Here is a 72,089-nt window from a genome sequence, read left to right as displayed (position 1 = left end):
TTCCAACCCTGTACAAAGGTATTCCAAATCTGTCGAAACCATTCTAACCCTGTAGGAAGCGTTTCAACCCTGTAGAAAGCACTCCTACTCTGTACATAACATTCTAACTCTGTACAACGGTATTCCAACCCTGCCGAAAAAATTCCAACCCTGTAGAAAGCATTCCAACTCTGTACAAGGGTATTCCAACTCTGTACAAAGGTATTCCAACTCTATCGAAAGAATTCCAACACTGTAGAAAGCATTCCAACTCTGTGCAAAGTTATTCCAACCCTGTAGAAAGCATTCCAACCCTGTAGAAAGCTTTCCCTCCCTGTAGAAAGCATTCCAACCCTGTACAATGGTATTCCAACCCTGTCGAAAGCATTCCAACCCTGTAGAAATCATTCCAACCCTGTCGAAAGCATTCCAACCCTGTAGAAAGCATTCCACCCCTGTAGAAAGTATTTCAACCCTGTAGAAAGTATTCCTACCCTGTACAAAGATATTCCAACTCTGTACAAAGGTGTTCCAACTCTGTCGAAAACATTCCAACCCTGTCGAAAGAATTCCAACACTCTAGGAAGCATTCCCACCCTGTAGAAAGCATTCCAACCCCGTACAAAACATTCCAATCCTGTAGAAAGTATTCCAACCCTGTAGAAAGCTTTGCAACTCTGAACAAAGGTATTCCATCTCTGTCGAAAGCATTCCAACCCTGTAGAAAGCATTCCAACCCTGTCGAAAGCATTCCAACCCTGTAGAAAGCATTCCACCCCTGTAGAAAGTATTTCAACCCTGTAGAAAGTATTCCTACCCTGTACAAAGTTATTCCAACTCTGTACAAAGGTATTCCAACTCTGTCGGAAGCATTCCAACCCTGTCGAAAGCATTCCAACCCTGTAGAAAGCATTCCAACCCTCTAGAAAGCATTCCAACCCTGTAGAAAGTATTCCACCCCTGTAGAAAGTATTTCAACCCTGTAGAAAGTATTCCTACCCTGTACAAAGATATTCCAACTCTGTACAAAGGTGTTCCAACTCTGTCGAAAACATTCCAACCCTGTCGAAAGAATTCCAACACTCTAGGAAGCATTCCCACCCTGTAGAAAGCATTCCAACCCCGTACAAAACATTCCAATCCTGTAGAAAGTATTCCAACCCTGTAGAAAGCTTTGCAACTCTGAACAAAGGTATTCCATCTCTGTCGAAAGCATTCCAACCCTGTAGAAAGCATTCCAACCCTGTAGAAAGCATTCCAACCAAGCACAAAGGTATTCCAACTCTGTCGAAAGCATTCCAACCCTGTCGAAAGCATTCCAACCCTGTAGAAAGCATTCCAACACTGTCGAAAGCATTCCAACCCTGTAGAAAGCATTGCAACCCTGTTGAAAGCATGCCAACCCTGTAGAAAGCATTCCAACCCTGTAGAAAGCATTCCAACCCTGTCGAAAGCATTTCAACCCTGTAGAAAGCATTCCAACCCTGTAGAAAGTATTCCTACCCTGTAGAAAGTATTCCTTCCCTGTACAAAGTTATTCCAACTCTGTACAAAGGTATTCCAACTCTGTCGAAAGCATTCCAACCCTGTCGAAAGCATTCCAACTCTGTCGAAAGCATTCCAACCCTGTCGAAAGCATTCCAACCCTGTAGAAAGCATTCCAACTCTGTCGAAAGCATTCCAACCCTGTAGAAAGTATTCCAACCCTGTAGAAAGTATTACTACCCTGTACAAAGTTATTCCAACTCTGTACAAAGGTATTCCAACTCTGTCGGAAGCATTCCAACACTGTCGAAAGCATTCCAACCCTGTAGAAAGCATTGCAACCCTGTTGAAAGCATGCCAACCCTGTAGAAAGCATTCCAACCCTGTAGAAAGCATTCCAACCCTGTCGAAAGCATTCCAACCCTGTAGAAAGCATTCCAACCCTGTAGAAAGTATTCTAACCCTGTAGAAAGTATTCCTTCCCTGTACAAAGTTATTCCAACTCTGTACAAAGGTATTCCAACTCTGTCGAAAGCATTCCAACCCTGTCGAAAGCATTCCAACACTGTCGAAAGCATTCCAACCCTGTCGAAAGCATTCCAACCCTGTAGAAAGCATTCCTACCTTGTACAAGGGTATTCCAACTCTGTAGAAAGCATTCCAACCCTGTACAAAGGTATTCCAAATCTGTCGAAACCATTCTAACCCTGTAGGAAGCGTTCCAACCCTGTAGAAAGCACTCCTACTCTGTACATAACATTCTAACTCTGTACAACGGTATTCCAACCCTGCCGAAAAAATTCCAACCCTGTAGAAAGCATTCCAACTCTGTACAAGGGTATTCCAACTCTGTACAAAGGTATTCCAACTCTATCGAAAGAATTCCAACACTGTAGAAAGCATTCCAACTCTGTACAAAGTTATTCCAACCCTGTAGAAAGCATTCCAACCCTGTAGAAAGCTTTCCCACCCTGTAGAAAGCATTCCAACCCTGTACAATGGTATTCCAACCCTGTCGAAAGCATTCCAACCCTGTAGAAATCATTCCAACCCTGTAGAAAGCATTCCAACCCTGTAGAAAGTATTCCAACCCCGTAGAAAGCTTTCCCACCCTGTAGAAAGCATTCCAACCCTGTACAATGGTATTCCAACCCTGTCGAAAGCATTCCAACCCTGTAGAAATCATTCCAACCCTGTAGAAAGCATTCCATCCCTGTAGAAAGCATTCCAACCCTGTAGAAAGCATTCCAACCCTGCAGAAAGCATTCCAACCCTGTAGAAAGCATTCCAACTCTGTCGAAAGCATTCCAACCCTGTATAAAGTATTCCAACCCTGTAGAAAGTAGTCCGACCCTGTACAAAGTTATTACAACTATGTACAAAGGTATTCCAACTCTGTAGGAAGCATTCCAACCCTGTCGAAAGCATTCCAACCCTGTAGAAAGCATTCCAACCCTGTACAAGGGTACTCCAACTCTGTAGCAAGCATTCCAACTCTGTACAAAGGTATTCCAACTCTGTACAAAGGAATTCCAACTCTATCGAAAGAATTCCAACACTGTAGAAAGCATGCCAACACTGTAGAAAGCATTCCAACTCTGTACAAAGGTATTCCAACTCTTTCGGAAGCATTCCAACCCTGTAGAAAGCATTCCAACCCTGTAGAAAGCATTCCCACCCTGTAGAAAGCATTCCAACCCTGTACAATGGTATTCCAACCCTGTCGAAAGCATTCCAACCCTGTAGAAATCATTCCAACCCTGTAGAAAGCATTCCAACCCTGTAGAAAGCATTCCAACCCTGTAGAAAGCATTCCAACCCTGTAGAAAGCATTCCCACCCTGTAGAAAGCATTCCAACCCTGTACAATGGTATTCCAACCCTGTCGAAAGCATTCCAACCCTGTAGAAATCATTCCAACCCTGTAGAAAGCATTCCAACCCTGTAGAAAGCATTCCAACCCTGTAGAAAGCATTCCAACCCTGTAGAAAGCATTCCCACCCTGTAGAAAGCATTCCAACTCTGTACAAAGGTATTCCAACTCTGTCGAAAGCATTCCAACCCTGTCGAAAGCATTCCAACTCTGTCGAAAGCATTCCAACACTGTCGAAAGCATTCCAACCCTGTAGAAAGCATTCCAACCCTGTACAAGGGTATTCCAACTCTGTAGAAAGCATTCCAACCCTGTACAAAGGTATTCTCAATCTGTCGAAACCATTCTAACCCTGTAGGAAGCGTTCCAACCCTGTAGAAAGCACTCCTACTCTGTACATAACATTCTAACTCTGTACAAGGTATTCCAACCCTGCCGAAAAAATTCCAACCCTATAGAAAGCATTCCAATCCTGTAGAAAGCATTCCAACTCTGTAGAAAGCAATCCAACCATGTACAAAGGTATTCCAACCCTGTACAAAGGTATTCCAACCTTGTACAAAGGTATTCCAACACTGTACAAAGGTATTCCAACACTGTACAAAGGTATTCCAACCCTGTAGAAAGCATACCAACACTGTAGAAAGCATTCCAACCCTGTACAATGGTATTCCAACCCTGTCGAAAGCATTCCAACCCTGTAGAAATCATTCCAACCCTGTAGAAAGCATTCCAACCCTGTAGAAAGCATTCCAACCCTGTAGAAAGCATTCCAACCCTGTAGAAAGCATTCCAACCCTGTAGAAAGCATTCCAACTCTGTCGAAAGCATTCCAACCCTGTAGAAAGTATTCCAACCCTGTAGAATGTATTCCTACCCTGTACAAAGTTATTCCAACTCTGTACAAAGGTATTCCAACTCTGTCGGAAGCATTCCAACCCTGTCGAAAGCATTCCAACCCTGTAGAAAGCATTCCAACCCTCTAGAAAGCATTCCAACCCTGTAGAAAGTATTCCACCCCTGTAGAAAGTATTTCAACCCTGTAGAAAGTATTCCTACCCTGTACAAAGTTATTCCAAATCTGTACAAAGGTGTTCCAACTCTGTCGAAAACATTCCAACCCTGTCGAAAGAATTCCAACACTCTAGGAAGCATTCCCACCCTGTAGAAAGCATTCCAACCCCGTACAAAACATTCCAATCCTGTAGAAAGTATTCCAACCCTGTAGAAAGCTTTGCAACTCTGAACAAAGGTATTCCATCTCTGTCGAAAGCATTCCAACCCTGTAGAAAGCATTCCAACCCTGTAGAAAGCATTCCAACCCTGCACAAAGGTATTCCAACTCTGTCGAAAGCATTCCAACCCTGTCGAAAGCATTCCAACCCTGTAGAAAGCATTGCAACCCTGTTGAAAGCATTCCAACCCTGTAGGAAGCGTTCCAACCCTGTAGAAAGCACTCCTACTCTGTACATAACATTCTAACTCTGTACAACGGTATTCCAACCCTGCCGAAAAAATTCCAACCCTGTAGAAAGCATTCCAACTCTGTACAAGGGTATTCCAACTCTGTACAAAGGTATTCCAACTCTATCGAAAGAATTCCAACACTGTAGAAAGCATTCCAACTCTGTACAAAGTTATTCCAACCCTGTAGAAAGCATTCCAACCCTGTAGAAAGCTTTCCCACCCTGTAGAAAGCATTCCAACCCTGTACAATGATATTCCAACCCTGTCGAAAGCATTCCAACCCTGTAGAAATCATTCCAACCCTGTAGAAAGCATTCCATCCCTGTAGAAAGCATTCCAACACTGTAGAAAGCATTCCAACCCTGTAGAAAGCATTCCAACCCTGTAGAAAGCATTCCAACCCTGTAGAAAGCATTCCAACCCTGTAGAAAGCATTCCCACCCTGTAGAAAGCATTCCAACCCTGTACAATGGTATTCCAACCCTGTCGAAAGCATTCCAACCCTGTAGAAATCATTCCAACCCTGTAGAAAGCATTCCAACCCTGTAGAAAGCATTCCAACCCTGTAGAAAGCATTCCAACCCTGTAGAAAGCATTCCCACCCTGTAGAAAGCATTCCAACTCTGTACAAAGGTATTCCAACTCTGTCGAAAGCATTCCAACCCTGTCGAAAGCATTCCAACTCTGTCGAAAGCATTCCAACACTGTCGAAAGCATTCCAACCCTGTAGAAAGCATTCCAACCCTGTACAAGGGTATTCCAACTCTGTAGAAAGCATTCCAACCCTGTACAAAGGTATTCTCAATCTGTCGAAACCATTCTAACCCTGTAGGAAGCGTTCCAACCCTGTAGAAAGCACTCCTACTCTGTACATAACATTCTAACTCTGTACAAGGTATTCCAACCCTGCCGAAAAAATTCCAACCCTATAGAAAGCATTCCAATCCTGTAGAAAGCATTCCAACTCTGTAGAAAGCAATCCAACCATGTACAAAGGTATTCCAACCCTGTACAAAGGTATTCCAACCTTGTACAAAGGTATTCCAACACTGTACAAAGGTATTCCAACACTGTACAAAGGTATTCCAACCCTGTAGAAAGCATACCAACACTGTAGAAAGCATTCCAACCCTGTACAATGGTATTCCAACCCTGTCGAAAGCATTCCAACCCTGTAGAAATCATTCCAACCCTGTAGAAAGCATTCCAACCCTGTAGAAAGCATTCCAACCCTCTAGAAAGCATTCCAACCCTGTAGAAAGTATTCCACCCCTGTAGAAAGTATTTCAACCCTGTAGAAAGTATTCCTACCCTGTACAAAGTTATTCCAACTCTGTACAAAGGTGTTCCAACTCTGTCGAAAACATTCCAACCCTGTCGAAAGAATTCCAACACTCTAGGAAGCATTCCCACCCTGTAGAAAGCATTCCAACCCCGTACAAAACATTCCAATCCTGTAGAAAGTATTCCAACCCTGTAGAAAGCTTTGCAACTCTGAACAAAGGTATTCCATCTCTGTCGAAAGCATTCCAACCCTGTAGAAAGCATTCCAACCCTGTAGAAAGCATTGCAACCCTGTTGAAAGCATTCCAACCCTGTAGGAAGCGTTCCAACCCTGTAGAAAGCACTCCTACTCTGTACATAACATTCTAACTCTGTACAACGGTATTCCAACCCTGCCGAAAAAATTCCAACCCTGTAGAAAGCATTCCAACTCTGTACAAGGGTATTCCAACTCTGTACAAAGGTATTCCAACTCTATCGAAAGAATTCCAACACTGTAGAAAGCATTCCAACTCTGTACAAAGTTATTCCAACCCTGTAGAAAGCATTCCAACCCTGTAGAAAGCTTTCCCACCCTGTAGAAAGCATTCCAACCCTGTACAATGATATTCCAACCCTGTCGAAAGCATTCCAACCCTGTAGAAATCATTCCAACCCTGTAGAAAGCATTCCATCCCTGTAGAAAGCATTCCAACACTGTAGAAAGCATTCCAACCCTGTAGAAAGCATTCCAACCCTGTAGCAAGCATTCCAACTCTGTCGAAAGCATTCCAACCCTGTAGAAAGCATTCCAACCCTGTAGAAAGCATTCCAACCCTGTACAAGGGTACTCCAACTCTGTAGCAAGCATTCCAACTCTGTACAAAGGTATTCCAACTCTGTACAAAGGAATTCCAACTCTATCGAAAGAATTCCAACACTGTAGAAAGCATGCCAACACTGTAGAAAGCATTCCAACTCTGTACAAAGGTATTCCAACTCTTTCGGAAGCATTCCAACCCTGTAGAAAGCATTCCAACCCTGTAGAAAGCATTCCCACCCTGTAGAAAGCATTCCAACCCTGTACAATGGTATTCCAACCCTGTCGAAAGCATTCCAACCCTGTAGAAATCATTCCAACCCTGTAGAAAGCATTCCAACCCTGTAGAAAGCATTCCAACCCTGTAGAAAGCATTCCAACCCTGTAGAAAGCATTCCAACCCTGTAGAAAGCATTCCCACCCTGTAGAAAGCATTCCAACCCTGTACAATGGTATTCCAACCCTGTCGAAAGCATTCCAACCCTGTAGAAATCATTCCAACCCTGTAGAAAGCATTCCAACCCTGTAGAAAGCATTCCAACCCTGTAGAAAGCATTCCAACCCTGTAGAAAGCATTCCCACCCTGTAGAAAGCATTCCAACTCTGTACAAAGGTATTCCAACTCTGTCGAAAGCATTCCAACCCTGTCGAAAGCATTCCAACTCTGTCGAAAGCATTCCAACACTGTCGAAAGCATTCCAACCCTGTAGAAAGCATTCCAACCCTGTACAAGGGTATTCCAACTCTGTAGAAAGCATTCCAACCCTGTACAAAGGTATTCTCAATCTGTCGAAACCATTCTAACCCTGTAGGAAGCGTTCCAACCCTGTAGAAAGCACTCCTACTCTGTACATAACATTCTAACTCTGTACAAGGTATTCCAACCCTGCCGAAAAAATTCCAACCCTATAGAAAGCATTCCAATCCTGTAGAAAGCATTCCAACTCTGTAGAAAGCAATCCAACCATGTACAAAGGTATTCCAACCCTGTACAAAGGTATTCCAACCTTGTACAAAGGTATTCCAACACTGTACAAAGGTATTCCAACACTGTACAAAGGTATTCCAACCCTGTAGAAAGCATACCAACACTGTAGAAAGCATTCCAACCCTGTACAATGGTATTCCAACCCTGTCGAAAGCATTCCAACCCTGTAGAAATCATTCCAACCCTGTAGAAAGCATTCCAACCCTGTAGAAAGCATTCCAACCCTCTAGAAAGCATTCCAACCCTGTAGAAAGTATTCCACCCCTGTAGAAAGTATTTCAACCCTGTAGAAAGTATTCCTACCCTGTACAAAGTTATTCCAACTCTGTACAAAGGTGTTCCAACTCTGTCGAAAACATTCCAACCCTGTCGAAAGAATTCCAACACTCTAGGAAGCATTCCCACCCTGTAGAAAGCATTCCAACCCCGTACAAAACATTCCAATCCTGTAGAAAGTATTCCAACCCTGTAGAAAGCTTTGCAACTCTGAACAAAGGTATTCCATCTCTGTCGAAAGCATTCCAACCCTGTAGAAAGCATTCCAACCCTGTAGAAAGCATTCCAACCCTGCACAAAGGTATTCCAACTCTGTCGAAAGCATTCCAACCCTGTCGAAAGCATTCCAACCCTGTAGAAAGCATTGCAACCCGGTTGAAAGCATTCCAACCCTGTAGGAAGCGTTCCAACCCTGTAGAAAGCACTCCTACTCTGTACATAACATTCTAACTCTGTACAACTGTATTCCAACCCTGCCGAAAAAATTCCAACCCTGTAGAAAGCATTCCAACTCTGTACAAGGGTATTCCAACTCTGTACAAAGGTATTCCAACTCTATCGAAAGAATTCCAACACTGTAGAAAGCATTCCAACTCTGTCGAAAGCATTCCAACCCTGTAGAAAGCATTCCAACCCTGTAGAAAGCATTCCAACCCTGTAGAAAGCATTCCAACCCTGTACAAGGGTACTCCAACTCTGTAGCAAGCATTCCAACTCTGTACAAAGGTATTCCAACTCTGTACAAAGGAATTCCAACTCTATCGAAAGAATTCCAACACTGTAGAAAGCATGCCAACACTGTAGAAAGCATTCCAACTCTGTACAAAGGTATTCCAACTCTTTCGGAAGCATTCCAACCCTGTAGAAAGCATTCCAACCCTGTAGAAAGCATTCCCACCCTGTAGAAAGCATTCCAACCCTGTATAATGGTATTCCAACCCTGTCGAAAGCATTCCAACCCTGTAGAAATCATTCCAACCCTGTAGAAAGCATTCCAACCCTGTAGAAAGCATTCCAACCCTGTAGAAAGCATTCCAACCCTGTAGAAAGCATTCCAACCCTGTAGAAAGCATTCCAACCCCGTCGAAAGCATTCCAACTCTGTCGAAAGCATTCCAACACTGTCAAAAGCATTCCAACCCTGTAGAAAGCATTCCAACCCTGTACAAGGGTATTCCAACTCTGTAGAAAGCATTCCAACCCTGTACAAAGGTATTCTCAATCTGTCGAAATCATTCTAACCCTGTAGGAAGCGTTCCAACCCTGTAGAAAGCACTCCTACTCTGTACATAACATTCTAACTCTGTACAAGGTATTCCAACCCTGCCGAAAAAATTCCAACCCTATAGAAAGCATTCCAATCCTGTAGAAAGCATTCCAACTCTGTAGAAAGCAATCCAACCATGTACAAAGGTATTCCAACCCTGTACAAAGGTATTCCAACCTTGTACAAAGGTATTCCAACACTGTACAAAGGTATTCCAACACTGTACAAAGGTACTCCAACCCTGTAGAAAGCATACCAACACTGTAGAAATCATTCCAACCCTGTACAATGGTATTCCAACCCTGTCGAAAGCATTCCAACCCTGTAGAAATCATTCCAACCCTGTAGAAAGCATTCCAACCCTGTAGAAAGCATTCCAACCCTGTAGAAAGCATTCCAACCCTGTAGAAAGCATTCCAACTCTGTCGAAAGCATTCCAACCCTGTAGAAAGTATTCCAACCCTGTAGAATGTATTCCTACCCTGTACAAAGTTATTCCAACTCTGTACAAAGGTATTCCAACTCTGTCGGAAGCATTCCAACCCTGTCGAAAGCATTCCAACCCTGTAGAAAGCATTCCAACCCTCTAGAAAGCATTCCAACCCTGTAGAAAGTATTCCACCCCTGTAGAAAGTATTTCAACCCTGTAGAAAGTATTCCTACCCTGTACAAAGTTATTCCAACTCTGTACAAAAGGTGTTCCAACTCTGTCGAAAACATTCCAACCCTGTCGAAAGAATTCCAACACTCTAGGAAGCATTCCCACCCTGTAGAAAGCATTCCAACCCCGTACAAAACATTCCAATCCTGTAGAAAGTATTCCAACCCTGTAGAAAGCTTTGCAACTCTGAACAAAGGTATTCCATCTCTGTCGAAAGCATTCCAACCCTGTAGAAAGCATTCCAACCCTGTAGAAAGCATTCCAACCCTGCACAAAGGTATTCCAACTCTGTCGAAAGCATTCCAACCCTGTCGAAACCATTCCAACCCTGTAGAAAGCATTGCAACCCTGTTGAAAGCATTCCAACCCTGTAGGAAGCGTTCCAACCCTGTAGAAAGCACTCCTACTCTGTACATAACATTCTAACTCTGTACAACGGTATTCCAACCCTGCCGAAAAAATTCCAACCCTGTAGAAAGCATTCCAACTCTGTACAAGGGTATTCCAACTCTGTACAAAGGTATTCCAACTCTATCGAAAGAATTCCAACACTGTAGAAAGCATTCCAACTCTGTACAAAGTTATTCCAACCCTGTAGAAAGCATTCCAACCCTGTAGAAAGCTTTCCCACCCTGTAGAAAGCATTCCAACCCTGTACAATGGTATTCCAACCCTGTCGAAAGCATTCCAACCCTGTAGAAATCATTCCAACCCTGTAGAAAGCATTCCATCCCTGTAGAAAGCATTCCAACACTGTAGAAAGCATTCCAACCCTGTAGAAAGCATTCCAACCCTGTAGCAAGCATTCCAACTCTGTCGAAAGCATTCCAACCCTGTGGAAAGCATTCCAACCCTGTACAAGGGTACTCCAACTCTGTAGCAAGCATTCCAACTCTGTACAAAGGTATTCCAACTCTGTACAAAGGTATTCCAACTCTATCGAAAGAATTCCAACACTGTAGAAAGCATGCCAACACTGTAGCAAGCATTCCAACTCTGTCGAAAGCATTCCAACCCTGTAGAAAGCATTCCATCCCTGTAGAAAGCATTCCAACACTGTAGAAAGCATTCCAACCCTGTAGCAAGCATTCCAACTCTGTCGAAAGCATTCCAACCCTGTAGAAAGCATTCCAACCCTGTACAAGGGTACTCCAACTCTGTAGCAAGCATTCCAACTCTGTACAAAGGTATTCCAACTCTGTACAAAGGTATTCCAACTCTATCGAAAGGATTCCAACACTGTAGAAAGCATGCCAACACTGTAGAAAGCATTCCAACTCTGTACAAAGGTACTCCAACTCTGTAGCAAGCATTCCAACTCTGTACAAAGGTATTCCAACTCTGTACAAAGGTATTCCAACTCTATCGAAAGAATTCCAACACTGTAGAAAGCATGCCAACACTGTAGCAAGCATTCCAACTCTGTCGAAAGCATTCCAACCCTGTAGAAAGCATTCCAACCCTGTAGAAAGCATTCCAACCCTGTAGAAAGCATTCCAACCCTGTAGAAAGCATTCCAACCCTGTAGAAAGCATTCCAACCCCGTCGAAAGCATTCCAACTCTGTCGAAAGCATTCCAACACTGTCAAAAGCATTCCAACCCTGTAGAAAGCATTCCAACCCTGTACAAGGGTATTCCAACTCTGTAGAAAGCATTCCAACCCTGTACAAAGGTATTCTCAATCTGTCGAAATCATTCTAACCCTGTAGGAAGCGTTCCAACCCTGTAGAAAGCACTCCTACTCTGTACATAACATTCTAACTCTGTACAAGGTATTCCAACCCTGCCGAAAAAATTCCAACCCTATAGAAAGCATTCCAATCCTGTAGAAAGCATTCCAACTCTGTAGAAAGCAATCCAACCATGTACAAAGGTATTCCAACCCTGTACAAAGGTATTCCAACCTTGTACAAAGGTATTCCAACACTGTACAAAGGTATTCCAACACTGTACAAAGGTACTCCAACCCTGTAGAAAGCATACCAACACTGTAGAAATCATTCCAACCCTGTACAATGGTATTCCAACCCTGTCGAAAGCATTCCAACCCTGTAGAAATCATTCCAACCCTGTAGAAAGCATTCCAACCCTGTAGAAAGCATTCCAACCCTGTAGAAAGCATTCCAACCCTGTAGAAAGCATTCCAACTCTGTCGAAAGCATTCCAACCCTGTAGAAAGTATTCCAACCCTGTAGAATGTATTCCTACCCTGTACAAAGTTATTCCAACTCTGTACAAAGGTATTCCAACTCTGTCGGAAGCATTCCAACCCTGTCGAAAGCATTCCAACCCTGTAGAAAGCATTCCAACCCTCTAGAAAGCATTCCAACCCTGTAGAAAGTATTCCACCCCTGTAGAAAGTATTTCAACCCTGTAGAAAGTATTCCTACCCTGTACAAAGTTATTCCAACTCTGTACAAAAGGTGTTCCAACTCTGTCGAAAACATTCCAACCCTGTCGAAAGAATTCCAACACTCTAGGAAGCATTCCCACCCTGTAGAAAGCATTCCAACCCCGTACAAAACATTCCAATCCTGTAGAAAGTATTCCAACCCTGTAGAAAGCTTTGCAACTCTGAACAAAGGTATTCCATCTCTGTCGAAAGCATTCCAACCCTGTAGAAAGCATTCCAACCCTGTAGAAAGCATTCCAACCCTGCACAAAGGTATTCCAACTCTGTCGAAAGCATTCCAACCCTGTCGAAACCATTCCAACCCTGTAGAAAGCATTGCAACCCTGTTGAAAGCATTCCAACCCTGTAGGAAGCGTTCCAACCCTGTAGAAAGCACTCCTACTCTGTACATAACATTCTAACTCTGTACAACGGTATTCCAACCCTGCCGAAAAAATTCCAACCCTGTAGAAAGCATTCCAACTCTGTACAAGGGTATTCCAACTCTGTACAAAGGTATTCCAACTCTATCGAAAGAATTCCAACACTGTAGAAAGCATTCCAACTCTGTACAAAGTTATTCCAACCCTGTAGAAAGCATTCCAACCCTGTAGAAAGCTTTCCCACCCTGTAGAAAGCATTCCAACCCTGTACAATGGTATTCCAACCCTGTCGAAAGCATTCCAACCCTGTAGAAATCATTCCAACCCTGTAGAAAGCATTCCATCCCTGTAGAAAGCATTCCAACACTGTAGAAAGCATTCCAACCCTGTAGAAAGCATTCCAACCCTGTAGCAAGCATTCCAACTCTGTCGAAAGCATTCCAACCCTGTGGAAAGCATTCCAACCCTGTACAAGGGTACTCCAACTCTGTAGCAAGCATTCCAACTCTGTACAAAGGTATTCCAACTCTGTACAAAGGTATTCCAACTCTATCGAAAGAATTCCAACACTGTAGAAAGCATGCCAACACTGTAGCAAGCATTCCAACTCTGTCGAAAGCATTCCAACCCTGTAGAAAGCATTCCATCCCTGTAGAAAGCATTCCAACACTGTAGAAAGCATTCCAACCCTGTAGCAAGCATTCCAACTCTGTCGAAAGCATTCCAACCCTGTAGAAAGCATTCCAACCCTGTACAAGGGTACTCCAACTCTGTAGCAAGCATTCCAACTCTGTACAAAGGTATTCCAACTCTGTACAAAGGTATTCCAACTCTATCGAAAGGATTCCAACACTGTAGAAAGCATGCCAACACTGTAGAAAGCATTCCAACTCTGTACAAAGGTATTCCAACACTTTCGGAAGCATTCCAACCCTGTAGAAGGCATTCCAACCCTGTAGAAAGCATTCCCACCCTGTAGAAAGCATTCCAACCCTGTACAATGGTATTCCAACCCTGTCGAAAGCATTCCAACCCTGTAGAAATCATTCCAACCCTGTAGAAAGCATTCCAACCCTGTAGAAAGCATTCCAACCCTGTAGAAAGCATTCCCACCCTGTAGAAAGCATTCCAACTCTGTACAAAGGTATTCCAACTCTGTCGAAAGCATTCCAACCCTGTCGAAAGCATTCCAACTCTGTCGAAAGCATTCCAACACTGTCGAAAGCATTCCAACCCTGTAGAAAGCATTCCAACCCTGTACAAGGGTATTCCAACTCTGTAGAAAGCATTCCAACCCTGTACAAAGGTATTCTCAATCTGTCGAAACCATTCTAACCCTGTAGGAAGCGTTCCAACCCTGTAGAAAGCACTCCTACTCTGTACATAACATTCTAACTCTGTACAAGGTATTCCAACCCTGCCGAAAAAATTCCAACCCTATAGAAAGCATTCCAATCCTGTAGAAAGCATTCCAACTCTGTAGAAAGCAATCCAACCATGTACAAAGGTATTCCAACCCTGTACAAAGGTATTCCAACCTTGTACAAAGGTATTCCAACACTGTACAAAGGTATTCCAACACTGTACAAAGGTATTCCAACCCTGTAGAAAGCATACCAACACTGTAGAAAGCATTCCAACCCTGTACAATGGTATTCCAACCCTGTCGAAAGCATTCCAACCCTGTAGAAATCATTCCAACCCTGTAGAAAGCATTCCAACCCTGTAGAAAGCATTCCAACCCTGTAGAAAGCATTCCAACCCTGTAGAAAGCATTCCAACCCTGTAAAAGCATTCCAACTCTGTCGAAAGCATTCCAACCCTGTAGAAAGTATTCCAACCCTGTAGAATGTATTCCTACCCTGTACAAAGTTATTCCAACTCTGTACAAAGGTATTCCAACTCTGTCGGAAGCATTCCAACCCTGTCGAAAGCATTCCAACCCTGTAGAAAGCATTCCAACCCTCTAGAAAGCATTCCAACCCTGTAGAAAGTATTCCACCCCTGTAGAAAGTATTTCAACCCTGTAGAAAGTATTCCTACCCTGTACAAAGTTATTCCAAATCTGTACAAAGGTGTTCCAACTCTGTCGAAAACATTCCAACCCTGTCGAAAGAATTCCAACACTCTAGGAAGCATTCCCACCCTGTAGAAAGCATTCCAACCCCGTACAAAACATTCCAATCCTGTAGAAAGTATTCCAACCCTGTAGAAAGCTTTGCAACTCTGAACAAAGGTATTCCATCTCTGTCGAAAGCATTCCAACCCTGTAGAAAGCATTCCAACCCTGTAGAAAGCATTCCAACCCTGCACAAAGGTATTCCAACTCTGTCGAAAGCATTCCAACCCTGTCGAAAGCATTCCAACCCTGTGGAAAGCATTGCAACCCTGTTGAAAGCATTCCAACCCTGTAGGAAGCGTTCCAACCCTGTAGAAAGCACTCCTACTCTGTACATAACATTCTAACTCTGTACAACGGTATTCCAACCCTGCCGAAAAAATTCCAACCCTGTAGAAAGCATTCCAACTCTGTACAAGGGTATTCCAACTCTGTACAAAGGTATTCCAACTCTATCGAAAGAATTCCAACACTGTAGAAAGCATTCCAACTCTGTACAAAGTTATTCCAACCCTGTAGAAAGCATTCCAACCCTGTAGAAAGCTTTCCCACCCTGTAGAAAGCATTCCAACCCTGTACAATGATATTCCAACCCTGTCGAAAGCATTCCAACCCTGTAGAAATCATTCCAACCCTGTAGAAAGCATTCCATCCCTGTAGAAAGCATTCCAACACTGTAGAAAGCATTCCAACCCTGTAGAAAGCATTCCAACCCTGTAGCAAGCATTCCAACTCTGTCGAAAGCATTCCAACCCTGTAGAAAGCATTCCAACCCTGTAGAAAGCATTCCAACCCTGTACAAGGGTACTCCAACTCTGTAGCAAGCATTCCAACTCTGTACAAAGGTATTCCAACTCTGTACAAAGGAATTCCAACTCTATCGAAAGAATTCCAACACTGTAGAAAGCATGCCAACACTGTAGAAAGCATTCCAACTCTGTACAAAGGTATTCCAACTCTTTCGGAAGCATTCCAACCCTGTAGAAAGCATTCCAACCCTGTAGAAAGCATTCCCACCCTGTAGAAAGCATTCCAACCCTGTACAATGGTATTCCAACCCTGTCGAAAGCATTCCAACCCTGTAGAAATCATTCCAACCCTGTAGAAAGCATTCCAACCCTGTAGAAAGCATTCCAACCCTGTAGAAAGCATTCCAACCCTGTAGAAAGCATTCCAACCCTGTAGAAAGCATTCCCACCCTGTAGAAAGCATTCCAACCCTGTACAATGGTATTCCAACCCTGTCGAAAGCATTCCAACCCTGTAGAAATCATTCCAACCCTGTAGAAAGCATTCCAACCCTGTAGAAAGCATTCCAACCCTGTAGAAAGCATTCCAACCCTGTAGAAAGCATTCCCACCCTGTAGAAAGCATTCCAACTCTGTACAAAGGTATTCCAACTCTGTCGAAAGCATTCCAACCCTGTCGAAAGCATTCCAACTCTGTCGAAAGCATTCCAACACTGTCGAAAGCATTCCAACCCTGTAGAAAGCATTCCAACCCTGTACAAGGGTATTCCAACTCTGTAGAAAGCATTCCAACCCTGTACAAAGGTATTCTCAATCTGTCGAAACCATTCTAACCCTGTAGGAAGCGTTCCAACCCTGTAGAAAGCACTCCTACTCTGTACATAACATTCTAACTCTGTACAAGGTATTCCAACCCTGCCGAAAAAATTCCAACCCTATAGAAAGCATTCCAATCCTGTAGAAAGCATTCCAACTCTGTAGAAAGCAATCCAACCATGTACAAAGGTATTCCAACCCTGTACAAAGGTATTCCAACCTTGTACAAAGGTATTCCAACACTGTACAAAGGTATTCCAACACTGTACAAAGGTACTCCAACCCTGTAGAAAGCATACCAACACTGTAGAAAGCATTCCAACCCTGTACAATGGTATTCCAACCCTGTCGAAAGCATTCCAACCCTGTAGAAATCATTCCAACCCTGTAGAAAGCATTATAACCCTGTAGAAAGCATTCCAACCCTCTAGAAAGCATTCCAACCCTGTAGAAAGTATTCCACCCCTGTAGAAAGTATTTCAACCCTGTAGAAAGTATTCCTACCCTGTACAAAGTTATTCCAACTCTGTACAAAGGTGTTCCAACTCTGTCGAAAACATTCCAACCCTGTCGAAAGAATTCCAACACTCTAGGAAGCATTCCCACCCTGTAGAAAGCATTCCAACCCCGTACAAAACATTCCAATCCTGTAGAAAGTATTCCAACCCTGTAGAAAGCTTTGCAACTCTGAACAAAGGTATTCCATCTCTGTCGAAAGCATTCCAACCCTGTAGAAAGCATTCCAACCCTGTAGAAAGCATTCCAACCCTGCACAAAGGTATTCCAACTCTGTCGAAAGCATTCCAACCCTGTCGAAAGCATTCCAACCCTGTAGAAAGCATTGCAACCCTGTTGAAAGCATTCCAACCCTGTAGGAAGCGTTCCAACCTTGTAGAAAGCACTCCTACTCTGTACATAACATTCTAACTCTGTACAACGGTATTCCAACCCTGCCGAAAAAATTCCAACCCTGTAGAAAGCATTCCAACTCTGTACAAGGGTATTCCAACTCTGTACAAAGGTATTCCAACTCTATCGAAAGAATTCCAACACTGTAGAAAGCATTCCAACTCTGTCGAAAGCATTCCAACCCTGTAGAAAGCATTCCAACCCTGTAGAAAGCATTCCAACCCTGTACAAGGGTACTCCAACTCTGTAGCAAGCATTCCAACTCTGTACAAAGGTATTCCAACTCTGTACAAAGGAATTCCAACTCTATCGAAAGAATTCCAACACTGTAGAAAGCATGCCAACACTGTAGAAAGCATTCCAACTCTGTACAAAGGTATTCCAACTCTTTCGGAAGCATTCCAACCCTGTAGAAAGCATTCCAACCCTGTAGAAAGCATTCCCACCCTGTAGAAAGCATTCCAACCCTGTACAATGGTATTCCAACCCTGTCGAAAGCATTCCAACCCTGTAGAAATCATTCCAACCCTGTAGAAAGCATTCCAACCCTGTAGAAAGCATTCCAACCCTGTAGAAAGCATTCCAACCCTGTAGAAAGCATTCCAACCCTGTAGAAAGCATTCCCACCCTGTAGAAAGCATTCCAACCCTGTACAATGGTATTCCAACCCTGTCGAAAGCATTCCAACCCTGTAGAAATCATTCCAACCCTGTAGAAAGCATTCCAACCCTGTAGAAAGCATTCCAACCCTGTAGAAAGCATTCCAACCCTGTAGAAAGCATTCCCACCCTGTAGAAAGCATTCCAACTCTGTACAAAGGTATTCCAACTCTGTCGAAAGCATTCCAACCCTGTCGAAAGCATTCCAACTCTGTCGAAAGCATTCCAACACTGTCGAAAGCATTCCAACCCTGTAGAAAGCATTCCAACCCTGTACAAGGGTATTCCAACTCTGTAGAAAGCATTCCAACCCTGTACAAAGGTATTCTCAATCTGTCGAAACCATTCTAACCCTGTAGGAAGCGTTCCAACCCTGTAGAAAGCACTCCTACTCTGTACATAACATTCTAACTCTGTACAAGGTATTCCAACCCTGCCGAAAAAATTCCAACCCTATAGAAAGCATTCCAATCCTGTAGAAAGCATTCCAACTCTGTAGAAAGCAATCCAACCATGTACAAAGGTATTCCAACCCTGTACAAAGGTATTCCAACCTTGTACAAAGGTATTCCAACACTGTACAAAGGTATTCCAACACTGTACAAAGGTACTCCAACCCTGTAGAAAGCATACCAACACTGTAGAAAGCATTCCAACCCTGTACAATGGTATTCCAACCCTGTCGAAAGCATTCCAACCCTGTAGAAATCATTCCAACCCTGTAGAAAGCATTATAACCCTGTAGAAAGCATTCCAACCCTCTAGAAAGCATTCCAACCCTGTAGAAAGTATTCCACCCCTGTAGAAAGTATTTCAACCCTGTAGAAAGTATTCCTACCCTGTACAAAGTTATTCCAACTCTGTACAAAGGTGTTCCAACTCTGTCGAAAACATTCCAACCCTGTCGAAAGAATTCCAACACTCTAGGAAGCATTCCCACCCTGTAGAAAGCATTCCAACCCCGTACAAAACATTCCAATCCTGTAGAAAGTATTCCAACCCTGTAGAAAGCTTTGCAACTCTGAACAAAGGTATTCCATCTCTGTCGAAAGCATTCCAACCCTGTAGAAAGCATTCCAACCCTGTAGAAAGCATTCCAACCCTGCACAAAGGTATTCCAACTCTGTCGAAAGCATTCCAACCCTGTCGAAAGCATTCCAACCCTGTAGAAAGCATTGCAACCCTGTTGAAAGCATTCCAACCCTGTAGGAAGCGTTCCAACCTTGTAGAAAGCACTCCTACTCTGTACATAACATTCTAACTCTGTACAACGGTATTCCAACCCTGCCGAAAAAATTCCAACCCTGTAGAAAGCATTCCAACTCTGTACAAGGGTATTCCAACTCTGTACAAAGGTATTCCAACTCTATCGAAAGAATTCCAACACTGTAGAAAGCATTCCAACTCTGTCGAAAGCATTCCAACCCTGTAGAAAGCATTCCAACCCTGTAGAAAGCATTCCAACCCTGTAGAAAGCATTCCAACCCTGTACAAGGGTACTCCAACTCTGTAGCAAGCATTCCAACTCTGTACAAAGGTATTCCAACTCTGTACAAAGGAATTCCAACTCTATCGAAAGAATTCCAACACTGTAGAAAGCATGCCAACACTGTAGAAAGCATTCCAACTCTGTACAAAGGTATTCCAACTCTTTCGGAAGCATTCCAACCCTGTAGAAAGCATTCCAACCCTGTAGAAAGCATTCCCACCCTGTAGAAAGCATTCCAACCCTGTACAATGGTATTCCAACCCTGTCGAAAGCATTCCAACCCTGTAGAAATCATTCCAACCCTGTAGAAAGCATTCCAACCCTGTAGAAAGCATTCCAACCCTGTAGAAAGCATTCCAACCCTGTAGAAAGCATTCCAACCCTGTAGAAAGCATTCCAACCCCGTCGAAAGCATTCCAACTCTGTCGAAAGCATTCCAACACTGTCAAAAGCATTCCAACCCTGTAGAAAGCATTCCAACCCTGTACAAGGGTATTCCAACTCTGTAGAAAGCATTCCAACCCTGTACAAAGGTATTCTCAATCTGTCGAAACCATTCTAACCCTGTAGGAAGCGTTCCAACCCTGTAGAAAGCACTCCTACTCTGTACATAACATTCTAACTCTGTACAAGGTATTCCAACCCTGCCGAAAAAATTCCAACCCTATAGAAAGCATTCCAATCCTGTAGAAAGCATTCCAACTCTGTAGAAAGCAATCCAACCATGTACAAAGGTATTCCAACCCTGTACAAAGGTATTCCAACCTTGTACAAAGGTATTCCAACACTGTACAAAGGTATTCCAACACTGTACAAAGGTACTCCAACCCTGTAGAAAGCATACCAACACTGTAGAAATCATTCCAACACTGTACAATGGTATTCCAACCCTGTCGGAAGCATTCCAACCCTGTAGAAATCATTCCAACCCTGTAGAAAGCATTCCAACCCTGTAGAAAGCATTCCAACCCTGTAGAAAGCATTCCAACCCTGTAGAAAGCATTCCAACCCTGTAGAAAGCATTCCAACTCTGTCGAAAGCATTCCAACCCTGTAGAAAGTATTCCAACCCTGTAGAATGTATTCCTACCCTGTACAAAGTTATTCCAACTCTGTACAAAGGTATTCCAACTCTGTCGGAAGCATTCCAACCCTGTCGAAAGCATTCCAACCCTGTAGAAAGCATTCCAACCCTCTAGAAAGCATTCCAACCCTGTAGAAAGTATTCCACCCCTGTAGAAAGTATTTCAACCCTGTAGAAAGTATTCCTACCCTGTACAAAGTTATTCCAACTCTGTACAAAAGGTGTTCCAACTCTGTCGAAAACATTCCAACCCTGTCGAAAGAATTCCAACACTCTAGGAAGCATTCCCACCCTGTAGAAAGCATTCCAACCCCGTACAAAACATTCCAATCCTGTAGAAAGTATTCCAACCCTGTAGAAAGCTTTGCAACTCTGAACAAAGGTATTCCATCTCTGTCGAAAGCATTCCAACCCTGTAGAAAGCATTCCAACCCTGTAGAAAGCATTCCAACCCTGCACAAAGGTATTCCAACTCTGTCGAAAGCATTCCAACCCTGTCGAAACCATTCCAACCCTGTAGAAAGCATTGCAACCCTGTTGAAAGCATTCCAACCCTGTAGGAAGCGTTCCAACCCTGTAGAAAGCACTCCTACTCTGTACATAACATTCTAACTCTGTACAACGGTATTCCAACCCTGCCGAAAAAATTCCAACCCTGTAGAAAGCATTCCAACTCTGTACAAGGGTATTCCAACTCTGTACAAAGGTATTCCAACTCTATCGAAAGAATTCCAACACTGTAGAAAGCATTCCAACTCTGTACAAAGTTATTCCAACCCTGTAGAAAGCATTCCAACCCTGTAGAAAGCTTTCCCACCCTGTAGAAAGCATTCCAACCCTGTACAATGGTATTCCAACCCTGTCGAAAGCATTCCAACCCTGTAGAAATCATTCCAACCCTGTAGAAAGCATTCCATCCCTGTAGAAAGCATTCCAACACTGTAGAAAGCATTCCAACCCTGTAGAAAGCATTCCAACCCTGTAGCAAGCATTCCAACTCTGTCGAAAGCATTCCAACCCTGTAGAAAGCATTCCAACCCTGTACAAGGGTACTCCAACTCTGTAGCAAGCATTCCAACTCTGTACAAAGGTATTCCAACTCTGTACAAAGGTATTCCAACTCTATCGAAAGAATTCCAACACTGTAGAAAGCATGCCAACACTGTAGCAAGCATTCCAACTCTGTCGAAAGCATTCCAACCCTGTAGAAAGCATTCCATCCCTGTAGAAAGCATTCCAACACTGTAGAAAGCATTCCAACCCTGTAGCAAGCATTCCAACTCTGTCGAAAGCATTCCAACCCTGTAGAAAGCATTCCAACCCTGTACAAGGGTACTCCAACTCTGTAGCAAGCATTCCAACTCTGTACAAAGGTATTCCAACTCTGTACAAAGGTATTCCAACTCTATCGAAAGAATTCCAACACTGTAGAAAGCATGCCAACACTGTAGAAAGCATTCCAACTCTGTACAAAGGTATTCCAACACTTTCGGAAGCATTCCAACCCTGTAGAAGGCATTCCAACCCTGTAGAAAGCATTCCCACCCTGTAGAAAGCATTCCAACCCTGTACAATGGTATTCCAACCCTGTCGAAAGCATTCCAACCCTGTAGAAATCATTCCAACCCTGTAGAAAGCACTCCAACCCTGTAGAAAGCATTCCAACCCTGTAGAAAGCATTCCAACCCTGTAGAAAGCATTCCAACCCTGTAGAAAGCATTCCCACCCTGTAGAAAGCATTCCAACCCTGTACAATGGTATTCCAACCCTGTCGAAAGCATTCCAACCCTGTAGAAATCATTCCAACCCTGTAGAAAGCATTCCAACCCTGTAGAAAGCATTCCAACCCTGTAGAAAGCATTCCAACCCTGTAGAAAGCATTCCAACCCTGTAGAAAGCATTCCCACCCTGTAGAAAGCATTCCAACCCCGTACAATGGTATTCCAACCCTGTCGAAAGCATTCCAACCCTGTAGAAATCATTCCAACCCTGTAGAAAGCATTCCAACTCTGTAGAAAGCATTCCAACCCTGTAGAAAGCATTCCAACCCTGTAGAAAGCATTCCAACCCTGTCGAAAGCATTCCAACCCTGTCGAAAGCATTCCAACCCTGACGAAAAAATTCCAACCCTGTAGAAAGCATTCCAACTCTGTACAAAGGTATTCCAACTCTGTACAAAGGTATTCCAACTCTATCGAAAGAATTCCAACACTGTAGAAAGCATTCCAACTCTGTACAAAGGTATTCCAACCCTGTAGAAAGCATTCCAACTCTGTGCAAAGGTATTCCAACTCTGTCGAAAGCATTCCAACCCTGTAGAAAGCATTCCAACTCTGTACAAAGGTATTCCAACTCTGTAGAAAGAATTCCAACACTGTACATAACATTCTGACTCTGCACAAAGGTATTCGAACCCTGTAGAAAGCATTCCAACTCTGTACAAAGGTATTCCAACTCTGTCGAAAGCATTCCAACCCTGTTGAAAGCATTCCAACCCTCTAGAAAGCATTCCAACCCTGTAGAAAGCATTCCAACCCTCTAGAAAGCATTCCAACCCTCTAGAAAGCATTCCAACCCTCTAGAAAACATTCCAACCCTGTAGAAAGTATTCCACCCCTGTAGAAAGTATTTCAACCCTGTAGAAAGTGTTCCTACCCTGTACAAAGTTATTCCAACTCTGTACAAAGGTGTTCCAACTCTGTCGAAAGCATTCCAACCCTGTCGATAGAATTCCAACCCTCTAGGAAGCATTCCCACCCTGTAGAAAGCATTCCAACCCCGTACAAAACATTCCAATCCTGTAGAAAGTATTCCAACCCTGTAGAAAGCTTTGCAACTCTGAACAAAGGTATTCCATCTCTGTCGAAAGCATTCCAACCCTGTAGAAAGCATTCCAACCCAGTACAAAGTTATTCCAACTCTGTACAAAGGTATTCCAACTCTGTCGAAACCATTCTAACCCTGTAGAAAGCATTCCAACCCTGTAGAAAGCATTCCAACCCTGTAGAAAGCATTCCAACCCTGTAGAAAGCATTCCAACCCTGCACAAAGGTATTCCAACTCTGTCGAAAGCATTCCAACCCTGTCGAAAGCATTCCAACGTTGTCGAAAGCATTCCAACCCTGTAGGAAGCATTGCAACCCTGTTGAAAGCATTCCAACACTGTAGAAAGCATTCCAACCCTGTAGAAAGCATTCCTACCCTGTCGAAAGCATTCCAACCCTGTAGAAAGCATTCCAACCCTGTAGAAAGAGTTCCAACCCTGTAGAAAGTATTCCTCCCCTGTACAAAGTTATTCCAACTCTGTACAAAGGTATTCCAACTCTGTCGAAAGCATTCCAACCCTGTCGAAAGCATTCCAACCCTGCCGAAAAAATTCCAACCCTGTAGAAAGCATTCCCACTCTGTACAAGGGTATTCCAACTCTGTACAAAGGTATTCCAACTCTATCGAAAGAATTCCAACACTGTAGAAAGCATTCCAACTCTGTACAAAGTTATTCCAACCCTGTAGAAGCATTCCAACCCTGTAGAAAGCTTTCCCACCCTGTAGAAAGCATTCCAACTCTGTACAAAGGTATTCCAACCCTGTAGAAAGCATTCCAACTCTGTACAAAGGTATTCCAACTCTGTCGAAAGCATTCCAACCCTGCAGAAAGCATTCCAACCCTGTAGAAAGCTTTCCCACCCTGTAGAAAGCATTCCAACTCTGTACAAAGGTATTCCAACCCTGTAGAAAGCATTCCAACTCTGTACAAAGGTATTCCAACTCTGTCGAAAGCATTCCAACCCTGTTGAAAGCATTCCAACCCTCTAGAAAGCATTCCAACCCTGTAGAAAGCATTCCAACCCTCTAGAAAGCATTCCAACCCTCTAGAAAGCATTCCAACCCTCTAGAAAACATTCCAACAATGTAGAAAGTATTCCCACCCTGTAGAAAGCATTCCAACTCTGTACAAATGTATTCCAACCCTGTAGAAAGCATTCCAACTCCGTACAAGGGTATTCCAACTCTGTCGAAAGCATTCCAACCATGTAGAAAGCATTCCAACCCTCTAGAAAGCATTCCAACCCTGTAGAAAGCATTCCAACCCTCTAGAAAGCATTCCAACCCTCTAGAAAGCATTCCAACCCTCTAGAAAACATTCCAACCCTGTAGAAAGTATTCCCACCCTGTACAATCCTGTTCCAACCCTGTACAAAGGTATTCCAACTCTGTCGAAAGCATTCCAACCCTGTAGAAAGCATTCCAACCCTGTAGAAAGCATTCCAGCTCTGTACAAATGTATTCCAACCCTGTAGAAAGCATTCCAACTCCGTACAAGGGTATTCCAACTCTGTCGAAAGCATTCCAACCATGTAGAAAGCATTCCAACCCTGTAGAAAGCATTCCAACTCTGTACAAAGGTATTCCAACTCTGTAGAAAGAATTCCAACCCTGTAGAAAGCATTCCAACTCTGTACAAAGGTATTCCAACCCTGTCGAAAGCATTCCAACCCTCTAGAAAGCATTCCAACCCTGTAGAAAGTATTCCAACCCTGTACAAATCTGTTCCAACCCTGTACAAAGTTATTCCAACCCTGTAGAAAGCATTCCAACCCTGTAGAAAGCTTTCCCACCCTGTAGAAAGCATTCCAACTCTGTACAAAGGTATTCCAACCCTGTAGAAAGCATTCCAACTCTGTACAAAGGTATTCCAACCCTGTAGAAAGCATTCCAACCCTGCAGAAAGCATTCCAACTCTGTACAAAGGTATTCCAACTCTGTAGAAAGAATTCCAACACTGTACATAACATTCTGACTCTGCACAAAGGTATTCGAACCCCGTAGAAAGCATTCCAACTCTGTACAAAGGTATTCCAACTCTGTCGAAAGCATTCCAACCCTGTTGAAAGCATTCCAACCCTCTAGAAAGCATTCCAACTCTGTAGAAAGCATTCCAACCCTGTACAATGGTATTCCAAATCTGTCGAAACCATTCTAACCCTGTAGGAAGCGTTCCAACCCTGTAGAAAGCACTCCTACTCTGTACATAACATTCTAACTCTGTACAAAGGTATTCCAACCCTGCCGAAAAAATTCCAACCCTGTAGAAAGCATTCCAATCCTGTAGAAAGCATTCCAACTCTGTAGAAAGCAATCCAACCCTGTACAAAGGTATTCCAACCCTGTACAAGGGTATTCCAACCTTGTACAAAGGTATTCCAACACTGTACGAAGGTATTCCAACCCTGTAGAAAGCATACCAACCCTGTAGAAAGCATTCCAACCCTGTAGAAAGCATTCCAACCCTGTACAAAGGTATTCCAACTCTGTCGAAAGCATTCCAACCCTGCCGAAAAAATTCCAACCCTGTAGAAAGCATTCCAACTCTGTACAAAGGTATTCCAACTCTGTACAAAGGTATTCCAACTCTGTAGAAAGAATTCCAACCCTGTACATAACATTCTGACACTGTACAAAGGTATTCCAACCCTGTAGAAAGCATTCCAACTATGTACAAAGGTATTCCAACACTGTAGAAAGAATTCCAACACTGTACATAACATTCTGACTCTGTACAAAGGTATTCCAACCCTGTAGAACGCATTCCAACTCTGTACAAAGGTATTCTCAATCTGTCGAAACCATTCTAACCCTGTAGGAAGCGTTCCAACCCTGTAGAAAGCACTCCTACTCTGTACATAACATTCTAACTCTGTACAAGGTATTCCAACCCTGCCGAAAAAATTCCAACCCTATAGAAAGCATTCCAATCCTGTAGAAAGCATTCCAACTCTGTAGAAAGCAATCCAACCATGTACAAAGGTATTCCAACCCTGTACAAAGGTATTCCAACCTTGTACAAAGGTATTCCAACACTGTACAAAGGTATTCCAACACTGTACAAAGGTATTCCAACCCTGTAGAAAGCATACCAACCCTGTAGAAAGCATTCCAACCCTGTAGAAAGCATTCCAACCCTGTACAAGGGTACTCCAACTCTGTAGCAAGCATTCCAACTCTGTACAAAGGTATTCCAACTCTGTACAAAGGAATTCCAACTCTATCGAAAGAATTCCAACACTGTAGAAAGCATGCCAACACTGTAGAAAGCATTCCAACTCTGTACAAAGGTATTCCAACTCTTTCGGAAGCATTCCAACCCTGTAGAAAGCATTCCAACCCTGTAGAAAGCATTCCCACCCTGTAGAAAGCATTCCAACCCTGTACAATGGTATTCCAACCCTGTCGAAAGCATTCCAACCCTGTAGAAATCATTCCAACCCTGTAGAAAGCATTCCAACCCTGTAGAAAGCATTCCAACCCTGTAGAAAGCATTCCAACCCTGTAGAAAGCATTCCCACACTGTAGAAAGCATTCCAACCCTGTACAATGGTATTCCAACCCTGTCGAAAGCATTCCAACCCTGTAGAAATCATTCCAACCCTGTAGAAAGCATTCCAACCCTGTAGAAAGCATTCCAACCCTGTAGAAAGCATTCCAACCCTGTAGAAAGCATTCCCACCCTGTAGAAAGCATTCCAACTCTGTACAAAGGTATTCCAACTCTGTCGAAAGCATTCCAACCCTGTCGAAAGCATTCCAACTCTGTCGAAAGCATTCCAACACTGTCGAAAGCATTCCAACCCTGTAGAAAGCATTCCAACCCTGTACAAGGGTATTCCAACTCTGTAGAAAGCATTCCAACCCTGTACAAAGGTATTCTCAATCTGTCGAAACCATTCTAACCCTGTAGGAAGCGTTCCAACCCTGTAGAAAGCACTCCTACTCTGTACATAACATTCTAACTCTGTACAAGGTATTCCAACCCTGCCGAAAAAATTCCAACCCTATAGAAAGCATTCCAATCCTGTAGAAAGCATTCCAACTCTGTAGAAAGCAATCCAAGCATGTACAAAGGTATTCCAACCCTGTACAAAGGTATTCCAACCTTGTACAAAGGTATTCCAACACTGTACAAAGGTATTCCAACACTGTACAAAGGTATTCCAACCCTGTAGAAAGCATACCAACACTGTAGAAAGCATTCCAACCCTGTACAATGGTATTCCAACCCTGTCGAAAGCATTCCAACCCTGTAGAAATCATTCCAACCCTGTAGAAAGCATTCCAACCCTGTAGAAAGCATTCCAACCCTGTAGAAAGCATTCCAACCCTGTAGAAAGCATTCCAACCCTGTAGAAAGCATTCCAACTCTGTCGAAAGCATTCCAACCCTGTAGAATGTATTCCTACCCTGTACAAAGTTATTCCAACTCTGTACAAAGGTATTCCAACTCTGTCGGAAGCATTCCAACCCTGTCGAAAGCATTCCAACCCTGTAGAAAGCATTCCAACCCTCTAGAAAGCATTCCAACCCTGTAGAAAGTATTCCACCCCTGTAGAAAGTATTTCAACCCTGTAGAAAGTATTCCTACCCTGTACAAAGTTATTCCAACTCTGTACAAAGGTGTTCCAACTCTGTCGAAAACATTCCAACCCTGTCGAAAGAATTCCAACACTCTAGGAAGCATTCCCACCCTGTAGAAAGCATTCCAACCCCGTACAAAACATTCCAATCCTGTAGAAAGTATTCCAACCCTGTAGAAAGCTTTGCAACTCTGAACAAAGGTATTCCATCTCTGTCGAAAGCATTCCAACCCTGTAGAAAGCATTCCAACCCTGTAGAAAGCATTCCAACCCTGCACAAAGGTATTCCAACTCTGTCGAAAGCATTCCAACCCTGTCGAAAGCATTCCAACCCTGTAGAAAGCATTGCAACCCTGTTGAAAGCATTCCAACCCTGTAGGAAGCGTTCCAACCCTGTAGAAAGCACTCCTACTCTGTACATAACATTCTAACTCTGTACAACGGTATTCCAACCCTGCCGAAAAAATTCCAACCCTGTAGAAAGCATTCCAACTCTGTACAAGGGTATTCCAACTCTGTACAAAGGTATTCCAACTCTATCGAAAGAATTCCAACACTGTAGAAAGCATTCCAACTCTGTACAAAGTTATTCCAACCCTGTAGAAAGCATTCCAACCCTGTAGAAAGCTTTCCCACCCTGTAGAAAGCATTCCAACCCTGTACAATGGTATTCCAACCCTGTCGAAAGCATTCCAACCCTGTAGAAATCATTCCAACCCTGTAGAAAGCATTCCATCCCTGTAGAAAGCATTCCAACACTGTAGAAAGCATTCCAACCCTGTAGAAAGCATTCCAACCCTGTAGCAAGCATTCCAACTCTGTCGAAAGCATTCCAACCCTGTAGAAAGCATTCCAACCCTGTACAAGGGTACTCCAACTCTGTAGCAAGCATTCCAACTCTGTACAAAGGTATTCCAACTCTGTACAAAGGTATTCCAACTCTATCGAAAGAATTCCAACACTGTAGAAAGCATGCCAACACTGTAGCAAGCATTCCAACTCTGTCGAAAGCATTCCAACCCTGTAGAAAGCATTCCATCCCTGTAGAAAGCATTCCAACACTGTAGAAAGCATTCCAACCCTGTAGCAAGCATTCCAACTCTGTCGAAAGCATTCCAACCCTGTAGAAAGCATTCCAACCCTGTACAAGGGTACTCCAACTCTGTAGCAAGCATTCCAACTCTGTACAAAGGTATTCCAACTCTGTACAAAGGTATTCCAACTCTATCGAAAGAATTCCAACACTGTAGAAAGCATGCCAACACTGTAGAAAGCATTCCAACTCTGTACAAAGGTATTCCAACACTTTCGGAAGCATTCCAACCCTGTAGAAGGCATTCCAACCCTGTAGAAAGCATTCCCACCCTGTCGAAAGCATTCCAACCCTGTACAATGGTATTCCAACCCTGTCGAAAGCATTCCAACCCTGTAGAAATCATTCCAACCCTGTAGAAAGCACTCCAACCCTGTAGAAAGCATTCCAACCCTGTAGAAAGCATTCCAACCCTGTAGAAAGCATTCCAACCCTGTAGAAAGCATTCCCACCCTGTAGAAAGCATTCCAACCCTGTACAATGGTATTCCAACCCTGTCGAAAGCATTCCAACCCTGTAGAAATCATTCCAACCCTGTAGAAAGCATTCCAACCCTGTAGAAAGCATTCCAACCCTGTAGAAAGCATTCCAACCCTGTAGAAAGCATTCCAACCCTGTAGAAAGCATTCCCACCCTGTAGAAAGCATTCCAACCCCGTACAATGGTATTCCAACCCTGTCGAAAGCATTCCAACCCTGTAGAAATCATTCCAACCCTGTAGAAAGCATTCCAACTCTGTAGAAAGCATTCCAACCCTGTAGAAAGCATTCCAACCCTGTAGAAAGCATTCCAACCCTGTCGAAAGCATTCCAACCCTGTAGAAAGCATTCCAACCCTGTAGAAAGTATTCCAACCCTGTAGAAAGTATTCCTTCCCTGTACAAAGTTATTCCAACTCTGTACAAAGGTATTCCAACTTTGTCGAAAGCATTCCAACCCTGTCGAAAGCATTCCAACCCTGCCGAAAAAATTCCAACCCTGTAGAAAGCATTCCAACTCTGTACAAAGGTATTCCAACTCTGTACAAAGGTATTCCAACTCTATCGAAAGAATTCCAACACTGTAGAAAGCATTCCAACTCTGTACAAAGGTATTCCAACCCTGTAGAAAGCATTCCAACTCTGTGCAAAGGTATTCCAACTCTGTCGAAAGCATTCCAACCCTATAGAAAGCATTCCAACTCTGTACAAAGGTATTCCAACTCTGTAGAAAGAATTCCAACACTGTACATAACATTCTGACTCTGCACAAAGGTATTCGAACCCTGTAGAAAGCATTCCAACTCTGTACAAAGGTATTCCAACTCTGTCGAAAGCATTCCAACCCTGTTGAAAGCATTCCAACCCTCTAGAAAGCATTCCAACCCTGTAGAAAGCATTCCAACCCTCTAGAAAGCATTCCAACCCTCTAGAAAGCATTCCAACCCTCTAGAAAACATTCCAACCCTGTAGAAAGTATTCCACCCCTGTAGAAAGTATTTCAACCCTGTAGAAAGTGTTCCTACCCTGTACAAAGTTATTCCAACTCTGTACAAAGGTGTTCCAACTCTGTCGAAAGCATTCCAACCCTGTCGATAGAATTCCAACCCTCTAGGAAGCATTCCCACCCTGTAGAAAGCATTCCAACCCCGTACAAAACATTCCAATCCTGTAGAAAGTATTCCAACCCTGTAGAAAGCTTTGCAACTCTGAACAAAGGTATGCCATCTCTGTCGAAAGCGTTCCAACCCTGTAGAAAGCATTCCAACCCTGTACAAAGTTATTCCAACTCTGTACAAAGGTATTCCAACTCTGTCGAAACCATCCTAACCCTGTAGAAAGCATTCCAACCCTGTAGAAAGCATTCCAACCCTGTAGAAAGCATTCCAACCCTGTAGAAAGCATTCCAACCCTGCACAAAGGTATTCCAACTCTGTCGAAAGCATTCCAACCCTGTCGAAAGCATTCCAACGCTGTCGAAAGCATTCCAACCCTGTAGAAAGCATTCCAACCCTGTAGAAAGTGTTCCAACCCTGTAGAAAGTATTCCTCCCCTGTACAAAGTTATTCCAACTCTGTACAAAGGTATTCCAACTCTGTCGAAAGCATTCCAACCCTGTCGAAAGCATTCCAACCCTGCCGAAAAAATTCCAACCCTGTAGAAAGCATTCCCACTCTGTACAAGGGTATTCCAACTCTGTACAAAGGTATTCCAACTCTATCGAAAGAATTCCAACACTGTAGAAAGCATTCCAACTCTGTACAAAGTTATTCCAACCCTGTAGAAAGCATTCCAACCCTGTAGAAAGCTTTCCCACCCTGTAGAAAGCATTCCAACTCTGTACAAAGGTATTCCAACCCTGTAGAAAGCATTCCAACTCTGTACAAAGGTATTCCAACTCTGTCGAAAGCATTCCAACCCTGCAGAAAGCATTCCAACCCTGTAGAAAGCATTCCCACCCTGTAGAAAGCATTCCAACTCTGTACAAAGGTATTCCAACCCTGTAGAAAGCATTCCAACTCTGTACAAAGGTATTCCAACTCTGTCGAAAGCATTCCAACCCTGCAGAAAGCATTCCAACTCTGTACAAAGGTATTCCAACTCTGTAGAAAGAATTCCAACACTGTACATAACATTCTGACTCTCCACAAAGGTATTCGAACCCCGTAGAAAGCATTCCAACTCTGTACAAAGGTATTCCAACTCTGTCGAAAGCATTCCAACCCTGTTGAAAGCATTCCAACCCTCTAGAAAGCATTCCAACCCTGTAGAAAGCATTCCAACCCTCTAGAAAGCATTCCAACCCTCTAGAAAGCATTCCAACCCTCTAGAAAACATTCCAACCCTGTAGAAAGTATTCCCACCCTGTACAATCCTGTTCCAACCCTGTACAAAGGTATTCCAACTCTGTCGAAAGCATTCCAACCCTGTAGAAAGCATTCCAACCCTGTAGAAAGCATTCCAACTCTGTACAAATGTATTCCAACCCTGTAGAAAGCATTCCAACTCCGTACAAGGGTATTCCAACTCTGTCGAAAGCATTCCAACCATGTAGAAAGCATTCCAACCCTGTAGAAAGCATTCCAACTCTGTACAAAGGTATTCCAACTCTGTAGAAAGAATTCCAACCCTGTAGAAAGCATTCCAACTCTGTACAAAGGTATTCCAACCCTGTCGAAAGCATTCCAACCCTCTAGAAAGCATTCCAACCCTGTAGAAAGTATTCCAACCCTGTACAAATCTGTTCCAACCCTGTACAAAGTTATTCCAACCCTGTAGAAAGCATTCCAACCCTGTAGAAAGCTTTCCCACCCTGTAGAAAGCATTCCAACTCTGTACAAAGGTATTCCAACCCTGTAGAAAGCATTCCAACTCTGTACAAAGGTATTCCAACCCTGTAGAAAGCATTCCAACTCTGTACAAAGGTATTCCAACCCTGTCGAAAGCATTCCAACCCTCTAGAAAGCATTCCAACCCTGTAGAAAGTATTCCAACCCTGTACAAATCTGTTCCAACCCTGTACAAAGTTATTCCAACCCTGTAGAAAGCATTCCAACCCTGTAGAAAGCTTTACCACCCTGTAGAAAGCATTCCAACTCTGTACAAAGGTATTCCAACTCTGTCGAAAGCATTCCAACTCTGTCGAAAGCATTCCAACCCTGTAGAAAGCATTCCAACCCTGTAGAAAGCATTCCAACCCTGTAGAAAGCATTCCAACTCTGTACAAATGTATTCCAACCCTGTAGAAAGCATTCCAACTCCGTACAAGGGTATTCCAACTCTGTCGAAAGCATTCCAACCATGTAGAAAGCATTCCAACCCTGTAGAAAGCATTCCAACTCTGTACAAAGGTATTCCAACCCTGTTGAAAGCATTCCAACCCTCTAGAAAGCATTCCAACCCTGTAGAAAGCATTCCAACCCTCTAGAAAGCATTCCAACCCTCTAGAAAGCATTCCAACCCTCTAGAAAACATTCCAACCCTGTAGAAAGTATTCCCACCCTGTACAATCCTGTTCCAACCCTGTACAAAGGTATTCCAACTCTGTCGAAAGCATTCCAACCCTGTAGAAAGCATTCCAACCCTGTAGAAAGCATTCCAACTCTGTACAAATGTATTCCAACCCTGTAGAAAGCATTCCAACTCCGTACAAGGGTATTCCAACTCTGTCGAAAGCATTCCAACCATGTAGAAAGCATTCCAACCCTGTAGAAAGCATTCCAACTCTGTACAAAGGTATTCCAACTCTGTAGAAAGAATTCCAACCCTGTAGAAAGCATTCCAACTCTGTACAAAGGTATTCCAACCCTGTCGAAAGCATTCCAACCCTCTAGAAAGCATTCCAACCCTGTAGAAAGTATTCCAACCCTGTACAAATCTGTTCCAACCCTGTACAAAGTTATTCCAACCCTGTAGAAAGCATTCCAACCCTGTAGAAAGCTTTCCCACCCTGTAGAAAGCATTCCAACTCTGTACAAAGGTATTCCAACCCTGTAGAAAGCATTCCAACTCTGTACAAAGGTATTCCAACTCTGTCGAAAGCATTCCAACCCTGCAGAAAGCATTCCAACCCTGTAGAAAGCTTTCCCACCCTGTAGAAAGCATTCCAACTCTGTACAAAGGTATTCCAACCCTGTAGAAAGCATTCCAACTCCGTACAAGGGTATTCCAACTCTGTCGAAAGCATTCCAACCATGTAGAAAGCATTCCAACCCTGTAGAAAGCATTCCAACTCTGTACAAAGGTATTCCAACTCTGTAGAAAGAATTCCAACCCTGTAGAAAGCATTCCAACTCTGTACAAAGGTATTCCAACCCTGTCGGAAGCATTCCAACCCTCTAGAAAGCATTCCAACCCTGTAGAAAGTATTCCAACCCTGTACAAATCTGTTCCAACCCTGTACAAAGTTATTCCAACCCTGTAGAAAGCATTCCAACCCTGTGGAAAGCTTTCCCACCCTGTAGAAAGCATTCCAACTCTGTACAAAGGTATTCCAACCCTGTAGAAAGCATTCCAACTCTGTACAAAGGTATTCCAACTCTGTCGAAAGCATTCCAACCCTGCAGAAAGCATTCCAACCCTGTAGAAAGCTTTCCCACCCTGTAGAAAGCATTCCAACTCTGTACAAAGGTATTCCAACCCTGTAGAAAGCATTCCAACCCTGCAGAAAGCATTCCAACTCTGTACAAAGGTATTCCAACTCTGTAGAAAGAATTCCAACACTGTACATAACATTCTGACTCTGCACAAAGGTATTCGAACCCCGTAGAAAGCATTCCAACTCTGTACAAAGGTATTCCAACTCTGTCGAAAGCATTCCAACCCTGTTGAAAGCATTCCAACCCTCTAGAAAGCATTCCAACTCTGTAGAAAGCATTCCAACCCTGTACAATGGTATTCCAAATCTGTCGAAACCATTCTAACCCTGTAGGAAGCGTTCCAACCCTGTAGAAAGCACTCCTACTCTGTACATAACATTCTAACTCTGTACAAAGGTATTCCAACCCTGCCGAAAAAATTCCAACCCTGTAGAAAGCATTCCAATCCTGTAGAAAGCATTCCAACTCTGTAGAAAGCAATCCAACCCTGTACAAAGGTATTCCAACCCTGTACAAGGGTATTCCAACCTTGTACAAAGGTATTCCAACACTGTACGAAGGTATTCCAACCCTGTAGAAAGCATACCAACCCTGTAGAAAGCATTCCAACCCTGTAGAAAGCATTCCAACCCTGTACAAAGGTATTCCAACTCTGTCGAAAGCATTCCAACCCTGCCGAAAAAATTCCAACCCTGTAGAAAGCATTCCAACTCTGTACAAAGGTATTCCAACTCTGTACAAAGGTATTCCAACTCTGTAGAAAGAATTCCAACCCTGTACATAACATTCTGACACTGTACAAAGGTATTCCAACCCTGTAGAAAGCATTCCAACTATGTACAAAGGTATTCCAACCCTGTAGAAAGCATTCCAACTCTGTACAAAGGTATTCCAACTCTGTCGAAAGCATTCCAACCCTGCAGAAAGCATTCCAACCCTGTAGAAAGCTTTCCCACCCTGTAGAAAGCATTCCAACTCTGTACAAAGGTATTCCAACCCTGTAGAAAGCATTCCAACCCTGCAGAAAGCATTCCAACTCTGTACAAAGGTATTCCAACTCTGTAGAAAGAATTCCAACACTGTACATAACATTCTGACTCTGCACAAAGGTATTCGAACCCCGTAGAAAGCATTCCAACTCTGTACAAAGGTATTCCAACTCTGTCGAAAGCATTCCAAACCTGTTGAAAGCATTCCAACCCTCTAGAAAGCATTCCAACTCTGTAGAAAGCATTCCAACCCTGTACAATGGTATTCCAAATCTGTCGAAACCATTCTAACCCTGTAGGAAGCGTTCCAACCCTGTAGAAAGCACTCCTACTCTGTACATAACATTCTAACTCTGTACAAAGGTATTCCAACCCTGCCGAAAAAATTCCAACCCTGTAGAAAGCATTCCAATCCTGTAGAAAGCATTCCAACTCTGTAGAAAGCAATCCAACCCTGTACAAAGGTATTCCAACCCTGTACAAGGGTATTCCAACCTTGTACAAAGGTATTCCAACACTGTACGAAGGTATTCCAACCCTGTAGAAAGCATACCAACCCTGTAGAAAGCATTCCAACCCTGTAGAAAGCATTCCAACCCTGTACAAAGGTATTCCAACTCTGTCGAAAGCATTCCAACCCTGCCGAAAAAATTCCAACCCTGTAGAAAGCATTCCAACTCTGTACAAAGGTATTCCAACTCTGTACAAAGGTATTCCAACTCTGTAGAAAGAATTCCAACCCTGTACATAACATTCTGACACTGTACAAAGGTATTCCAACCCTGTAGAAAGCATTCCAACTATGTACAAAGGTATTCCAACACTGTAGAAAGAATTCCAACACTGTACATAACATTCTGACTCTGTACAAAGGTATTCCAACCCTGTAGAACGCATTCCAACTCTGTACAAAGGTATTCCAACCCTGTAGAAAGCAATCCAACTCTGTAGAAAAGTATTCCAACTCTGTAGAAAGAATTCCAACCCTGTACATAACATTCTGACACTGTACAAAGGTATTCCAACTCTGTCGAAAGAATTCCAACCCTGTAGAAAGCATTCCAACCCTGTAGAAAGCATTAAAACCCTGTAGAAAGCATTCCAACCCTGTAGAAAGCATTCCAACTCTGTACAAAGGTATTCCAACCCTGTAGAAAGCATTCCAACCCTGTAGAAAGCATTCCAACCCTGTACAAAGGTAATCCAACTCTGTCGAAAGCATTCCAACCCTGCCGAAAAAATTCCAACCCTGTAGAAAGCATTCCCACTCTGTACAAAGGTATTCCAACTCTGTACAAAGGTATTCCAACTCTGTAGAAAGAATTCCAACCCTGTACATAACATTCTGACACTGTACAAAGGTATTCCAACCCTGTAGAAAGCATTCCAACTATGTACAAAGGTATTCCAACACTGTAGAAAGAATTCCAACACTGTACATAACATTCTGACTCTGTACAAAGGTATTCCAACCCTGTAGAACGCATTCCAACTCTGTACAAAGGTATTCCAACCCTGTAGAAAGCAATCCAACTCTGTAGAAAAGTATTCCAACTCTGTAGAAAGAATTCCAACCCTGTACATAACATTCTGACACTGTACAAAGGTATTCCAACTCTGTCGAAAGAATTCCAACCCTGTAGAAAGCATTCCAACCCTGTAGAAAGCATTAAAACCCTGTAGAAAGCATTCCAACCCTGTAGAAAGCATTCCAACTCTGTACAAAGGTATTCCAACCCTGTAGAAAGCATTCCAACTATGTACAAAGGTATTCCACACTGTAGAAAGAATTCCAACACTGTACATAACATTCTGACTCTGTACAAAGGTATTCCAACCCTGTAGAAAGCATTCCAACCCTGTACAAAGGTATTCCAACTCTGTAGAAAGCATTCCAACTCTGTACAAAGGTATTCCAAATCTGTAGAAAGAATTCCAACCCTGTACATAACATTCTGACTCTGTACAAAGGTATTCCAACTCTGTCGAAAGCATTCCAACCCTGTAGAAAGCATTCCAACTCTGTACAAAGGTATTCCAACCCTGTAGAAAGCAATCCAACTCTGTAGAAAAGTATTCCAACTCTGTAGAAAGAATTCCAACCCTGTACATAACATTCTGACACTGTACAAAGGTCTTCCAACTCTGTCGAAAGAATTCCAACCCTGTAGAAAGCATTCCAACCCTGTAGAAAGCATTAAAACCCTGTAGAAAGCATTCCAACCCTGTAGAAAGCATTCCAACTCTGTACAATGGTATTCCAACCCTGTAGAAAGCATTGAAACTATGTACAAAGGTATTCCAACACTGTAGAAAGAATTCCAACACTGTACATAACATTCTGACTCTGTACAAAGGTATTCCAACCCTGTAGAAAGCATTCCAACCCTGTACAAAGGTATTCCAACTCTGTAGAAAGCATTCCAACTCTGTACAAAGGTATTCCAAATCTGTAGAAAGAATTCCAACCCTGTACATAACATTCTGACTCTGTACAAAGGTATTCCAACTCTGTCGAAAGCATTCCAACCCTGTAGAAAGCATTCCAACTCTGTACAAAGGTATTCCAACCCTGTAGAAAGCATTCCAACTCTGTAGAAAAGTATTCCAACTCTGTAGAAAGAATTCCAACCCTGTACATAACATTCTGACACTGTACAAAGGTATTCCAACTCTGTCGAAAGAATTCCAACCCTGTAGAAAGCATTCCAACCCTGTAGAAAGCATTAAAACCCTGTAGAAAGCATTCCAACCCTGTAGAAAGCATTCCAACTCTGTACAAAGGTATTGCAACCCTGTAGAAAGCATTCCAACTATGTACAAAGGTATTCCAACACTGTAGAAAGAATTCCAACACTGTACATAACATTCTGACTCTGTAGAAAGGTATTCCAACCCTGTAGAAAGCATTACAACTCTGTACAAAGGTATTCCAACCCTGTAGAAAGCATTCCAACTCTGTACAAAGGTATTCCAACTCTGTCGAATGCATTCCAACCCTGTAGAAAGCATTCCAACTCTGTACAAAGGTATTCCAAACCTGTAGAAAGCATTCCAACTCTGTACAAAGGTATTCCAAATCTGTAGAAAGAATTCCAACCCTGTACATAACATTCTAACTCTGTACAAAGGTATTCCAACTCTGTCCAAAGCATTCCAACCCTGTAGAAAGCATTCCAACTCTGTACAAAGGTATTCCAACCCTGTAGAAAGCATTCCAACCCTGTAGAAAGCATTCCAACTCTGTAGGAAAGTATTCCAACTCTGTAGAAAGAATTCCAACCCTGTACATAACATTCTGACTCTGTACAAAGGTATTCCAACCCTGTAAAAAGCATTCCAACTCTGTACAATGGTATTCCAACTCTGTCGAAAGCATTCCCACCCTCTCGAAAGCATTCCAACCCTGTCGAAAGCATTCCAACCCTCTAGAAAGCATTCGAACCCTGTAGAAAGTATGCCAACGCTGTACAGAGCTGTTCCAACCCTGTACAAAGGTATTCCAACACTGTACAAAGGTATTCCAACTCTGTAGAAAGAATTCCAACCCTGTACATAACATTCTGACACCGTACAAAGGTATTCCAACACTGTCGAAAGCATTCCAACCCTGTAGAAGGCATTCCAACCCTGTAGAATGCATTAAAACCCTGTAGAAAGCATTCCAACCCTGTAGAAAGCATTCCAACTCTGTACAAAGGTATTCCAACCCTGTAGAAAGCATTCCAACCCTGTAGAAAGCATTCCAACCCTCTAGGAAGCATTCCAACCCTCTAGAAAGCATTCCAACCCTGTAGAAAGTATTCCCACCCTGTACAAAGCTGTTCCAACCCTGTACAAAGGTATTCCAACTCTGTCGAAAGCATTCCAACCCTGTAGGAAGCATTCCAACCCTGTAGAAAGCATTCCAACTCTGTACAAAGGTATTCCAACCCTGTAGAAAGCATTCCAACTCTGTACAAAGGTATTCCAACTATGTAGAAAGAATTCCAACCCTGTACATAACATTCTGACTCTGTACAAAGGTATTCCAAACCTGTAGAAAGCATTCCAACTCTGTACAAAGGTATTCCAAATCTGTAGAAAGAATTCCAACCCTGTACATAACATTCTGACTCTGTACAAAGGTATTCCAACTCTGTCGAAAGCATTCCAACCCTGTAGAAAGCATTCCAACTCTGTACAAAGATATTCCATCCCTGTAGAAAGCATTCCAACTCTGTAGAAAAGTATTCCAACTCTGTAGAAAGAATTCCAACCCTGTACATTACATTCTGACCCTGTACAAAGGTATTCCAACCCTGTAAAAAGCATTCCAACTCTGTACAATGGTATTCCAACTCTGTAGAAAGAATTCCAACCCTGTACATAACATTCTGACTCTGTACAAAGGTATTCCAACTCTGTCGAAAGCATTCCAACCCTGTAGAAAGCATTCCAACTCTGTACAAAGGTATTCCAACTCTGTAGAAAGAATTCCAACCCTGTAGAAAGAATTCCAACCCTGTACATAACATTCTGACTCTGTACAAAGGTATTCCAACACTGTCGAAAGCATTCCAACCCTGTAGAAAGCATTCCAACCCTCTAGAAAGCATTAAAACCCTGTAGAAAGCATTCCAACCCTGTAGAAAGCATTCCAACTCTGTACAAAGGTATTCCAACCCTGTAGAAAGCATTCCAACTCTGTACAAAGGTATTCCAACTCTGTCGAAAGCATTCCAACCCTGCAGAAAGCATTCCAACCCTGTAGAAAGCTTTCCCACCCTGTAGAAAGCATTCCAACTCTGTACAAAGGTATTCCAACCCTGTAGAAAGCATTCCAACCCTGCAGAAAGCATTCCAACTCTGTACAAAGGTATTCCAACTCTGTAGAAAGAATTCCAACACTGTACATAACATTCTGACTCTGCACAAAGGTATTCGAACCCCGTAGAAAGCATTCCAACTCTGTACAAAGGTATTCCAACTCTGTCGAAAGCATTCCAACCCTGTTGAAAGCATTCCAACCCTCTAGAAAGCATTCCAACTCTGTAGAAAGCATTCCAACCCTGTACAATGGTATTCCAAACCTGTCGAAACCATTCTAACCCTGTAGGAAGCGTTCCAACCCTGTAGAAAGCACTCCTACTCTGTACATAACATTCTAACTCTGTACAAAGGTATTCCAACCCTGCCGAAAAAATTCCAACCCTGTAGAAAGCATTCCAATCCTGTAGAAAGCATTCCAACTCTGTAGAAAGCAATCCAACCCTGTACAAAGGTATTCCAACCCTGTACAAGGGTATTCCAACCTTGTACAAAGGTATTCCAACACTGTACGAAGGTATTCCAACCCTGTAGAAAGCATACCAACCCTGTAGAAAGCATTCCAACCCTGTAGAAAGCATTCCAACCCTGTACAAAGGTATTCCAACTCTGTCGAAAGCATTCCAACCCTGCCGTAAAAATTCCAACCCTGTAGAAAGCATTCCAACTCTGTACAAAGGTATTCCAACTCTGTACAAAGGTATTCCAACTCTGTAGAAAGAATTCCAACCCTGTACATAACATTCTGACACTGTACAAAGGTATTCCAACCCTGTAGAAAGCATTCCAACTATGTACAAAGGTATTCCAACACTGTAGAAAGAATTCCAACACTGTACATAACATTCTGACTCTGTACAAAGGTATTCCAACCCTGTAGAACGCATTCCAACTCTGTACAAAGGTATTCCAACCCTGTAGAAAGCAATCCAACTCTGTAGAAAAGTATTCCAACTCTGTAGAAAGAATTCCAACCCTGTACATAACATTCTGACACTGTACAAAGGTATTCCAACTCTGTCGAAAGACTTCCAACCCTGTAGAAAGCATTCCAACCCTGTAGAAAGCATTAAAACCCTGTAGAAAGCATTCCAACCCTGTAGAAAGCATTCCAACTCTGTACAAAGGTATTCCAACTATGTACAAAGGTATTCCACACTGTAGAAAGAATTCCAACACTGTACATAACATTCTGACTCTGTACAAAGGTATTCCAACCCTGTAGAAAGCATTCCAACCCTGTACAAAGGTATTCCAACTCTGTAGAAAGCATTCCAACTCTGTACAAAGGTATTCCAAATCTGTAGAAAGAATTCCAACCCTGTACATAACATTCTGACTCTGTACAAAGGTATTCCAACTCTGTCGAAAGCATTCCAACCCTGTAGAAAGCATTCCAACTCTGTACAAAGGTATTCCAACCCTGTAGAAAGCAATCCAACTCTGTAGAAAAGTATTCCAACTCTGTAGAAAGAATTCCAACCCTGTACATAACATTCTGACACTGTACAAAGGTATTCCAACTCTGTCGAAAGAATTCCAACCCTGTAGAAAGCATTCCAACCCTGTAGAAAGCATTAAAACCCTGTAGAAAGCATTCCAACCCTGTAGAAAGCATTCCAACTCTGTACAAAGGTATTCCAACCCTGTAGAAAGCATTGAAACTATGTACAAAGGTATTCCAACACTGTAGAAAGAATTCCAACACTGTACATAACATGCTGACTCTGTACAAAGGTATTCCAACCCTGTAGAAAGCATTCCAACCCTGTACAAAGGTATTCCAACTCTGTAGAAAGCATTCCAACTCTGTACAAAGGTATTCCAAATCTGTAGAAAGAATTCCAACCCTGTACATAACATTCTGACTCTGTACAAAGGTATTCCAACTCTGTCGAAAGCATTCCAACCCTGTAGAAAGCATTCCAACTCTGTACAAAGGTATTCCAACCCTGTAGAAAGCATTCCAACTCTGTAGAAAAGTATTCCAACTCTGTAGAAAGAATTCCAACCCTGTACATAACATTCTGACACTGTACAAAGGTATTCCAACTCTGTCGAAAGAATTCCAACCCTGTAGAAAGCATTCCAACCCTGTAGAAAGCATTAAAACCCTGTAGAAAGCATTCCAACCCTGTAGAAAGCATTCCAACTCTGTACAAAGGTATTGCAACCCTGTAGAAAGCATTCCAACTATGTACAAAGGTATTCCAACACTGTAGAAAGAATTCCAACACTGTACATAACATTCTGACTCTGTACAAAGGTATTCCAACACTGTAGAAAGCATTCCAACCCTGTACAAAGGTATTCCAACTCTGTACAAAGGTATTCCAACTCTGTAGAAAGAATTCCAACCCTGTACATAACATTCTGACACTGTACAAAGGTATTCCAACTCTGTCGAAAGAATTCCAACCCTGTAGAAAGCATTCCAACCCTGTAGAAAGCATTGAAACCCTGTAGAAAGCATTCCAACCCTGTAGAAAGCATTCCAACTCTGTACAAAGGTATTCCAACCCTGTAGAAAGCATTCCAACTATGTAGAAAGTATGCCAACGCTGTACAGAGCTGTTCCAACCCTGTACAAAGGTATTCCAACACTGTACAAAGGTATTCCAACTCTGTAGAAAGAATTCCAACCCTGTACATAACATTCTGACACCGTACAAAGGTATTCCAACACTGTCGAAAGCATTCCAACCCTGTAGAAGGCATTCCAACCCTGTAGAAAGCATTCCAACTCTGTACAAAGATATTCCATCCCTGTAGAAAGCATTCCAACTCTGTAGAAAAGTATTCCAACTCTGTAGAAAGAATTCCAACCCTGTACATTACATTCTGACTCTGTACAAAGGTATTCCAACCCTGTAAAAAGCATTCCAACTCTGTACAATGGTATTCCAACTCTGTAGAAAGAATTCCAACCCTGTACATAACATTCTGACTCTGTACAAAGGTATTCCAACTCTGTCGAAAGCATTCCAACCCTGTAGAAAGCATTCCAACTCTGTACAAAGGTATTCCAACTCTGTAGAAAGAATTCCAACCCTGTAGAAAGAATTCCAACCCTGTACATAACATTCTGACTCTGTACAAAGGTATTCCAACACTGTCGAAAGCATTCCAACCCTGTAGAAAGCATTCCAACCCTCTAGAAAGCATTAAAACCCTGTAGAAAGCATTCCAACCATGTAGAAAGCATTCCAACTCTGTACAAAGGTATTCCAACTCTGTAGAAAGTATTCCTACCCTGTAGAAAGTTATTCCAACTCTGTACAAAGGTGTAAAAACTCTGTCGAAAGCATTCCAACCCTGTCGAAAGATATCCAACCCTCTAGGAAGCATTCCCGCTCTGTAGAAAGCATTCCAACCCCGTACAAAACATTCCAATCCTGTAGAAAGTATTCCAACCCTGTAGAAAGCTTTGCAACTCTGAACAAAGGTATTCCATCTCTGTCGAAAGCATTTCAACCCAGTAGAAAGCATTCCAACCCTGTATAAAGTTATTCCAACTCTGTACAAAGGTATTCCAACTCTGTCGAAACCATTCTAACCCTGTAGAAAGCATTCCAACCCTGTAGAAAGCATTCCAACCCTGTAGAAAGCATTCCAACCCTGTAGAAAGCATTCCAACCCTGTACAAGGGTATTCCAACTCTGTAGAAAGCATTCCAACCCTGTACAAAGGTACTCCAACCCTGCCGAAAAAATTCCAACCCTGTAGAAAGCATTCCAATCCTGTAGAAAGCATTCCAACTCTGTAGAAAGCAATCCAACCCTGTACAAAGGTATTCCAACCCTGTACAAAGGTATTCCAACCTTGTACAAAGGTATTCCAACACTGTACAAAGGTATTCCAACACTGTACAAAGGTATTCCAACCCTGTAGAAAGCATTCCAACCCTGTAGAAAGCATTCCCACCCTGTAGAAAGCATTCCAACCCTGTACAATGGAATTCCAACCCTGTCGAAAGCATTCCAACCCTGTAGAAAGTATTCCAACCCTGTGGAAAGTATTCCTACCCTGTACAAAGTTATTCCAACTCTGTACAAAGGTATTCCAACTCTGTCGGAAGCATTCCAACCCTGTAGAAAGCATTCCAACCCTGTAGAGAGCATTCCAACTCTGTACAAAGGTATTCCAACTCTATCGAAAGAATTCCAACACTGTAGAAAGCATTCCAAACCTGTAGAAAGCATTCCAACTCTGTACAAAGGTATTCCAACCCTGTAGAAAGCATTCCAACTCTGTACAAAGGTATTCCAACTCTGTGGAAAGCGTTCCAACCCTGTACAAAGCTGTTCCAACCCTGTAGAAAGCATTCCAACCCTGTAGAAAGCATTCCAACTCTGTACAAAGGTATTCCAAACCTGTAGAAAGCATTCCAACTCTGTACAAAGGTATTCCAACTCTGTCGAAAGCATTCCAACTTTGTAGAAAGAATTCCAACCCTGTACATAACATTCTGACCCTGTACAAAGGTATTCCAACCCTGTAGAAGCATTCCAATCCTGTAGAAAGCATTCCAACCCTGCAGAAAGCATTCCAACCCTGTAGAAAGCATTCCAACCCTGTAGAAAGCATTCCAACCCTGTAGAAAGCATTCCAACCCTGTAGAAAGCATTGCAACCCTGTAGAAAGCATTCCAACCCTGTAGAAAGCATTCCAACCCTGTAGAAAGCATTCCAACCCTGTAGAAGCATTCGAACCCTGTAGACAGCATTCCAACCCTGTGGAAAGCATTCCAACCCTGTCGAAAGCATTCCAACTCTGTACAAAGGTATTACAAACCTGTAGAAAGCATTCCAACTCTGTACAAAGGTATTCCAACTCTGTCGAAAGCATTCCAACTCTGTACAAAGGTATTCCAACCCTGTAGAAAGCATTCCAACCCTGTTGAATGCATTATAACCCTGTAGAAAGCATTCCAACCCTGTAGAAAGCATTCCAACCCTGTAGAAAGCATTCCAACCCTGTAGAAAGCATTCCAACCCTGTAGAAAGCATTCCGACCCTGTAGAAAGCATTCCAACCCTGTAGAAAGCATTCCAACTCTGTACAAAGGTATTCCAACCCTGTAGAAAGCATTCCAACTCTGTACAAAGGTATTACAACTCTGTCGAAAGCATTCCAACCCTTTAGAAGCATTCCAACTCTGTACAAAGGTTTTCCAAACCTGTAGAAAGCATTCCAACCCTGTAGAAAGCATTCCAACCCTGTAGAAAGCATTCCAAACCTGTAGAAAGCATTCCAACTCTGTACAAAGGTATTCCAAACCTGTACAAAGGTATTCCAACTCTGTCGAAAGCATTCCAACCCTGTAGAAAGCATTCCAACTCTGTACAAAGGTATTCCAACACTGTAGAAAGAATTCCAACCCTGTAGAAAGCATTCCAACCCTGTAGAAAGCATTCCAACCCTGTAGAAAGCATTCCAACCCTGTAGAAAGCATTCCAACACTGTAGAAAGCATTCCAACTCTGTACAAAGGTATTCCAACTCTGTCTAAAGCGTTCCAACCCTGTACAAAGCTGTTCCAACCCTGTAGAAAGCATTCCAACCCTGTAGAAAGCATTCCAACCCTGTAGAAAGCATTCCAACCCTGTAGAGAGCATTCCAACCCTGTAGAAAGCATTCCAACTCTGTACAAAGGTATTCCAACCCTGTAGAAAGCATTCCAACTATGTACAAAGGTATTACAACTCTGTCGAAAGCATTCCAACCCTTTAGAAGCATTCCAAATCTGTACAAAGGTTTTCCAAACCTGTAGAAAGCATTCCAACCCTGTAGGAAGCATTCCAACCCTGTAGAAAGCATTCCAACTCTGTACAAAGGTATTCCAACCCTGTAGAAAGCATTCCAACTCTGTAGAAAGGTATTCCAACTCTGTCGAAAGCATTCCCACCCTGTCGAAAGCATTCCAACCCTGTCGAAAGCATTCCAAACCTGTAGAAAGCATTCCAACCCTGTAGAAAGCATTCCAACCCTGTAGAAAGCATTCCAACTCTGCACAAAGGTGTTCCAACTCTGTACAAAGGTATTCCAACTCTATCGAAAGCATTCCAACACTGTAGAAAGCATTCCAACTCTGTACAAAGGTATTACAACTCTGTCGAAAGCATTCCAACCCTCTAGAAGCATTCCAACACTGTAAAAAGCACTCCAACCATGTAGAAAGCATTCCAACCCTGTAGAAAGTATTCCCACCCTGTACAAAGCTGTTCCAACCCTGTACAAAGGTATTCCAACTCTGTCGAAAGCATTCCAACCCTGTAGAAAGCATTCCAACTCTGTACAAAGGTATTCCAACACTGTAGAAAGAATTCCAACCCTGTACATAACATTCTGACCCTGTACAAAGGTATTCCAACTCTGTCGAAAGCATTCCAACCCTGTCGAAAGCATTCCAACCCTGTCGAAAGCATTCCAACCATGTCGAAAGCATTCCAACCATCTAGAAAGCATTCCATCCCTGTAGAAAGTATTCCCACCCTGTACAAAGCTGTTCCAACCCTGTACAAAGCTGTTCCAACCCTGTACAAAGGTATTCCAACTCTGTCGAAAGCATTCCAACTCTGTACATAGGTATTCCAACTCTGTCGAAAGCATTCCAACCCTGTAGAAAGCATACCAACACTGTAGAAAGCATTCCAACCCTGTAGAAAGCATTCCAACACTGTAGAAAGCATTCCAACCCTGTGGAAAGCATTCCAACCCTGTAGAAAGCATTCCAACTCTGTACAAAGGTATTCCAACCCTGTAGAAAGCATTCCAACTCTGTAGAAAGGTATTCCAACTCTGTCGAAAGCATTCCCACCCTGTCGAAAGCATTCCAACCCTGTCGAAAGCATTCCAACCCTCTAGAAAACATTCCAACCCTGTAGAAAGTATTCCAAAGCTGTAGAAAGCATTCCAACTCTGTACAAAGGTATTCCAACCCTGTAGAAAGCATTCCAACTCTGTACAAAGGTATTCCAACTCTGTCAAAAGCGTTCCAACCCTGTAGAAAGCATTCCAACACTGTAGAAAGCATTCCAACTCTGTACAAAGGTATTCCAACTCTGTCTAAAGCGTTCCAACCCTGTACAAAGCTGTTCCAACCCTGTAGAAAGCATTCCAACCCTGTAGAAAGCATTCCAACCCTGTAGAAAGCATTCCAACCCTGTAGAGAGCATTCCAACCCTGTAGAAAGCATTCCAACTCTGTACAAAGGTATTCCAACCCTGTAGAAAGCATTCCAACTCTGTACAAAGGTATAACAACTCTGTCGAAAGCATTCCAACCCTTTAGAAGCATTCCAAATCTGTACAAAGTTTTTCCAAACCTGTAGAAAACATTCCAACCCTGTAGAAAGTATTCCAAAGCTGTAGAAAGCATTCCAACTCTGTACAAAGGTATTCCAACCCTGTAGAAAGCATTCCAACTCTGTATAAAGGTATTCCAACTCTGTCAAAAGCGTTCCAACCCTGTAGAAAGCATTCCAACACTGTAGAAAGCATTCCAACTCTGTACAAAGGTATTCCAACTCTGTCTAAAGCGTTCCAACCCTGTACAAAGCTGTTCCAAACCTGTAGAAAGCATTCCAACCCTGTAGAAAGCATTCCAACCCTGTAGAAAGCATTCCAACCCTGTAGAAAGCATTCCAACCCTGTAGAGAGCATTCCAACCCTGTAGAAAGCATTCCACCTCTGTACAAAGGTATTCCAACCCTGTAGAAAGCATTCCAACTCTGTACAAAGGTATTACAACTCTGTCGAAAGCATTCCAACCCTTTAGAAGCATTCCAACTCTGTACAAAGGTTTTCCAAACCTGTAGAAAGCATTCCAACCCTGTAGGAAGCATTCCAACCCTGTAGAAAGCATTCCAACTCTGTACAAAGGTATTCCAAACCTGTAGAAAGCATTCCAACTCTGTACATAGGTATTCCAACTCTGTAGAAAGAATTCCAACCCTGTACATGACATTCTGACCCTGTACAAAGGTATTCCAACCCTGTAAAAAGCATTCCAACTCTGTACAAAGGTATTCCAACCCTATAGAAGCATTCCAACACTGTAGAAAGCATTCCAACCCTGTAGAAAGCATTCCAACCCTGTAGAAAGCATTCCAACCCTGTAGAAAGCATTCCAACCCTGTAGAAAGCATTCCAACCCTGTAGAAAGCATTCCAAACCTGTAGAAAGCATTCCAACTCTGTACAAAGGTATTCCAAACCTGTAGAAAGCATTCCAACTCTGTACAAAGGTATTCCAACACTGTAGAAAGAATTCCAACCCTGTACATAACATTCTGACCCTGTACAAAGGTATTCCAACTCTGTCGAAAGCATTCCAACCCTGTCGAAAGCATTCCAACCATGTCGAAAGCATTCCAACCATCTAGAAAGCATTCCATCCCTGTAGAAAGTATTCCCACCCTGTACAAAGCTGTTCCAACCCTGTACAAAGCTGTTCCAACCCTGTACAAAGGTATTCCAACTCTGTCGAAAGCATTCCAACTCTGTACAAAGGTATTCCAACTCTGTCGAAAGCATTCCAACCCTGTAGAAAGCATACCAACACGGTAGAAAGCATTCCAACCCTGTAGAAAGCATTCCAACACTGTAAAAAGCACTCCAACCATGTAGAAAGCATTCCAACTCTGCACAAAGGTGTTCCAACTCTGTACAAAGGTATTCCAACTCTATCGAAAGCATTCCAGCACTGTAGAAAGCATTCCAACTCTGTACAAAGGTATTACAACTCTGTCGAAAGCATTCCAACCCTCTAGAAGCATTCCAACACTGTAAAAAGCACTCCAACCATGTAGAAAGCATTCCAACCCTGTAGAAAGTATTCCCACCCTGTACAAAGCTGTTCCAACCCTGTACAAAGGTATTCCAACTCTGTCGAAAGCATTCCAACCCTGTAGAAAGCATTCCAACTCTGTACAAAGGTATTCCAACACTGTAGAAAGAATTCCAACCCTGTAGAAAGCATTCCAACCCTGTAGAAAGCATTCCAACCCTGTAGAAAGCATTCCAACCCTGTAGAAAGCATTCCAACTCTGTCGAAAGCATTCCAACCCTGTAGAAAGCATTCCAAACCTGTAGAAAGCATTCCAACTCTGTACAAAGGTATTCCAACCCTGTAGAAAGCATTCCCACTCTGTACAAAGGTATTCCAACTCTGTCTAAAGCGTTCCAACCCTGTACAAAGCTGTTCCAAACCTGTAGAAAGCATTCCAACCCTGTAGAAAGCATTCCAACCCTGTAGAAAGCATTCCAACCCTGTAGAAAGCATTCCAACCCTGTAGAGAGCATTCCAACCCTGTAGAAAGCATTCCAACTCTGCACAAAGGTGTTCCAACTCTGTACAAAGGTATTCCAACTCTATCGAAAGCATTCCAACCCTCTAGAAGCATTCCAACACTGTAAAAAGCACTCCAAACATGTAGAAAGCATTCCAACCCTGTAGAAAGTATTCCCACCCTGTACAAAGCTGTTCCAACCCTGTACAAAGGTATTCCAACTCTGTCGAAAGCATTCCAACCCTGTAGAAAGCATTCCAACTCTGTACAAAGGTATTCCAACACTGTAGAAAGAATTCCAACCCTGTAGAAAGCATTCCAACCCTGTAGAAAGCATTCCAACCCTGTAGAAAGCATTCCAACCCTGTAGAAAGCATTCCAACCCTGTAGAAAGCATTCCAACCCTGTAGAAAGCATTCCAAACCTGTAGAAAGCATTCCAACTCTGTACAAAGGTATTCCAAACCTGTAGAAAGCATTCCAACTCTGTACAAAGGTATTCCAGCACTGTAGAAAGAATTCAAACCCTGTACATAACATTCTGACCCTGTACAAAGGTATTCCAACTCTGTCGAAAGCATTCCAACCCTGTCGAAAGCATTCCAACCCTGTCGAAAGCATTCCAACCATGTCGAAAGCATTCCAACCATCTAGAAAGCATTCCATCCCTGTAGAAAGTATTCCCACCCTGTACAAAGCTGTTCCAACCCTGTACAAAGCTGTTCCAACCCTGTACAAAGGTATTCCAACTCTGTCGAAAGAATTCCAACTCTGTACATAGGTATTCCAACTCTGTCGAAAGCATTCCAACCCTGTAGAAAGCATACCAACACTGTAGAAAGCATTCCAACCCTGTAGAAAGCATTCCAACACTGTAGAAAGCATTCCAACCCTGTGGAAAGCATTCCAACCCTGTAGAAAGCATTCCAACTCTGTACAAAGGTATTCCAACCCTGTAGAAAGCATTCCAACTCTGTAGAAAGGTATTCCAACTCTGTCGAAAGCATTCCCACCCTGTCGAAAGCATTCCAACCCTGTCGAAAGCATTCCAACCCTCTAGAAAACATTCCAACCATGTAGAAAGTATTCCAAAGCTGTAGAAAGCATTCCAACTCTGTACAAAGGTATTCCAACCCTGTAGAAAGCATTCCAACTCTGTACAAAGGTATTCCAACTCTGTCAAAAGCGTTCCAACCCTGCAGAAAGCATTCCAACACTGTAGAAAGCATTCCAACTCTGTACAAAGGTATTCCAACTCTGTCTAAAGCGTTCCAACCCTGTACAAAGCTGTTCCAACCCTGTAGAAAGCATTCCAACCCTGTAGAAAGCATTCCAACCCTGTAGAAAGCATTCCAACCCTGTAGAGAGCATTCCAACCCTGTAGAAAGCATTCCAACTCTGTACAAAGGTATTCCAACCCTGTAGAAAGCATTCCAACTCTGTACAAAGGTATTACAACTCTGTCGAAAGCATTCCAACCCTTTAGAAGCATTCCAAATCTGTACAAAGGTTTTCCAAACCTGTAGAAAGCATTCCAACTCTGTACAAAGGTATTCCAACACTGTAGAAAGAATTCCAACCCTGTACATAACATTCTGACCCTGTACAAAGGTATTCCAACTCTGTCGAAAGCATTCCAACCCTGTCGAAAGCATTCCAACCCTGTCGAAAGCATTCCAACCATGTCGAAAGCATTCCAACCATCTAGAAAGCATTCCATCCCTGTAGAAAGTATTCCCACCCTGCACAAAGCTGTTCCAACCCTGTACAAAGCTGTTCCAACCCTGTACAAAGGTATTCCAACTCTGTCGAAAGCATTCCAACTCTGTACAAAGGTATTCCAACTCTGTAGACAGAATTCCAACCCTGTACAAATGTATTCCAAACCTGTAGAAAGCATTCCAACCCTGTAGAACGCATTCCAACTCTGTACAAAGGTATTCCAACCCTGTAGAAGCATTCCAACTCTGTAGAAAGGTATTCCAACTCTGTCGAAAGCATTCCAACCCTGTAGAACGCATGCCAACCCTGTAGAAAGTTTTCCAACCCTGTAGAAAGCATTCCAACTCTGTACAAAGGTATTCCAACTCTGTAGACAGAATTCCAACCCTGTACAAATGTATTCCAAACCTGTAGAAAGCATTCCAACTCTGTAAAAATGTATTCCAAACCTGTAGAAAGCATTCCAACTCTGTACAAAGGTATTCCAACTCTGTAGAACGAATTCCAGCACTGTACATAACATTCTGACTCTGTACAAAGGTATTCCAACTCAGTCGAAAGCATTCCAACCCTGTAGAAAGCATTCCAACTCTGTACAAAGGTATTCCAACCCTGTAGAAAGCATTCCAACTCTGTAGAAAGGTATTCCAACTCTGTCGAAAGCATTCCCACCCTGTTGAAAGCATTCCAACCCTGTCGAAAGTATTCCAACCCTCTAGAAAGCATTCCAACCCTGTAGAAAGTATTCCAAAGCTGTAGAAAGCATTCCAACTCTGTACAAAGGTATTCCAACCCTGTAGAAAGCATTCCAACCCTGTACAAAGGTATTCCAACTCTGTCGAAAGCATTCCAACCCTGTAGAAAGCATTCCAACCCTGTAGAAAGCATTCCAACTCTGTACAAAGGTATTCCAACTCTGTCGAAAGCGTTCCAACCCTGTAGAAAGCATTCCAACACTGTAGAAAGCATTCCAACTCTGTACAAAGGTATTCCAACTCTGTCGAAAGCGTTCCAACCCTGTACAAAGCTGTTCCAACCCTGTAGAAAGCATTCCAACCCTGTAGAACGCATTCCAACCCTGTAGAGAGCATTCCATCCCTGTAGAAAGCATTCCAACTCTGTACAAAGGTATTCCAACCCTGTAGAAAGCATTCCAACTCTGTACAAAGGTATTACAACTCTGTCGAACGCATTCCAACACCTTAGAAGCATTCCAACTCTGTACAAAGGTTTTCCAAACCTGTAGAAAGCATTCCAACCCTGTAGAAAGCATTCCAACCCTGTAGAAAGCATTCCAACTCTGTACAAAGGTATTCCAAACCTGTAGAAAGCATTCCAACTCTGTACAAAGGTATTCCAACTCTGTAGAAAGAATTCCAACCCTGTACATAACATTCTGACCCTGTACAAAGGTATTCCAACTCTGTCGAAAGCATTCCAACCCTGTCGAAAGCATTCCAACCCTGTCGAAAGCATTCCAACCATGTCGAAAGCATTCCAACCATCTAGAAAGCATTCCAACCCTGTAGAAAGTATTCCCACCCTGTTCAAAGCTGTTCCAACCCTGTACAAAGCTGTTCCAACCCTGTACAAAGGTATTCCAACTCTGTCGAAAGCATTCCAACCCTGTAGAAAGCATTCCAACCCTGTAGAAAGCATTCCAACCCTGTAGAAAGCATTCCAACTCTGTACAAAGGTATTCCAAACCTGTAGAAAGCATTCCAACTCTGTACAAAGGTATTCCAACTCTGTAGAAAGAATTCCAACCCTGTACATAACATTCTGACCCTGTACAAAGGTATTCCAACTCTGTCGAAAGCATTCCAACCCTGTCGAAAGCATTCCAACCCTGTCGAAAGCATTCCAACCATGTCGAAAGCATTCCAACCATCTAGAAAGCATTCCAACCCTGTAGAAAGTATTCCCACCCTGTTCAAAGCTGTTCCAACCCTGTACAAAGCTGTTCCAACCCTGTACAAAGGTATTCCAACTCTGTCGAAAGCATTCCAACCCTGTAGAAAGCATTCCAACCCTGTAGCAAGCATTCCAACCCTGTAGAAAGCATTCCAACTATGTACAAAGGTATTCCAAACCTGTAGAAAGCATTCCAACTCTGTACAAAGGTATTCCAACTCTGTAGAAAGAATTCCAACCCTGTACATAACATTAAGACCCTGTACAAAGGTATTCCAACCCTGTAGAAGCATTCCAACCGTGTAGAAAGCATTCCAACCCTGTAGAAAGCATTCCAACCATGTAGAAAGCATTCCAACCCTGTAGAAAGCATTCCAACCCTGTAGAAAGTATTCCAAAGCTGTAGAAAGCATTCCAACACTGTCGAAAGCATTCCCACCGTTCTATGTTATATACAATTACCTTATAACGTTATACGATATATACTATTACCTTATAACGTATAACGTTATGTAGCATTACGTTATAACGTATAACGTTGTATACTATTACCTTATAACGTATAACGTTATGTAGCATTACGCTATAACGTATAACGTTGTATACTAGTACCTTATAACGTATAACGTTATGTAGCATTACGTTATAACGTATATCGTTATATATTGTTACCTTATAACGTTATACGTTATATATTATTACCTTATAACGTATAACATTATGTAGCATTAGGTCATAACGTATAACGTTGTATACTATTACCTTATAACGTATAACATTATGTAGCATTACGTTATAACGTATAACGTTGTATACTATTACGTTATAACGTATAACGATATGTAGCATTACGTTATAACGTATAACGTTGTATACTATTACGTTATAACGTATAACGTTGTATACTATTACGTTATAACGTATAACGATAGATAGCATTACATTATAACGTATAACGTTGTATACTATTACGTTATAACGTATAACGTTATGTAGCATTACGTTATAACGTATAACGTTATGTAGCATTATGCTATAACATATAACGTTGTATACTATAACCTTATAACGTATAATGTTATGTAGCATTACGTTATAACGTATAACGTTGTATACTATTACGTTATAACGTATAACGTTATGTAGCATTACGTTATAACGTATAACGTTATATAGTATTACCTTATAACGTACAACGTTATGTAGCATTACGTTATAACGTATAACGTTGTATACTATTACGTTATAACGTATAACGTTATGTAGCATTGCGTTATAACGTATAACGTTGTATACTATTACGTTATAACGTATAACGTTATGTAGCACGACGTTATAACGTATAACGTTGTATACTAGTACGTTATAACGTATAACGTTATGTAGCATTACGTTATAACGTATAACGTTGTATACTACTACCTTATAACGTATAACGTTATGTAGCATTACGTTATAACGTATAACGTTATGTAGCATTATGCTATAACATATAACGTTATATACTATAACCTTATAACGTATAATGTTATGTAGCATTACGTTATAACGTATAACGTTGTATACTATTACGTTATAACGTATAACGTTATGTAGCATTACGTTATAACGTATAACGTTGTATACAATTACGTTATAACGTATAACGATATGTAGCATTACGTTATAACGTATAACCTTGTATACTATTACGTTATAACGTATAACGTTAGATAGCATTACGTTATAACGTATAACGTTGTATACTATTACATTATAACGTATAACGTTATGTAGCATTACGTTCTAACGTATAACGTTGTATACTATTACGTTATAACGTATAACGTTATGTAGCACGACGTTATAACGTATAACGTTATGTAGCACCACGTTATAACGTATAACGTTATGTAGCACTACGTTATATCGTATAACGCTATGTACTGTTACCTTATAACGTATTACGTTATGTAGCATTACGTTATAACGTATAACGTTATATACTATCACCTTATAACGTATAACGTTATGTAGCATTACGCTATAACGTATAACGTTATATACTATTACCTTATAACGTATAACGTTATGTAGCATTACGTTATAACGTATTTCGTTGTATACTATTAGGTTATAACGTATAACGTTATGTAGCATTACGATATAACGTATATCCTTATATATTGTTACCTTATAACGTTATACGTTGTATACTATTACCTTATAACGTATAACGTTATGTAGCATTAGGTTATGACGTATAACGTTGTGTACTATTACGTTATAACGTATAACGTTATGCAGCATTACGTTATAACGTATAACGTTATATAATATTACCTTATAACGTATAACATTATGTAGCATTACGCTATAACGTATAACGTTATATACTATTACCTTATAACGTATAACGTTATGTAGCATTACGTTATAACGTATTTCGTTGTATACTATTACGTTATAACGTATTTCGTTGTATACGATTACGTTATAACGTATAACGTTATGTAGCATTACGTTATTACGTATAACGTGGTATACTATTACCTTATAACGTATAACGTTATGTAGCATTACGTTATAATGTATAACGTTGTATACTATTACGTTATAACGTATAACGTTATGTAGCATTACGTTATAACGTATAACGTTCAATACTATTACGTTATAACGTATAACGTTATGTAGCACTACGTTATAACGTATAACGTTATATAGTATTACCTTATAACGTACAACGTTATGTAGCATTACGTAATAATATATAACGTTATATACTCTTACCTTATAACGTATAACGTTATGTAGCACTACGTTATAACGTATATCGTTATATACAATTACCTTATATCGTATAACGTTATGTAGCATTACGTTCTAACGTATAACGTTATATACTGTTACCTTATAACGTATAACGTTATGTAGCATTACGTTATAACGTATAACGTTATGTAGCATTACGTTATAACGTATAACGTTGCATACTATTACGTTATAACGTATAACGATGTGTAGCATTACGTTATAACGTATAACGTTCTATACTATTACGTTATAACGTATAACGTTATGTAGCACTACGTTATAACGTATAACGTTATATACTATTACCTTATAACGTAAAACGTTATGTAGCATTACGCTATAACGTATAACGTTATATACTATTACCTTATAACGTATAACGTTATGTAGCATTACGTTATAACGTATTTCGTTGTATACTATTACGTTATAACGTATAACGTTATGTAGCATTACGTTATAACGTATAACGTTGTATACTATTACGTTATAACGTATAACGTTATGTAGCATTACGTTATAACGTATAACGTTGTATACTATTACGTTATAACGTATAACGTTATGTAGCATTACGTTATAACGTATAACGATATGTAGCATTACGTTATAACGTATAACGTTGTATACTATTACGTTATAACGTATAACGTTAGATAGCATTACGTTATAACGTAAAACGTTGTATACCATTACGTTATAACGTATAACGTTATGTAGCATTACGTTATAACGTATAACGTTGTATACTATTACGTTATAACGTATAACGATATGTAGCATTACGTTATAACGTATAACGTTGTATACTATTACGTTATAACGTATAACGTTAGATAGCATTACGTTATAACGTATAACGTTGTATACTATTACATTATAACGTATAACGTTATGTAGCATTACGTTCTAACGTATAACGTTGTATACTATTACGTTATAACGTATAACGTTATGTAGCACGACGTTATAACGTATAACGTTATGTAGCACCACGTTATAACGTATAACGTTATGTAGCACTACGTTATATCGTATAACGCTATGTACTGTTACCTTATAACGTATTACGTTATGTAGCAATACGTTATAACGTATAACGTTATATACTATTACCTTATAACGTATAACGTTATGTAGCATTACGCTATAACGTATAACGTTATATACTATTACCTTATAACGTATAACGTTATGTAGCATTACGTTATAACGTATTTCGTTGTATACTATTACGTTATAACGTATAACGTTATGTAGCATTACGTTATAACGTATATCCTTATATATTGTTACCTTATAACGTTATACGTTGTATACTATTACCTTATAACGTATAACGTTATGTAGCATTAGGTTATGACGTATAACGTTGTGTACTATTACGTTATAACAAATAACGTTATGTAGCATTACGTTATAACGTATAACGTTATATAATATTACCTTATAACGTATAACGTTATGTAGCATTACGCTATAACTTATAACGTTATATACTATTACCTTATAACGTATAACGTTATGTAGCATTACGTTATAATGGATAACGTTGTATACTATTACGTTATAACGTATAACGTTATGTAGCATTACGTTATAACGTATAACGTGGTATACTATTACATTATAACGTATAACGTTATGTAGCATTACGTTATAATGGATAACGTTGTATACTATTACGTTATAACGTATAACGTTATGTAGCATTACGTTATAACGTATAGCGTTCTATACTATTACGTTATAACGTATAACGTTATGTAGCACTACGTTATAACGTATAACGTTATATAGTATTACCTTATAACGTACAACGTTATGTAGCATTACGTAATAACGTATAACGTTATATACTCTTACCTTATAACGTATAACGTTATGTAGCACTACGTTATAACGTATATCGTTATATACAATTACCTTATATCGTATAACGTTATGTAGCATTACGTTCTAACGTATAACGTTATATACTGTTACCTGATAACGTATAACGTTATGTAGCACTACGTTATAACGTATATCGTTATATACTACTACCTTATAACGTATGACGTTATGTAGCATTACGTTATAACGTATAACGTTTTATACTATTACGTTATAACGTATAACGTTATGTAGCACTACGTTATAACGTGTAACGTTATATACTATTACCTTATAACGTATAATGTTATGTAGCATTACGCCATAACGTATAACGTTATATACGCTTACCTTATAACGTATAACGTTATGTAGCATTACGTTATAACGTATTTCGTTATATATTGTTACCTTATAACGTTATACGTTATATACTATTACCTTATAACGTATAACGTTATATAGCATTACGTTATAACGTATAACGTTGTATACTATTACGTTATAACGTATAACGTTATGTAGCACTACGTTATAACGTATAACTTTATATACTATTACCTTATAACGTATAACGTTATGTAGCATTACGTTATAACGTATACCGTTATATACTATTACCTTATAACGTATAACGTTATGTAGCATTACGCTATAGCGTATAACGTTGTATACTATTACGTTATAACGTTTAACGTTATGTAGCACGACGTTATAACGTATAACGTTATGTAGCACCACGTTATAACGTATAACGTTATGTAGCACAACGTTATATCGTATAACGCTATGTACTGTTACCTTATAACGTATTACGTTATGTAGCATTGCGTTATAACGTATAACGTTATATACTATTACCTTATAACGTATAACGTTATGTAGCATTACGCTATAACGTATAACGTTATATACTATTACCTTATAACGTATAACGTTATGTAGCATTACGTTATAACGTATTTCGTTGTATACTATTACGTTATAACGTATAACGTTATGTAGCATTACGTTATAACGTATAACGTTGTATACTATTACGTTATAACTTATAACGTTATGTAGCATTACGTTATAACGTATAACGTTGTATACTATTACGTTATAACGTATAACGTTATGTAGCATTACGTTATAACGTATAACGTTGTATACTATTACGTTATAACGTATAACGTTATGTAGCATTACGTTATAACGTATAACGTTGTATACTATTACGTTATAACGTATAACGTTATGTAGCATTACGTTATAACGTATAACGTTGTATACTATTACGTTATAACGTATAACGTTATGTAGCATTACGTTATAACGTATAACGTTGTATACTATTACGTTATAACGTATAACGTTATGTAGCATTACGTTATAACGTATAACGTGGTATACTATTATCTTATAACGTATAACGTTATGTAGCATTACGTTATAACGTATAACGTTGTATACTACTACCTTATAACGTATAACGTTATGTAGCATTACGTTATAACGTATAACGTTATGTAGCATTATGCTATAACATATAACGTTGTATACTATAAGCTTATAACGTATAATGTTATGTAGCATTACGTTATGACGTATAACGTGGTATACTATTACCTTATAACGTCTTACGTTATGTAGCATTACGTTATAACGTATAACGTTATGTAGCATTACGTTATAACGTATAACGTTGTATACTATTACGTTATAACGTATTTCGTTGTATACTATTACGTTATAACGTATTTCGTTGTATACTATTACGTTATAACGTATAACGTTATGTAGCATTACGTTATGACGTATATCCTTATATATTGTTATCTTATAACGTTATACGTTGTATACTATTACCTTATAACGTATAACGTTATGTAGCATTACGTTATAATGGATAACGTTGTATACTATTACGTTATAACGTATAACGTTATGTAGCATTACGTTATAACGTATAACGTGGTATACTATTACCTTATAACGTATAACGTTATGTAGCATTACGTTATAATGGATAACGTTGTATACTATTACGTTATAACGTATAACGTTATGTAGCATTACGTTATAACGTATAGCGTTCTATACTATTACGTTATAACGTATAACGTTATGTAGCACTACGTTATAACGTATAACGTTATATAGTATTACCTTATAACGGACAACGTTATGTAGCATTACGTAATAACGTATAACGTTATATACTCTTACCTTATAACGTATAACGTTATGTAGCACTACGTTATAACGTATATCGTTATATACAATTACCTTATATCGTATAACGTTATGTAGCATTACGTTCTAACGTATAACGTTATATACTGTTACCTGATAACGTATAACGTTATGTAGCACTACGTTATAACGTATATCGTTATATACTACTACCTTATAACGTATGACGTTATGTAGCATTACGTTATAACGTATAACGTTTTATACTATTACGTTATAACGTATAACGTTATGTAGCACTACGTTATAACGTGTAACGTTATATACTATTACCTTATAACGTATAATGTTATGTAGCATTACGCCATAACGGATAACGTTATATACGCTTACCTTATAACGTATAACGTTATGTAGCATTACGTTATAACGTATTTCGTTATATATTGTTACCTTATAACGTTATACGTTATATACTATTACCTTATAACGTATAACGTTATGTAGCATTACGTTATAACGTATAACGTTGTATACTATTACGTTATAACGTATAACGTTATGTAGCACTACGTTATAACGTATAACTTTATATAATATTACCTTATAACGTATAACGTTATGTAGCATTACGTTATAACGTATACCGTTATATACTATTACCTTATAACGTATAACGTTATGTAGCATTACGCTATAGCGTATAACGTTGTATACTATTACGTTATAACGTTTAACGTTATGTAGCACGACGTTATAACGTATAACGTTATGTAGCACCACGTTATAACGTATAACGTTATGTAGCACAACGTTATATCGTATAACGCTATGTACTGTTACCTTATAACGTATTACGTTATGTAGCATTGCGTTATAACGTATAACGTTATATACTATTACCTTATAACGTATAACGTTATGTAGCATTACGCTATAACGTATAACGTTATATACTATTACCTTATAACGTATAACGTTATGTAGCATTACGTTATAACGTATTTCGTTGTATACTATTACGTTATAACGTATAACGTTATGTAGCATTACGTTATAACGTATAACGTTGTATACTATTACGTTATAACTTATAACGTTATGTAGCATTACGTTATAACGTATAACGTTGTATACTATTACGTTATAACGTATAACGTTATGTAGCATTACGTTATAACGTATAACGTTGTATACTATTACGTTATAACGTATAACGTTATGTAGCATTACGTTATAACGTATAACGTTGTATACTATTACGTTATAACGTATAACGTTATGTAGCATTACGTTATAACGTATAACGTTGTATACTATTACGTTATAACGTATAACGTTATGTAGCATTACGTTATAACGTATAACGTTGTATACTATTACGTTATAACGTATAACGTTATGTAGCATTACGTTATAACGTATAACGTGGTATACTATTATCTTATAACGTATAACGTTATGTAGCATTACGTTATAAGGTATAACGTTGTATACTACTACCTTATAACGTATAACGTTATGTAGCATTACGTTATAACGTATAACGTTATGTAGCATTATGCTATAACATATAACGTTGTATACTATAAGCTTATAACGCATAATGTTATGTAGCATTACGTTATGACGTATAACGTGGTATACTATTACCTTATAACGTCTTACGTTATGTAGCATTACGTTATAACGTATAACGTTGTATACTATTACGTTATAACGTATAACGTTATGTAGCATTACGTTATAACGTATAACGTTTTAATACTATTACGTTATAACGTATAACGTTATGTAGCATTGCGTTATAACGTATAACGTTATATACTATTACCTTATAACGTATAACGTTATGTAGCATTACGCTATAACGTATAACGTGGTATACTAGTACCTCATAACGTATAACGTTATGTAGCATTACGTTATAACGTATAACGTGGTATACTATTATCTTATAACGTATAACGTTATGTAGCATTACGTTATAACGTATAACGTTGTATACTACTACCTTATAACGTATAACGTTATGTAGCATTACGTTATAACGTATAACGTTATGTAGCATTATGCTATAACATATAACGTTGTATACTATAACCTTATAACGTATAATGTTATGTAGCATTACGTTATAACGTATAAAGTTGTATACTATTACGTTATAACGTATATCGTTATGTAGCATTATGTTATAACGTATAACGTTGTATACTATTACGTTATAACGTATAACGTTATGTAGCACGACGTTATAACGTATAACGTTGTATACTAGTACCTTATAACGTATAACGTTATGTAGCATTACGTTATAACGTATAACGTTGTATACTATTACGTTATAACGTATAACGATATGTAGCATTACGTTATAACGTATAACGTTATGTAGCATTATGCTATAATATATAACGTTGTATACTATAACCTTATAACGTATAATGTTATGTAGCATTACGTTATAACGTATAAAGTTGTATACTATTACGTTATAACGTATAACATTATGTAGCATCATGCTATAACATATAACGTTGTATACTATAACCTTATAACGTATAATGTTATGTAGCATTACGTTATAACGTATAAGGTTGTATACTATTACGTTATAACGTATAACGTTATGTAGCATTATGTTATAACGTATAACGTTGTATACTATTACGTTATAACGTATAACGTTATGTAGCACGACGTTATAACGTATAACGTTGTATACTACTACGTTATAACGTATAACGTTATGTAGCATTACGTTATAACGTATAACGTTGTATACTACTACCTTATAACGTATAACGTTATGTAGCATTACGTTATAACGTATAACGTTATGTAGCATTATGCTATAATATATAACGTTGTATACTATAACCTTATAACGTATAATGTTATGTAGCATTACGTTATAACGTATAAAGTTGTATACTATTACGTTATAACGTATAACATTATGTAGCATCATGCTATAACATATAACGTTGTATACTATAACCTTATAACGTATAATGTTATGTAGCATTACGTTATAACGTATAAGGTTGTATACTATTACGTTATAACGTATAACGTTATGTAGCATTATGTTATAACGTATAACGTTGTATACTATTACGTTATAACGTATAACGTTATGTAGCACGACGTTATAACGTATAACGTTGTATACTACTACGTTATAACGTATAACGTTATGTAGCATTACGTTATAACGTATAACGTTGTATACTACTACCTTATAACGTATAACGTTATGTAGCATTACGTTATAACGTATAACGTTATGTAGCATTATGCTATAACATATAACGTTGTATACTATAACCTTATAACGTATAATGTTATGTAGCATTACGTTATAACGTATAACGTTGTATACTATTACGTTATAACGTATAACGTTATGTGGCAATACGTTATAACGTATAACGTTGTATACTATTACGTTATAACGTATAACGATATGTAGCATTACGTTATAACGTATAACGTTGTATACTATTACGTTATAACGTATAACGTTAGATAGCATTACGTTATAACGTAAAACGTTGTATACCATTACGTTATAACGTATAACGTTATGTAGCATTACGTTATAACGTATAACGTTGTATACTATTACGTTATAACGTATAACGATATGTAGCATTACGTTATAACGTATAACGTTGTATACTATTACGTTATAACGTATAACGTTAGATAGCATTACGTTATAACGTATAACGTTGTATACTATTACACTATAACGTATAACGTTATGTAGCATTACGTTCTAACGTATAACGTTGTATACTATTACGTTATAACGTATAACGTTATGTAGCACGACGTTATAACGTATAACGTTATGTAGCACTACGTTATATCGTATAACGCTATGTACTGTTACCTTATAACGTATTACGTTATGTAGCATTACGTTATAACGTATAACGTTATATACTATTACCTTATAACGTATAACGTTATGTAGCATTACGCTATAACGTATAACGTTATATACTATTACCTTATAACGTATAACGTTATGTAGCATTACGTTATGACGTATTTCGTTGTATACTATTACGTTATAACGTATAACGTTATGTAGCATTACGTTATAACGTATATCCTTATATATTGTTACCTTATAACGTTATACGTTGTATACTATTACCTTATAACGTATAACGTTATGTAGCATTAGGTTATGACGTATAACGTTGTGTACTATTACGTTATAACAAATAACGTTATGTAGCATTACGTTATAACGTATAACGTTATATAATATTACCTTATAACGTATAACGTTATGTAGCATTACGCTATAACGTATAACGTTATATACTATTACCTTATAACGTATAACGTTATGTAGCATTACGTTATAACGTATTTCGTTGTATACTATTACGTTATAACGTATTTCGTTGTATACTATTACGTTATAACGTATTTCGTTGTATACTATTACGTTATAACGTATTTCGTTGTATACTATTACGTTATAACGTATAACGTTATGTAGCATTACGTTATGACGTATATCCTTATATATTGTTATCTTATAACGTTATACGTTGTATACTATTACCTTATAACGTATAACGTTATGTAGCATTACGTTATAACGTATTTCGTTGTATACTATTACGTTATAACGTATAACGTTATGTAGCATTACGTTATAACGTATAACGTTGTATACTATTACGTTATAACTTATAACGTTATGTAGCCTTACGTTATAACGTATAACGTTGTATACTATTACGTTATAACGTATAACGTTATGTAGCATTACGTTATAACGTATAACGTTGTATACTATTACGTTATAACGTATAACGTTATGTAGCATTACGTTATAACGTATAACGTTGTATACTATTACGTTATAACGTATAACGTTATGTAGCATTACGTTATAACGTATAACGTTGTATACTATTACGTTATAACGTATAACGTTATGTAGCATTACGTTATAACGTATAACGTTGTATACTATTACGTTATAACGTATAACGTTATGTAGCATTACGTTATAACGTATAACGTGGTATACTATTATCTTATAACGTATAACGTTATGTAGCATTACGTTATAACGTATAACGTGGTATACTATTATCTTATAACGTATAACGTTATGTAGCATTACGTTATAACGTATAACGTTATGTAGCATTATGCTATAACATATAACGTTGTATACTATTATCTTATAACGTATAACGTTATGTAGCATTACGTTATAACGTATAACGTGGTATACTATTATCTTATAACGTATAACGTTATGTAGCATTACGTTATAACGTATAACGTGGTATACTATTATCTTATAACGTATAACGTTATGTAGCATTACGTTATAACGTATAACGTTGTATACTACTACCTTATAACGTATAACGTTATGTAGCATTACGTTATAACGTATAACGTTGTATACTATTACGTTATAACGTATAACGTTATGTAGCATTACGTTATAACGTATAACGTTGTATACTATTACGTTATAACGTATAACGTTATGTAGCATTACGTTATAACGTATAACGTTGTATACTATTACGTTATAACGTATAACGTTATGTAGCATTACGTTATAACGTATAACGTTGTATACTATTACGTTATAACGTATAACGTTATGTAGCATTACGTTATAACGTATAACGTTGTATACTACTACCTTATAACGTATAACGTTATGTAGCATTACGTTATAACGTATAACGTTATGTAGCATTATGCTATAATATATAACGTTGTATACTATAACCTTATAACGTATAATGTTATGTAGCATTACGTTATAACGTATAAAGTTGTATACTATTACGTTATAACGTATAACATTATGTAGCATCATGCTATAACATATAACGTTGTATACTATAACCTTATAACGTATAATGTTATGTAGCATTACGTTATAACGTATAAGGTTGTATACTATTACGTTATAACGTATAACGTTATGTAGCATTATGTTATAACGTATAACGTTGTATACTATTACGTTATAACGTATAACGTTATGTAGCACGACGTTATAACGTATAACGTTGTATACTACTACGTTATAACGTATAACGTTATGTAGCATTACGTTATAACGTATAACGTTGTATACTACTACCTTATAACGTATAACGTTATGTAGCATTACGTTATAACGTATAACGTTATGTAGCATTATGCTATAACATATAACGTTGTATACTATAACCTTATAACGTATAATGTTATGTAGCATTACGTTATAACGTATAACGTTGTATACTATTACGTTATAACGTATAACGTTATGTGGCAATACGTTATAACGTATAACGTTGTATACTATTACGTTATAACGTATAACGATATGTAGCATTACGTTATAACGTATAACGTTGTATACTATTACGTTATAACGTATAACGTTAGATAGCATTACGTTATAACGTAAAACGTTGTATACCATTACGTTATAACGTATAACGTTATGTAGCATTACGTTATAACGTATAACGTTGTATACTATTACGTTATAACGTATAACGATATGTAGCATTACGTTATAACGTATAACGTTGTATACTATTACGTTATAACGTATAACGTTAGATAGCATTACGTTATAACGTATAACGTTGTATACTATTACACTATAACGTATAACGTTATGTAGCATTACGTTCTAACGTATAACGTTGTATACTATTACGTTATAACGTATAACGTTATGTAGCACGACGTTATAACGTATAACGTTATGTAGCACCACGTTATAACGTATAACGTTATGTAGCACTACGTTATATCGTATAACGCTATGTACTGTTACCTTATAACGTATTACGTTATGTAGCATTACGTTATAACGTATAACGTTATATACTATTACCTTATAACGTATAACGTTATGTAGCATTACGCTATAACGTATAACGTTATATACTATTACCTTATAACGTATAACGTTATGTAGCATTACGTTATGACGTATTTCGTTGTATACTATTACGTTATAACGTATAACGTTATGTAGCATTACGTTATAACGTATATCCTTATATATTGTTACCTTATAACGTTATACGTTGTATACTATTACCTTATAACGTATAACGTTATGTAGCATTAGGTTATGACGTATAACGTTGTGTACTATTACGTTATAACAAATAACGTTATGTAGCATTACGTTATAACGTATAACGTTATATAATATTACCTTATAACGTATAACGTTATGTAGCATTACGCTATAACGTATAACGTTATATACTATTACCTTATAACGTATAACGTTATGTAGCATTACGTTATAACGTATTTCGTTGTATACTATTACGTTATAACGTATTTCGTTGTATACTATTACGTTATAACGTATTTCGTTGTATACTATTACGTTATAACGTATTTCGTTGTATACTATTACGTTATAACGTATAACGTTATGTAGCATTACGTTATGACGTATATCCTTATATATTGTTATCTTATAACGTTATACGTTGTATACTATTACCTTATAACGTATAACGTTATGTAGCATTACGTTATAACGTATTTCGTTGTATACTATTACGTTATAACGTATAACGTTATGTAGCATTACGTTATAACGTATAACGTTGTATACTATTACGTTATAACTTATAACGTTATGTAGCCTTACGTTATAACGTATAACGTTGTATACTATTACGTTATAACGTATAACGTTATGTAGCATTACGTTATAACGTATAACGTTGTATACTATTACGTTATAACGTATAACGTTATGTAGCATTACGTTATAACGTATAACGTTGTATACTATTACGTTATAACGTATAACGTTATGTAGCATTACGTTATAACGTATAACGTTGTATACTATTACGTTATAACGTATAACGTTATGTAGCATTACGTTATAACGTATAACGTTGTATACTATTACGTTATAACGTATAACGTTATGTAGCATTACGTTATAACGTATAACGTGGTATACTATTATCTTATAACGTATAACGTTATGTAGCATTACGTTATAACGTATAACGTTGTATACTACTACCTTATAACGTATAACGTTATGTAGCATTACGTTATAACGTATAACGTTATGTAGCATTATGCTATAACATATAACGTTGTATACTATAAGCTTATAACGTATAATGTTATGTAGCATTACGTTATGACGTATAACGTGGTATACTATTACCTTATAACGTCTTACGTTATGTAGCATTACGTTATAACGTATAACGTTGTATACTATTACGTTATAACGTATAACGTTATGTAGCATTACGTTATAACGTATAACGTTTTAATACTATTACGTTATAACGTATAACGTTATGTAGCATTGCGTTATAACGTATAACGTTATATACTATTACCTTATAACGTATAACGTTATGTAGCATTACGCTATAACGTATAACGTGGTATACTAGTACCTCATAACGTATAACGTTATGTAGCATTACGTTATAACGCATAACGTGGTATACTATTATCTTATAACGTATAACGTTATGTAGCATTACGTTATAACGTATAACGTTGTATACTACTACCTTATAACGTATAACGTTATGTAGCATTACGTTATAACGTATAACGTTATGTAGCATTATGCTATAACATATAACGTTGTATACTATAACCTTATAACGTATAATGTTATGTAGCATTACGTTATTACGTATAAAGTTGTATACTATTACGTTATAACGTATAACGTTATGTAGCATTATGTTATAACGTATAACGTTGTATACTATTACGTTATAACGTATAACGTTATGTAGCACGACGTTATAACGTATAACGTTGTATACTAGTACGTTATAACGTATAACGTTATGTAGCATTACGTTATAACGTATAACGTTGTATACTACTACCTTATAACGTATAACGTTATGTAGCATTACGTTATAACGTATAACGTTGTATACTATTACGTTATAACGTATAACGATATGTAGCATTACGTTATAACGTATTACGTTGTATACTATTACGTTATAACGTATAACGTTAGATAGCATTACGTTATAACGTAAAACGTTGTATACTATTACGTTATAACGTATAACGTTATGTAGCATTACGTTATAACGTATAACGTTATGTAGCACGACGTTATAACGTATAACGTTATATACTATTACCTTATAACGTATAATGTTATGTAGCATTACGCCATAACGTATAACGTTATATACGCTTACCTTATAACGTATAACGTTATGTAGCATTACGTTATAACGTATAACGTTTTAATACTATTACGTTATAACGTATAACGTTATGTAGCATTGCGTTATAACGTATAACGTTATATACTATTACCTTATAACGTATAACGTTATGTAGCATTACGCTATAACGTATAACGTTGTATACTATTACGTTATAACGTATAACGATATGTAGCATTACGTTATAACGTATAACGTTGTATACTATTACGTTATAACGTATAACGTTAGATAGCATTACGTTATAACGTATAACGTTGTATACTATTACACTATAACGTATAACGTTATGTAGCATTACGTTCTAACGTATAACGTTGTATACTATTACGTTATAACGTATAACGTTATGTAGCACGACGTTATAACGTATAACGTTATGTAGCACTACGTTATATCGTATAACGCTATGTACTGTTACCTTATAACGTATTACGTTATGTAGCATTACGTTATAACGTATAACGTTATATACTATTACCTTATAACGTATAACGTTATGTAGCATTACGCTATAACGTATAACGTTATATACTATTACCTTATAACGTATAACGTTATGTAGCATTACGTTATGACGTATTTCGTTGTATACTATTACGTTATAACGTATAACGTTATGTAGCATTACGTTATAACGTATATCCTTATATATTGTTACCTTATAACGTTATACGTTGTATACTATTACCTTATAACGTATAACGTTATGTAGCATTAGGTTATGACGTATAACGTTGTGTACTATTACGTTATAACAAATAACGTTATGTAGCATTACGTTATAACGTATAACGTTATATAATATTACCTTATAACGTATAACGTTATGTAGCATTACGCTATAACGTATAACGTTATATACTATTACCTTATAACGTATAACGTTATGTAGCATTACGTTATAACGTACTTCGTTGTATACTATTACGTTATAACGTATTTCGTTGTATACTATTACGTTATAACGTATTTCGTTGTATACTATTACGTTATAACGTATTTCGTTGTATACTATTACGTTATAACGTATAACGTTATGTAGCATTACGTTATGACGTATATCCTTATATATTGTTATCTTATAACGTTATACGTTGTATACTATTACCTTATAACGTATAACGTTATGTAGCATTACGTTATAACGTATTTCGTTGTATACTATTACGTTATAACGTATAACGTTATGCAGCATTACGTTATAACGTATAACGTTGTATACTATTACGTTATAACTTATAACGTTATGTAGCCTTACGTTATAACGTATAACGTTGTATACTATTACGTTATAACGTATAACGTTATGTAGCATTACGTTATAACGTATAACGTTGTATACTATTACGTTATAACGTATAACGTTATGTAGCATTACGTTATAACGTATAACGTTGTATACTATTACGTTATAACGTATAACGTTATGTAGCATTACGTTATAACGTATAACGTTGTATACTATTACGTTATAACGTATAACGTTATGTAGCATTACGTTATAACGTATAACGTTGTATACTATTACGTTATAACGTATAACGTTATGTAGCATTACGTTATAACGTATAACGTGGTATACTATTATCTTATAACGTATAACGTTATGTAGCATTACGTTATAACGTATAACGTGGTATACTATTATCTTATAACGTATAACGTTATGTAGCATTACGTTATAACGTATAACGTTATGTAGCATTATGCTATAACATATAACGTTGTATACTATTATCTTATAACGTATAACGTTATGTAGCATTACGTTATAACGTATAACGTGGTATACTATTATCTTATAACGTATAACGTTATGTAGCATTACGTTATAACGTATAACGTGGTATACTATTATCTTATAACGTATAACGTTATGTAGCATTACGTTATAACGTATAACGTTGTATACTACTACCTTATAACGTATAACGTTATGTAGCATTACGTTATAACGTATAACGTTGTATACTATTACGTTATAACGTATAACGTTATGTAGCATTACGTTATAACGTATAACGTTGTATACTATTACGTTATAACGTATAACGTTATGTAGCATTACGTTATAACGTATAACGTTGTATACTATTACGTTATAACGTATAACGTTATGTAGCATTACGTTATAACGTATAACGTTGTATACTATTACGTTATAACGTATAACGTTATGTAGCATTACGTTATAACGTATAACGTTGTATACTACTACCTTATAACGTATAACGTTATGTAGCATTACGTTATAACGTATAACGTTATGTAGCATTATGCTATAATATATAACGTTGTATACTATAACCTTATAACGTATAATGTTATGTAGCATTACGTTATAACGTATAAAGTTGTATACTATTACGTTATAACGTATAACATTATGTAGCATCATGCTATAACATATAACGTTGTATACTATAACCTTATAACGTATAATGTTATGTAGCATTACGTTATAACGTATAAGGTTGTATACTATTACGTTATAACGTATAACGTTATGTAGCATTATGTTATAACGTATAACGTTGTATACTATTACGTTATAACGTATAACGTTATGTAGCACGACGTTATAACGTATAACGTTGTATACTACTACGTTATAACGTATAACGTTATGTAGCATTACGTTATAACGTATAACGTTGTATACTACTACCTTATAACGTATAACGTTATGTAGCATTACGTTATAACGTATAACGTTATGTAGCATTATGCTATAACATATAACGTTGTATACTATAACCTTATAACGTATAATGTTATGTAGCATTACGTTATAACGTATAACGTTGTATACTATTACGTTATAACGTATAACGTTATGTGGCAATACGTTATAACGTATAACGTTGTATACTATTACGTTATAACGTATAACGATATGTAGCATTACGTTATAACGTATAACGTTGTATACTATTACGTTATAACGTATAACGTTAGATAGCATTACGTTATAACGTAAAACG

This window comes from Bombus fervidus, chromosome 1, assembly GCF_041682495.2.
Source record: "Bombus fervidus isolate BK054 chromosome 1, iyBomFerv1, whole genome shotgun sequence".
Classification (NCBI taxonomy): domain Eukaryota; kingdom Metazoa; phylum Arthropoda; class Insecta; order Hymenoptera; family Apidae; genus Bombus; species Bombus fervidus.
This window is presented reverse-complemented; position numbering follows the sequence as displayed.